Raw genomic sequence first — 60,948 nt, 5'->3', positions numbered from 1 at the left:
TTTAAACCCTAGGTCACAGAACCACACCCTAGGTCACAGAACTGCATTGCAACTGGAACAGCTATTCGGATAGGTGAAAAAAGCATTACCGGTTCCAGTTTTGGTGCAGTTCTGTGGTCTAGGGGGGTTTTAAACCTGAGGTTTAAACTCCAGCTAAGCACACTGGATTTAATCCAGTCCTGCCATGACCCCCTCATTCTCAGAAACATTCCTGAAATCAGAAAAAAAAGAAGTAATAATCGAATGAATGCGGTGGCGAGCACTGCCGTCCGGTGCGACCAACGGCACGCCGCCGCTGTGGCGAGCAGGCGACAGGCTGGGAGGCTAATTATTTCCCATTATAATCAGTCTGCTTACTGGCGAGGACCCCGTTTCACTGCTGAGCGGGATGCATTTCATAAGCTTGTTATTTTAGCCACACTTGTGAGTGGAATTAAATATGAGCTCTGAAGCTCCGCTCTACTCCACTCCCCAAGAGATATCCAGAACTTGATTTTGTTCCCCCCCGCCCCCCTCCCCCCCCCCCCCCCCCCCCCCACCCCCGGTGCTACAAAGCCCCCTGGTATTATTTCGCAGACAAGTCCTATCGTCGCTCGACATTAGATTTGTATAGATTCCAGAGCTCTGAGCCCCCTACCCCACCCAACAGCTGCTCTGTGTAGAGAAAAAATAAAAACCCCTCTCCTATATTAAAAGCAGGAAGGAGCTGATGCTGCAAACAAACTTGAGCCAGAGTCCGAGAGCACTCCACCAGAACTTGGCAGGGAGAGGGAACGGGAGAGCCACGCAAAACGGGAGATCCGATTGGCTGATGGCCCGACCCAAGCCCAGGCAGACCCTCATTGGCTGTCTTGGTTATAAAAAAAAAAAAAAAAAGACCTCTCTGATACAGCCGTGCACGCACGCACACACATGGACACACATAAACTGTTTCCCAACCACCCTGTAACAATCTTTCATGACTCGTGAGCTACACGCACACACACACACGCACACACACACAGGCACACATAAACAGTTTCTCAACCACCCTGTAAGTTTTTCGACCATCTTTCATGACTCCTGAGTCACACACACACACACACACTCTCTCTCTCTCTCTCTCTCACACACACACACACACACACACACAGAACATACACACACACGCACACACACACACACACACACAGAACATACACACACACACGCACGCACACACACACATTTGGCCAGGACAGGCCGTGGGCTAATTCAGTACCAGGCACTCATGTTTCTGCCTCCCCTTTACGAAGGCAGAGAGGGGGTCAGGGGGAGGGGGTGACGCCTAAGAGGGAGGGTGCGGAGGGAAACAGTGGGAAGGCTGAGAGTGGGGGTTGGGAAAGCACAAGGAGGAACAGCTTGAAATTCGGGACTTCAGCAGAAGTAGGAATGTGGTAGGGTCTGCGAGAGAGAGAGAGAGAGAGAGAGAGCGAGTGAGTGAGTGAGTGAGTGAAAGTGGGAGGGAGGTAAGGAGAGAAATGATAGAGGAAGAGGTTCAGCGGTTTCAGTAAAGGAAAGCTGGGAACCCGACTGACTGCTGCTCTCCGGAGACGGGATGGGGGAAGGTGTACGAAGATGACGGGCGAATAAAATAAAAGTTGGGATGGATGTTAGCAGAGCGTTTAATGGGGCAAAGACGGATTGATATAAGGCAAGAGAGGAGGCGTGGCAAGAGTGAGAGAGAGAGAGAGAGAGAGAGACTGCGTGAAAGAGATAGAGGAAAATAAAAGTGTGAGAAGGAGACGGCGAAGATAAACGGCTGAAAGAGAGGGAGAGGGATAGACGGAGGGAGGAGGCGGCAGTTAAACTAGACAGGGAGAAGAGGAGGCAGAAAGAGAGAGAGAGAAAGAGAGAGAGAGAGTGAGAGAGGACACAGGGATGAGGGGGCTGCTGTTGAAGTTGCTTTTCTCCCTGATGCTCTGTCTCTTCATCCTGGGAACTGTCCTGACCGCCTTCGTCTGGTACGTCTTCAGCTACAGGTGAGTCCTTCCGACGGCTGATCCTGGATCGCCCGGTCCGCCCCCAACTCTTACACCCACAGCCGGGCTTGAACTGATCCGGGGTCAGCGGGCCGGGGAGGGGAACGTTATCTGCCCAGTCTCCGGCACTGGGGGGGTTGTGGGGGGCGGGGGTGTCCCGGCCCGGGGGAGGCGAGGTCGGGACCCCCGCAGACAGGCAGACGGAAAAGGGATTTATTCACTCCGAAGAGGCGGGAGGAACCTGGTTCCTTCTGGGCCCGGATACTTCTGGAATTATTCCCCCGCCCCCCCGAATGCACTTTCAGCACGGAGAGGGAAGTGGAATCGTTGCATCTGGGGGCCGCGTGACTACACCATTCTTTTCCGCTCCCGCCGCCCCCTCCGCGTTATGACAGTGCCAGATGCACATTGGGAGCTGGCGGGAGGGGGGGAGCGGCTCAGCAGCCCGATGGAACGAGCGCCGAGCGGTGGGCTCGGCAGCGCAGCCTAGTCCAGCGCAGCTCGGTGTTGGGAGTCGTGTTCAGCGCAGCTTGGTGTTGGGAGTCGTGCTCAGTGCAGCTCGGTGTTGGGAGTCGTGCTCAGCGCAGCTCGGTGTTGGGAGTCGTGCTCAGCGCAGCTTCGCGTTGGGAGTCGTGCTCAGCGCAGCTCCACGTTGGGAGTCGTGCTCAGCGCAGCTCGGTGTTGGGAGTTGTGCGTGCTCAGCGCAGCTCGGTGTTGGGAGTTGTGCTCAGCGCAGCTCCGCGTTGGGAGTCGTGCTCAGCGCAGCTCGGTGTTGGGAGTTGTGCTTCGTGCTCAGCGCAGCTCGGCGTTGGGAGTCGTGCTCAGCGCAGCTTCGAGTGTTGGGAGTCGTGCTCAGCGCAGCTCGGTGTTGGGAGTCGTGCTCAGCGCAGCTCGGCGTTGGGAGTCGTGCTCAGCGCAGCTCGGTGTTGGGAGTCGTGCTCAGCGCAGCTCGGCGTTGGGAGTCGTGCTCAGCGCAGCTCGGCCCTCTGTGGTTCTGCGCTCGGAGCGATTGCAGGGGTGAGCTCGCAGATGAGTCAAAAGTCCACTGATACGGCTCCGTATCCAAAGCACAATTTTCCACTAACTGTATTTACAAGGGGTCAGAAAGAGAGCGCTCGGCGATAACACCCTTTGAAGAGCCATTTGAATTCTGTTCTACGGGTAATGACTCAGGGAAGATACATTGTTAAAGAAAAACGTTTTGCCGGAAGTATATTTACGCTAAAGACAGATTAACATAAAGGCTATTATAGATCATACAAGCACGTGTAATTCAAATCATGGTTCTATGATTTTGTAGGCCCAGTTTAAATGTAAATGTTGAATAATTATTTCATTCAATGCTTTTTTTTTGCTTCTCTTTTGTTTATCAGGTCCAAATAAAAACTCCACTGTTCATTTGAAAAACCTTTCTTTGAGACTTAAAGAATATGTCAAAAAAACAAATTATTATCCAGTTAGATAAACAGATAGATAGATAGATACTTTATTGTCCACTATTGTGGAAATTTGCCTTTGGCATCACCATAGTTACAATAAAAACAAGCAGTCACCCAATACAGGCTACAAACAACACAATACTAACAATAGAGGTTTAGACAACACAGGCCACAAACAACCCAATACATAGACAACACAGCACAACAGAGCTTCAAGTACCTTCCCAGTACATTAGAATGCTATGGTCAAAATTTGAAGTATTTATCAAAGCAATGGCATGTGGAATGACTTCTTAAGTATGTTGAGGCTCTGAGTACTCTGGGTTAAAAGCTAAAAAACAATGCTAAAATTAATTAATTAAGACCTAATCTGGAACAAAAATGAGTTTGGGAAATGTTGTTTGAAAAGACACTTGTCAATCAATCATGTTCAGAACTTATACAGAACCGCTTTACTTAAAATTGTAACTGAATTACAACTAACTATAGGTACTGCAATGATTAACTGATTCAAGCTAACATGTAGCTAACATGGTTGTTTTAAACCATGAAGTGAATACTGTTTTCCATGATGCCTATGCGTTATGGTTTAATGATGCTGAGGAACTGCCTTACCTGGTTCTTTCTAAACATACTTCAATACACAAATGTTCTCATTTTTCTGAAAAATTGGACTGTGTTTGTCAGTGGGATAGACAACAGTTGTTTTTATGTTGTTGAGCTGCTTTGGTTGTGTTCAGGATGGATTGTAGTTTGATTAAGCTGTATGTAAACAAGGTTGTGGTTTGGTCAGGTGTATTTGACAGTATTTTATTTACATCAGCTGAATTACATTACATTTATTTGGTGAACACTTTTATCAAAGGAGACGTACAATAAGTCCATACCAAAGGTCATCAGAACTATTAAATGGTCATTAATTATCAGTTATCCATAGCCATGAACATCAAGTCTAGTTCACACAGTAAGCATTGGCTTAGTCACTAAAGTTATGGCAAGTCAAAATAGAAACGAGGCATGATTGCAACACAAAAGTGCTAATTGCACCACCAGGTGCAAATTTAGTGAGTAATTCAACTCAACAGCATTCATTGATTTAATCATTAATTCATTTATATGTGTGTGTTTGATATAATCACAAACACAATTTAAACTTGATATATACTGTACAGTCAATGTGTATTTCAAATGACAGAAGTATGACTGATTGGTTTCGCTACCCCTAAGTTTATCTTTCACATAGAAAGAACAGTATTCAGGCGTCTATTTTAGCTTGTTCTTTTTTTTAATTTTTTTATTTTTTGCTGACGCTTGTGTTTCCACAGTGATGTCAAACCACGCAGTTCCCCGAGCCAGGTGCGCAAGAGCCCAGAGTCGGACACATCTGCCTGCAAGGACTGCAGGTGAGGACAGGACTGTTGACTGTGCGGCTCACCGCAGGTGGTGACGGCTGGACTTTGTGCGTTTGGTCTGGTCTGAGAGTCTGCCTGTCTCTGTACAGCTGGGCTCCTTGGCTCATTTTTCATAGGGCCCAGATTTTTTCTGCACATGGGAAGGCCTCGAACTGGCCCTGCCTTGTAATAATAATAATGCATTGTGCAGATTGAAATGAATGTGTGACACTCACTTCTAGGTGTGTGTGTGTGTGTGTATACACTGAGCTCCATAATGTTTGGGACAAAGACATATTTTTTCCCCCCATGATTCCACTATGTACTCCAATTACAGCATTTACAAAAATATCCATTGCATGTCCTTTGTATGCAATGACTGCTTGAGGTCTGTGACCCACAGATATCACCAGGTGCTCATCCAGGCCTGTACTGCAGCTATCTTCAGCTCTTACTTGTTTCTGGAGCTTAAGTCTTCTCTTTCACATATGAAACACATGTCCAATTGGATTCAGATTGGGTGAATGTTTTTGGCTTTTATATGTACTTATGTATTTGGGATCATCCAATGTGTCATCAAATTAGTTTGGAGGCATTTGCTTGAACATGAGGAGATGAGATGCGTCTGTACACTACAGCATTAATTCTGCTGCTGACATCAGCAGTTACATCATCAATGAAGACAAGTGCGTCAGTACCTGTGGCAGCCACACATGCCCAAACCATAACACCCCCCACCACCATGTCTCAAAGATGAGGGCGTGCTTTGGATTTTGGGTAGTTACTTTTGGCCTCCACATTTTGCTCATTCCATCACTCTGATAAAAGTCAATCTTGGTCTCATCTGTCCATAAGACCTTTTTCCAGAACTCTGCAGGCTCTTTCAGGTACTTCTCAGCAAACTGTAATCTGGTCATCCTGTTTTTGCGACTAACTAGTAGTCTGCATCTTGCACTGTAGCCTCTGTAGTTCTGTTTGTGAGGTCTTCTGTGGATGGTAGTCACTGACAGATCATCAACTGTAGATCATCCTTGGCCTACCAGGCCCTTTGCAATTTCTGAGCTCACCTGTGCTCTCTTTCTTCTTAGTGATGTTCCAAACAGTTGATTTTGGTAAGACTAAGGCTTGGCCTCTGTCTCGAACTGTTTTGTTATAATTTCTCTGCTTCGTAATGGCTTCCTTGACTTTCATTGGCACAACTCTGGTCCTCATGTTGACAAACGCCAATACCAGACTCCAAATAGTCAAAAGCTTAGAATCAGGACTAGATACTGAAAGCTCTCTTATGTCTGCACTAAGTAAGCAACTGAACACACCCAACCAATCAGGAACACCTATGAAGCCATTTGTGCCAAACATTATGTCCTGAAATGACAGGGCTATGTATAAAAATGTTGTAATTTCTACCAAAATGTATAAAAAAACAGCATTTAATTAAAGCTGAGAAGGTGCACTTTTGCTTGATTACAATTCTAAAATTGTTGAGTACAGAGCCAAATCCTGTCCCAAATATTATGGAGCTCACTGTATATATAACTTCCCAGTGCTAGTGTTAAAGCTTCCAGAGCTCAAGAGTTGAATACTTATGCATACAGCATTCTTCAATTAAAAAAAATAAAAATTAAAAATAAATAAAAAACAACACCGTTTGCTTAAAAATATTTTTAAACATGAAACCAATGTCACTTTAAAATAATCAATTTTCTGTTTCATTGCTTTAAAACTTTGGTCAAGGATACACATATTTCTCTAATTATTTATCAAAAGAAGGCTACACAATGACTTAGGCTATTGCTTTTTATTTGATTCTCGTGGGTGGTCACTAAAAGTTCAAACAATTAAAATAACACGGGGAAATTAAAAGGCAATTAAAATATATAAAAACACAAATATTTCAGGTCGATCAGTAAAACTTAGAGCTTTAAATAAAAGGAATAACAGTTCATGTTAACGAGTATATTAACGAATAATAACAGCAGCTCTGAGTTGTGTAACCCGTTCAAATGCCAGCGTGCTAACGTGATAACCTGGATATCTGTTCTGTTGACACACAGGCAACTATTTTCGCACCCCACTCAGTGGTCGGCAGCAGCTAGATCACGGGGTTGCATTCGACCGACAGGCACCCAGCCGAACAGCCGCGCTGTGCCTTGTGATCCATTATGTTGTGATCACATCAGGCTGACCCTGTCTTATAGCCTATGGTTATAGCCTTGAGCGTCATGGCTGGCAGTCCTGTGCGCAAGGGAATAACACTGCCGCCAGGATTTCGAGGGAACATATAATTACACAAAACGGAGGACCTGCGAAAACCTGCGTCAGTATGTTTCCAGATCAGGTGTCATTCGGACGTATCTACCGCTTTATTGGATACAACGATATGCACGGAGCGCTGCGTGGGTCCACAATCGTGCCAAACGAGAATCAGGTGCTCTTTGAACTGGGCTAGTTAAATAGCAATAAACGGGTTTAAGTTATTTTCCTTTGTAGAAAAACACATAAAGAGTAGGTTACTGTAGGAGAACTTAAAGGATGTACAAGGCACACTCTTCCGTTGGAAAAAAAAAAATATTATTGTATTGTATTTATTGTAAATCCATGGCTTGACAAAAAAAAAAACACTAACCGACCAACGCGTTTCAGCTCAAAGGGGCCTTCGTCGGGGTACACAAGTGGTGATGGGAAAATACATACGTCATTTTATAGCGACAGAAATCAATCAATCACTCATCATTAGTCAACATTAATCAATAACAGATGGATAAACAAGACTGTACACAGTATGAGAGCATAAGCTGCACCCATAGCAGTCCCTTTTTCTTGTCTGTAAAGCTGATCCTGAAATAAGAATACATTGTTTCTGAGAGTCCATTCTGTAAATGACACACTATATTCACTAGGGGGCATTTTTCCACTGGCCGTTGTTGTAAATAATATCTTAGTGCCTCAAGGCCTTCACTGTGATCAATGTTAGTGTATAGAGACTCTACATCCATGGTAACTAAAAATGCATCCCCGATATTATGTAATTCATCAAGTTTTTTAAGAACATGTGCGGTGTCCTGGAGAAACGCAGGTAGGGTGAAGACAAAGAGTTTTATAAAATGGTCAATAAATTTAGAAGCAGGTTCCAAGATAGTTCCATTACCACTAATAATGGGTCTGCCTGGTGGGTTTAAAGTGGATTAAATCCTTGTGGATTTTAGGCAACATATAAAATGATGCTAGACGAGGATTATCAGGCATTAAGAAATCATATTCTTTTTCTGTGATCCATTTCTCTTCTTTAGCTTTGCACAACATTTCTCTCAGTTCACTTTTCATGTTTTCCAAAGGATTAGAAGTCAAAGGCAGGTAATAAATAGGGTTACACAGTTGGCGTTGAGCCTCTTGGATATACTGGTCCTTACCCCAACAAGCACCGACACACGCGCTCCTTTCCATACCCGTGTCACACCTTGTCTGTCCCTTGTGTCCTCTGAAGGGAATACACAATCGACAAGATGGTGGAACTCTACAGCTATGCCTGGAAGAAGCAGAATGCCAATTTCAACAAGTTCAGGTAAAGAAGTCCTCAACTAAGAGCTAGAGTTCAGACGTGTGACTCTTGTCCTGATTCCTGATTCCTGATTCCAGGTGCTCAATCAATATAGACACCAGGAGCTGAATAAATACTTACAGTTGTGAACACAATGCATTGTTTTGGGACGGAAGGGATCAAGGCTAACCTTTTCCCCGAAATCCTTTTAGAAGTTAACTTCTGGCCCTGGTCCCCCCCCACCACCCCCACACACACAGATACAGAGGAGGGTTGGGGAAATGTATTTCACAGCTCTGGTTAACCTCCTGTGCCTGCCCAGTGGGCCAAGGTTCCAGATGATGTGATTTATATGGGAAGAGAAAACACGGCCATGCGAAAGCAGATGCAGGATCATTAACTCTCGCAGGGCACAGACTGTGCGGGAAAAGGAAGCTTATCCCACCTTATCCCACCTCAGTAAGGAGAAGGCCCTCCCCAAGACCGAAGGCTGTTGCCATAGTCGCAGTATATCTCTTTTTTTTTTATAGAATTTTATTTTCATTTTCAATTTTCCAACTTTACATACTAGACAAGACAAGACAAAACAAGCACTCATTCATGCACTCATTCATACCCACACTCCCCCATCTCTCCTCCAGCCCTCCCCACAGTGAGGGATTATAGCCCCTCTCATTTTCTCAGCGCCAGCTCTCCTGTAGTACCACGTGAGCTGTAGTATTGAAAACGCCACTTTGTCATGGGCAAGTGCACAGCCATAGTACTGAGTAGTATAACAAGAGGCAGGAAATACACACACACACACACACTCACACACACACACTCACCACACAAAAATATCCAATTTCAACATTTCTCATGACAGTGTTACTAAATGTATTTACCATGAAGGTCAGAGGCATTATTGCAACTGCTGTGAAATCCAGTTTTGTGTCATTATTTGGCTTTGTGCTGTATGGGTAAAAATTCCAATCCTGGGACATATAGCAGAAAGTATTGAGTATAAATCCAAAGAGATTGTATTGATGTTATACAATGTCTGTGTCACACCAGATTTAAAGTACTGATTTCTTCTTGGCTACTCACTAAAGGAAAGATATAGAAGCTCTTGAAAAGGTACAAAGAAGGGGCACCTAAATTTTCTTGCTCGAAAGACATTTAAGTAAGGACTAAGACATTTAAGTAAGGACGAAGACATTTAAGTAAGGACTAAGACATTTAAACTTCAGGAGCAGCGAAAGGATTGGACTGAAAGGGATTAAGGAAGTGAGCTACAACAGATTTTTGAGGTTGAGTTTTGTCAGTAGAACAAAGGGTCATGGATGTAAATGAGCTAAAGGTCAAATCTATGGTGATATGAGCATGTTAGTTTAAACTTAAGCTTATCTGACAAAAATGCAGGATGTAAGATAATGAGGCTCCCTCAGGGGACTAGAAAAACAAAGGAAGCACACAACCTGTGAAAACAGTATAAGGAGGAGTAGGTCTGCATGAGGGAACAGGGTGTGGTGAGGTCTGTATGAGGGAAGAGACTGTGGTGAGTAGGTATACATGAGGGAACAGGCTTTGGTGAGTAGGTCTGCATGAGGGAACAGGTGTGATGAATAGGTCTATATGTGGGAATAGATGTGGTGGGTAGGTCTATAAGTGGGGATAGATGTGGTGAGTATGTCTATATGTGGGAATAGATGTGGTGAGTAAGTATATGTGGGGATAGATGTGATGAGTAGGGTCTTTGTGAGGGAACAGGTTGTGGTGAGTAGATATGTACATGGGAACAGGTGTGATGAGTAGGTTCTGTATGAGGGAAGAGACTGTTGTAAATTGGTCTGTATGTGGGAACAGGCTGTGTTGAGTAGGTCTGTGTGAGTGAACAGTTTGTAGTGAATAGAACTACAGGTGAGAGCAGGTTGTAGTGAGTTAGTCTGTATGTGTAAACAAGCTGTAGTGAGTTGTATATTAGGGAACAGCTTGTAGTGAGTAGAACTGCAGGTGAGAGCAGGTTGTAGTGAGTAGAACTACAGATGAGAGCAGGTTGTAGTGAGTAGAACTACAGGTGAGAGCAGGTTGTATTGAGCAGAACTACAGGTGAGAGCAGGTTGTAGTGAGTAGAACTACAGGTGAGAGCAGGTTGTAATGAGTAGAACTACAGGTGAGAGCAGGTTGTATTGAGTAGAACTACAGGTGAGAGCAGGTTGTATGAGTAGAACTACAGCTGAGAGCAGTTGCAATTGAGTAGAACTACAGGTGAGAGAGTGTACGAGCGCGTTGCAGTTGAGAGAACTACAGGTGAGAGCAGGTTGTAGTGAGCAGAACATGATGAGTGAGTAAGCAGGTTGTATTGAGTAGAACTACAGGTGAGAGCAGGTTGTAGTGAGTAGAACTACAGGTGAGAGCAGTTTGTAATGTGAATAGAACTACAGGTGAGAGCAGTTTGTAATGAGTAATACATACTTTAATACAACCTGAACTTCTACCATGTGAGTACTACAGTCACTTGCAGTGATAGACTCGTAACTTTGAGTTCTAGTGTAGCGACAGAACTGTAAAGGTGAGAGCAGGTTGTAGCGAGCAGAACTACAGGTGAGAGCAGGTTGTAGCGAGCAGAACTACAGGTGAGAGCAGGTTGTAATGAGTAGAACTACAGGTGAGAGCAAGTTGTAATGAGTAGAACTACAGGTGAGAGCAGTTTGTAATGAGTAGAACTACAGGTGAGAGCAGGTTGTAGCGAGCAGAACTAAAGGTGAGAGCAGGTTGTAGCGAGCAGAACTACAGGTGAGAGCAGGTTGTAATGAGTAGAACTACAGGTGAGAGCAGGTTGTAATGAGTAGAACTACAGGTGAGAGCAGTTTGTATTGAGTAGAACTACAGGTGAGAGCAAGTTGTATTGAGTAGAACTACAGGTGAGAGCAGGTTGCAGTGAGTAGAACTACAGGTGAGAGCAAGTTGTATTGAGTAGAACTACAGGTGAGAGCAGGTTGTAGTGAGCAGAACTACAGGTGAGAGCAGTTTGTAATGAGTAGAACTACAGGTGAGAGCAGGTTGTAGCGAGCAGAACTACAGGTGAGAGCAGTTTGTAATGAGTAGAACTACAGGTGAGAGCAGGTTGTAGCGAGCGGGGCTGCACGCGCTCAGGCTGTTGTGTCGTCCCCAGGTCACAGCTGTCCAGCAGGTGTCATGGTGTCTCCACGGCGATCGTCACTCAGAATAACACGCCGCTGGACTCAAAGATCTACTACGACGGGGAGAAGAGGAAGCCCCTGCAGGTGACCCCCAAACTCTACAGCACGTTCGCTAAGGTACCCCACAGCCCCCGAGAGTAATACTCACTGTGTGATCGTGTGTGTGTATGTGTGTGTATGAATATCTGTGTGTAAATATTTGCATGTGAGACTGTTGGTTAGTAAAATTATATTTGTGTATGTGTGTATGTGTGAGAGAGAGCGAGAGAGTGTGTGTGTGAGTATGTGTGTGTGTACTAGTTGGTGTTGTGTTATGTATTATGTTTGTGTGTATGTGTGTGTGTGTGTACATATGTGATTGTATGTTCTAGTGCGTGTTTGTGTGTGGGTATACATCTGTGTTTGTGTATGTGCGTTTGTATCTATTAGTGTATATATGTATGTATGTTTGTGTGAATGTGTGTTTCAGTGTGTTCATACTGTACGTTTGTGTTTGTGAGTGTGAGTATGTGTGTGTTTGTGTGTGTAAGTGTGAGTATGTGTGTGTGTGAGTTTGTGTGTCTGAGTATGTATATGTGTGTTTGTGTATGTGAGTGTGTGTATATGTGTGTTTGTGCGTATGTGTTTCAGTGTGTTCATATGTGTTTGTGCGTGAGTGTGTTCATATGTTTGTTTATGTGTGTAAGTATGTGTAAAGTATATGTGTGTTTGTGTGTGTATGTATATGTGTGTTTGTGCATATGTTTGTTTCAGTGTGTTCATATGTGTGTTTGTGCATGTGAGTGTGAGTATATGTGTTTTTGTGTGTGTGTGTGTAATGTGTGTTTAGTATATGTGTGTTTGTGATATGTGTGTTTGTGTGATTATATGTGTGTTTGTAGTACATGTGTGTATATGTGTGTTTGTGTGTATGTATATGTGTGTTTGTGCGAATGTGTGTTTCAGGGTGCTCATACATGTGTTAGTACATGTGTGTATATGTGTGTTTGTGTGTATGTATATGTGTGTTTGTGAGTATGTGTGTTTCAGTGTGTGTATGTGTGTTTGTGTGTGTTTGTGTGTGTATATGTGTGTTTCAGTGTGTTCATACATGTGTTAGTGCATGTGTGTATATGTGTGTTTGTGCGAATGTGTGTTTCAGGGTGCTCATACGTGTGTTAGTGTGTGTGTGTGCCGCAGAGCGAGTGTGTAACCCTGTGTATAATCTGCAGGAGCAGCCGTTTGCGAACGTCACCTGGAAGACGTGCGCGGTGGTGGGCAACGGCGGGATCCTCGTCAACAGCAGCTGCGGGGAGGCCATCGACTCCGCCCACTTCGTCTTCAGGTGCGTCCGCCCCTTCGGCGCGGCAGCGAGGGGCGACCGAGCCGCCGCGTCCGAGCGTACGCTAGCGACAGCGCTACCGAAGCGATGTAACGACACAACCTCCATCTCTCCCTCTGTGAAAAGGTGCAACCTCCCTCCTCTGGACAAGGCCTATCAGAAAGATGTAGGCAACAAGACAAACCTGGTGACCGCAAATCCCAGCATCCTCATTGAGAAGTGAGTCAGGGGGTTTGGGCGGGTCTAAACCAAGGGGTTGGGGAACCCAGTTCCTGGAGTGCCTGTTTCCTGAATGTTATACCAACTTGTACTCTTAATTATTTTGTCTCATTAACCAAATAATTTACACAACCTGACATTGTAGCTACATTGTAAGGTCATGAAGCTGTCCCTGTGTGAAACATTTTACTGAGGTCTTTTCTGTGAGTCACTGACTTTGCTGCAGCTGAATAATTGAGAGCAGAAGTCGCCAACAAATCCAGAAATACATAGAGCCCTCAAGAAATGATACCCCACCCCCAACCCCCGCGTGTCTACAGTCACAAGACAATTTGTCAGCATCTATGTTTGCTATCCTATCTGATTGGGAGGGGGTCCGTGCTGTAAGTTCATCTCTGTGCTCTACTGAAGTATCATTCAAGTATCTAGAAACGTTGGCAGTTGTTAATGATTTCTTCTGGTGCTTTCTCACCACACAAACCCTATCTAGGTATCGAAAGTTCATTGTCATTGCAATCTACTGGTGAACAATTTCATATTCTTATTTATTTGTGTGAAAGGGGTCAAATGATTTGGAATTTTGTGTGTTGAAAAGATAGTGGTAAAAGAAATGGTGTAATTTAAAGAGCAGATAAATAGGTGTATCAAAAACTGTAATGAAGTTTTGGCAATTGCATTTTATCAATCTCCCATCTCCAGCAGGCTGTCTTGAATCAATACGGAATCTTTTATTTGTCTACAAATAAAAACCCTGTCAGCATAGTTCTAGGTATTACTTCGCTTTTCTTTGCTAAGTATGGTCTTGCATTTTGTTTTGTAAATGGTGCCATAGACTAAGAAAAACCTCCCAACCTCCCACGTGCCCTTTCATCCTGAGACGTCTGTGGTAAAGACACTGCAACTAATGTAGTTAAGTGCCATGACCATGATATGACAAAAATGTAACTGATCTAGATCCTGGGCTTGGGGGCATGTGCTATGTTTTACTCTGCTGTTTCATATCTCTCTATATCCACCCCCATTTTTTTTCTCTCTCTCCCTCTCTCCCCACTCCCTCCCTCCCCCCGGTCTCTCTCTTTCTCTCTTGCGTTCTCTCTCCTCTGTTCTACCTTCTTTCCCTCTGCCTCTCTCTCTCTCTTTCTTTCTCTCTCCTCTGTTCCTCCCTCTCTCTCTATTTCCCCTCCCTTTCCCCCGCCTCTCTCTCTTTCTCTTTTCCTTTCTCCCTCTCCCTCTTTCCCTGCCTCTCTCGCTTTCTTTTGCTTTCTCTCTCCTCTGTTCCTCCCTCTCTCTCTCTATCTCCCCTCCCTCTCCCCTCCTGCCTCTCTCTCTGTCTCTTTTGCTTTCTCCCTCTCCCTCTTGCTCTCTCTTTCCTCTCCCCCTCCCTCCCCCCGCCTCTCTCTCTCTTACTTTCTCTCCTATCCCCTTTCCCTCTCCCCCTCTCTCTCTCTCTCCCTCTCCCCCCTGCCTCTCTCTCTCTCCGTCCCTCTCCCCCCTCTCAGGTTTGAGGGTCTGATGGAGTACCGGCGCCCCTTTGTGGAGAGCCTGAGCGACTACGGCGAGGCGCTGCTGCTGCTGCCGGCGTTCTCGTACGCCCACAACACGCCGGTGTCGCTGCGGGCGTTCTACACGCTGCGGGACTTTGGGGGCCGGGCGCGGCCCGCCTTCCTCAGCCCCGCCTACCTGCAGAGCCTGGCGCACTTCTGGAGGGCCCAGGGCCTGCGGACGGTCCGCCTGAGCACCGGCCTCATCGTGGCCAGCCTGGCCCTGGAGCTGTGCGCCAACGTGCACCTGTACGGCTTCTGGCCGCACGCCCAGCACCCGCACGACCGCCGCCCGCTCACCAACCACTACTACGACGACCGGCAGGGCAAGAAGAAGGTGCACGCCATGCCCGCCGAGTTCGGGCACCTGCTCCGCCTCCACCGCCAGGGCGTGGTCAGGGTTCACCTGGGCCAGTGTGAGGATAGGCCCAGGTAGGCCACGCCTCCCTCCCCCCGCCCCGCCCCCCCCCCGCCCCGCCAGCCCTCACACCCTTTTCCATACGACAGACATGCGGGGGAATCGACTCCCCCCCCAGCCCCCCCCATGCCCCGCCCCTGGCTCCTCCCCTGACTCCGCCTCCTGTGGGGGGGGGGTGCTCCCAGGGGGACACCGGGGTGGACGTGGCCTTTTTTTCTCTCCAGAACGGTTTACAGCTTTACGGCACCAGACGCTGCAGCGCTGTGACCTTAATGGTCCCTGTCCCTGGTCCTGCTCCCCAGCAGCCTCATGGATCTGCACCACCTGTGCCTTCAGGCCAGGGAAACAGGCAGCCCCGCGAAACGCGGGTCGACGAATGTCCGCCAAGCACCCCTGACCTCACTACTTTTGCAGCAGCAAGCAGACTGTAGCCATAAGTACGAATGTCTATGTGCCTAAATTTCTCAATATAGATATATATTTGTGGATATTTATTTTTGAAGGGGAAACCAGCTGGCATCTGGAACCTTTGTGAATGAGACTTTGTAAGAAGTGCTTCCTTAAAGTAGGGACGCAGAGTTTGTGCTGTTTTAGAACCAAAGTCGACGTGCGAGGCCTTGTGAATCTGAAGCTGATGTGGAGACGGTCTGGAGACCTCTTTGGCTGAACATTCTCAGACCTGAGTCAGCGATTCTCTCTGACCATCAAAAAATGGCGACGCTCCATGTTTAACTCCCTTACTTTAGAATTTGAGAAATATTATCCATATTTAAAAAAACAAAACTGAAACACCCATTGATCTTAGGCCTGAGGTCCAAAGTATGCGGCTGAACATTTGTATACATAATCCACTTCAAAGGATTGTGTTGTACGCATTTTATGATTGATTTTATTTATGTCATAGGTCTCCGTCATGTGAATGTACATTTTTAATGCACTTAATTCCTCTTTCTTACAGGCACATTCATTTTAGAAATGTATGTAAAATATTTTTTGCATTTTAATGCAATGCCAAAACTAAACTGTGACATGACACTTGACCAGGGGTGCACAACGACAGCCAATCCGTTTAGGCATTTCATTCCAATTTCTGTTATTTAATTAGCCTCAATCATTTATTTGATCTGACCTCTGCAGCTGTAAAATGCATTTTAAAACACGTTTTTGCACTCTGATAGCTATCGGAGTAAATCTACATCGGTACGTATAGCAGAGTTACGCTAGAATAGTTGTTGGAACTAAACCCAGCACACACGCACGCGTGCACTTCAGGACTGAAGTTGTGCACCCCTTCGACACATCTTGCATTGAGGGTTTTGTGCTCCTCCTCAACCTTATTGCTGATTTGGAAAACGGTGGCGGAACGAAAGCTGTGCAGAAGGCTGGCCACTAGATGGGGCTGTGTGTTTGCTGGCTGGTACAGCTACGTCTAACGCAAAAGAGGATTCTTCCCAGTGTCCGACAGCGCCGGTGGACAGAGACAACCACTGACATCTGTAAGACTACTTGCCTTCTCATCGAAAAGGGACTATCAGAAATGTTTTCCGTTTCTAATACACACACTCAGCGATTGTCAGGTTCCACACTGTGAACAAACGGCTGCCTTTCACCTGACTTACTACCAGAGAATACTTTTATCTGACAAGTGTTTTATTGGGTTACTGTACAATCGTGTGTGTGATGGACGTATGTGCTGAGGAAACTGCTTTTACGCAGTCTGTAGACATTGATGAGGGTAAAGGACTTCCCCTGTTAATCTCGAGAAGGCCTGCACTGTGTTTGATTAACTTGTGTGTTTTATGAGAAGTGTGCTAGTCTATAAATCAGTATGCTTTTAATGGAAAATTCCCTTGGTCGTGTGGTGTTTCAACTCAAATGAAAGTGCTGACGCGATCAATCAAGTCCGCAGCAGTTTATACGTGTGCCATTGAGGTTTAGACAGCCTGGATAAAAGAGGGCCCGCTTAATTGCTTAATTGCTTACACACAGACACCTTCTTGGAAAGTAAAACGATGTCTGGGTTAGTCAGTCAATTCAGCAGATTTTAGCTTGGAATATAACAAAAATCATCTAGTAGGCCTTTCTTTTTTTTTTTTCTTTTGATAGAGACCACATAAGGAATCGTATTCTGGTATCACGCAATCTTGACATTTGCAAGCACTCTTGTGTAAAAGCATGTTACGCTGCTACATTGCACTTTTGAAACAAGTCTGTAAAATAACTTCGAATAATTAAGGGAAATTAAATAGGACAATTTCCTTCGCTTTCACTAATTTGTTATTGCCCGCACGTGATAGAAGGCCCGGTGAACTATCGGACACATAACAGTGTCAAACAAAATCGTATTGTTCTTTCTCGTGCTCAGACTAAGACGAGAAAGAGAGAAAAAAGTTTACAGCAGTGTGAGAATGAACAGCGTAAACCACGGGCAACTAGATGCGATACCACGTCTAAAATTATTTAACTGCGTTCACGCCGAATGTGGAGCCAGGTTCACCAAGGAATGGCGTTTGAAAGAACACGAAACGGTCCATACTGGCGCGGTAAATTACATTTAATATATTTAATCGAAGGCCGAAAAAATGCACTTAATTCATCTTGATTTACCGCGACTATTGCTGTGGAGTTGATTTAATTAAGTGACATATAAAGTTTTTAGACTTTGCCTAAACGATTTGTCAGATTAAAAAGTTTTCCATATGACAGTGAAAACAGACTATATTGGCTTTACTATCGTTTGTTGTATGTTCGAGCTCAAATAAATTAAGTAATGATGGAAATTGGTTTCCATTCTGTATTGAGACTAATAATAGGGGCTAATAATATATTTGATATAATTTCGAGGTTGATGTCTATTATGACGCTCTTTAGACTGCCCGGGAATTAGCTATCCTACTGAGTCTTGATCCAAGGCAAAGTCCTTTTAATTGGTTGATTTGCCGTCAAATTAACTCCAACCCTGATTAAACTATGTGGAACACGATCGCATGCAGGAAGCAAAATATAACATAACAAGTCCGCGTGCCAGACATAAATTGTAGGCCTAAATAACTACTTCAGTATTATAGCGGCCACAAGGAGAAACCTGTTTTGGTTTTGTTGTCACCTTCACCGTCTCCGACCTGATTTCGCAATCAGCCTTGTGAAACTGCGAGGGAGTAATTTACGACTGGTAGGTCAGCTCCACTAGTGTAAGCCGTCCTAAATGTATGCGGTAACCGTAGGCATCAATTAAGCAGCCACGTCGGGGACGAAGATGATTATTGGTGCTTCCTAAACGAATTGCTCTATATATCATTCTTAATATAGACCACGATCGTGCGTATGACTGGACACTACGTTAATCAATGTGTTTAGTATGTAGCCGATTCATACTTCGTTTTAGTTGACTTTACCAATAGTGCCTTCGTATCCATCCATGCGCATCGCATTATTAAAGCAGTGCGATGTTGACACTAGTTTTTTGTGCTGCTTTAATCAGTATTTTTTACATGCAATTGGACTGTGTGCTAATAATCGCCGTTCAGCCGCCGCCTCTGTTTCCACACCAGCGACCCTTGCAGTGCCCCCAGACGGGTTGTGGCCGACGCTTTTCCCGCAGGTCTCACCTCAGCCGCCATAATTTAAGCCACTCCGGAGCGAAGCAGTTCAGGTAAATATTTCGATTTTCAAATGGTTATTATGGAATTTTTTATTAAAAACGGCAATTTGAATATATAAAGCACTCGTTGTTTCTACCAGGTGGGTTTACTATCTGGTGGCCAAATTTCTTAAAATTTACCTTATAAAATGGAAATTTAATTATTTGCAGCTGTAATAATTTTAAGTGGAACATTTTTTGCTTCTCCTCAGATGTACTCAGTCGGGTTGCCCCAGCAGCTTCTTTAGCGTTGGCAAACTGAAGAGGCATGTCTTGTATGCCCACGGTAACAAGGACACGTACTTCAAGGTTTGTTCAATAGAGGGAGCCAGATTACCATAATTTATACCTTGTCCATATCCGGCTCATAAGCGCAGTAACCCGTTCCTTTGATCATTTCCACCAATTAAACGCATCCCAGTGTATGATCTTTATAGCAGCATAAGCTGTAAAAATGATTTATGGTGTGATTGCCTTTGAACTCTCTCTACACACGTTCCTTATTGTCTGTCTTCTTTGAATGACTACACATAGCCTGTGGCAAATATTTTCCGGGGTAGTTTGCTGTTTTACTGTCAATCAGATACTGATGTTCACTTCTGCTTGACTTTTGTCTGTCTCCTCCCTGTTGGCTGTCCACTGTTCAGTGTCGTCACCCAGAATGCCATATAATGTTCCGGAAACGCAGGATGTACAAGATGCATCTGAAAGAACATGGCGTCTCTCCAAACTTCAGGTAGTTGTTGTGGCAGAACTGTGGCATCTATGGAAAAGCTGAAGGTTTTTATTGAGTGATACTGCTTTAAAGGCCTGGATATCTGAGGTTTTGCTCTTTTGGTTCTTATTCACCCAATCAGAACAGAGGTGTGATTAAATAGGCTTTAAAACCCTTTAATGCAGTCGTGCCTGTAGTCCTCTTCGGTTAGCTTAGCTGTGCTTAAAGCTGTTTTTCACCGTGCATCTGCTATAATAATTGCACCGCTAGGAACAAATGTACACAACCATACAGGAGCCATCTGGAAACTTTGGAATTGAACGTGGAATTAGATTTCATCCAACCATTATACACACTCAGGAGAAGACGTGTTGAGTGCCGAGTTTCCAAATAAAAGAATTATCAAATTAAAACGATCAAATAGGCAGACGGTATATAACCAAAATATCAGTTCCATAAAACAGACAAGAATCAGGTATTGGTAGAATATCAGAAAGCATCATCTCTAAACATAGTCACAATTAAAACTAACCAGACCATTAATGAGTGCTATAAATATGAAGCCCAGAATATGAAGCTTTTAGGTTTGTAAGTTATTCTAGGTTGATAGAGCACAATATCTAAAAGCAATCCATCCACGGTTTGTATTTACTGCTAGAACCAGTAGCAGAAGACAATCTTGAATACAGAGTCGGATGAGCTCTAAATCTCTATGTAAGAAGTGAAGCGAGATAAGATGGCGGCCTATGTAAAAGCTTTGAAAATGGAGAAATGAGTGGTGCTCTCTTCTCACATGGAGAGAAGGCCAGCCCAGATTTTGGTACAGTGATGTGCATCAAAATAAGAGTCACGAGTTATGAATCTAAGAACTGAGTGACAGGCAGCATCCAGAGGTCTGAAGTTGACGCACGCCTATATATAGCATCACCATAATGAAGGACTAAGAGAAAGATTGCAGCCACTGATGTGTTTACGGAATCTGGGAAAACCGGCCTTATTTGTATGCAGCTTCACTCTTAATTTGTTGTTCAGCGCTTTTAAGATGACCCTTAACTGAATGTTTTGCATGAAGCCTGATGCTGAGAGATTTATACTCAAAGTTGCACAGAGAGCGGTAATCTTCAAATTACTTTGATCAGATATTCATGTTTCGGAAAACGGCAGAAATTTGGTTTTGATTGCAATTAACACGAGCTTTAGACTAAAGCGCTCTCTGAAAACTCTTAAAAGCAAGTTGCAGGTGTTCCAGTAGCCAGAGAAGTTCTTCCGCACGGCTTAGGTTTGTTTCCTCGAGCCTTCAATACGCTCGGCTTTTGTGTAAATATTTGTTTTGTTTTCACCTGTCTCCCAGGTGTCTGGTGTGTAGTGTTAATGCCACTGATCTGTGACGGCTCTCCGGAAAATTGTAAGATGAAATATTAACGCGCTTGGAGGAGGGCGGGGGGAAACTGAGTCGGCATTTAGGACGCGCGCGAGAAGGGGCGTCTGGTTTTAGCGAATGAGCACGACCGGGGAGGCGAAACAAACGATGAATTTATGAATAGCCTGACTTTAGCTGAACTGATTTGCGGGGTGTTTCGCGTGCGCCCGACTTTTTCAGGTGTGTGAAGGAGGGCTGCGGGGCGGAGTTCGAGACCCGCGTGGCTCGCAGGGCTCACGAGAGAACCCACGCAGGTGAGACCCGGAAGGGCTCCGCCCCCCTAAACCTGTCTCTCAATCTGATTGGCTGGTTCTTGGGCGCCTTTGAATCTTTTCCTGATTGCTGCATCACTGTGTGGACGCGTGGCTGGGTAGCCGCTGAATGGGTTAGGAGTAACTCGGGGAACAGACCTGGGTCAAATACGTATTTGTTTTGGATTCAAATACTTTTCTGTGCTCTGTTGATCTTGCCTGGTGTAATTGAGCCTGCCAATATGACCAGAAGGTGGGGTTTTGCGCTTTTTGAGAGCATTTCATTGGTTCCAGTACACCAGACGAAATCAGTAAAGCGTAGAAAATTATTTGAATCCAAAACAAATGCGTGTTTGACCCAGGTCTTCTCATGGAGAAGGTAGCGCTACACTTATAGGTGTTAGGAAAAGCCCCACCTAAAACTAGACCCAATGCTCCGTGACCCTTTATAGCGGAGATACTGAAATCTAGCCCATGGGGGCCAGTAGTGCTGTTGCTTTCATTCTTTGCAATCAGGCATAATGTCCTCTCCCTCAGGTTGAGACATTTAGGGTCTGGAAATAACATCTCTGCTTGTGCAGTCAATTGAAGTCCATTATGCGTGGGCTGAAATTGCATTGCTCTTATGGTTGTCACTTGCACAGGAAGGAGTCTTTGCTCTCTGCTGAGACAGTGAAGTGTTTCAGGGCTGGTTGACCTACTATGGGTAGATGGTTGGGCTATAATCCTGTGCCCAACTGTCAATCAATCAAAGAAACCACCTTTCACTGATCCTGGGTCAGTTTGAGGAGCAGGGTACAAGAATTAATCTGTCCCTGTGTGAATTATACTGGTCAACGCTTGATGGAAATGAACAGCTTAAAGGCATGGGACCTGTGTCACAAAGCCTGAGTTAGCCAAATAACTGCACTGAGTAAAACCCTTAACCCTCCCAAATCTAGAACGTGGGCTGAAGTAAAAAGAGCTGTTACAAGTTTTATTTAATGCAGCTACCCAGCTAACTCAGTAACCGTGCTTTGTGATACAGGCTCCTGGTCTTTGGTTAGGCCAGCACTGATTACACTCTGGCTGATGACTTATTTGGATTATCGATTTCTTGCGGTGTAAGTAAACACTGTGGCACTTGGACCTACTCTTTTTGCGTGGGGGTGATGTGTCACGAGGGTGTTGTTGCATGAGGGCGATGTGTAATGTCTTGTGTATGGGCGTGTGGGTGTGTTGTTTTGTGAGTTAGGTCCTACATGTGGCTGCATGTGTTTCATATTGTGTGATGTCATGTGTATGTGACACGCGTGTTTTGTGTTGTGTGTGTGTGTGTGTGTACGTGATGTGCATTTTGCATTGTGTTTCTGTGTTTATGACTGCTGGGCACGTATTTGTTTATTTTTAATCTTTTTGTAATGCAGCAGCATTAGTGTCCCAGACAAACTTTACTACCCCCCAAAGGAAAATCTGTCTGACCTGACACTTGTGGGGGGCGGGGCTGTGAGGGAGGGAGGGAGGGATTGGGCTGTGGTCGTGTGCACCCTACTGCGCTGCTTCTCTCTCCCCAGGCTACTCCTGTCCTGTGATTGGCTGCCAGGTGGTGGAGCGCACCTGGGGGAGGATACGCAAGCACGCGCAGACGCATCCAGGTAACCGCGACAACCCGACCGACCTAACCGAATCGTGTCCCTGTAGGGTGTGGGGTCTGGACAGAGCTTGTAAACTGCAGTGCGTATTACGCGTTTATTATTCATTAAAGCTTAATGCGACCCTGTGCTTTATGCAAACTGTGGGATTCTCAAATGAAGGTAAAATACAAAATGGCGGAGGCTTTAAAAACTAACTCTAAGCATCCAGGCACACAGTGTTTCAAGAACCTAGGAGGAGATTCCAGTTAGACTGGCATCTGTTTGCGATAAAACGTTCCGATCGGAACATTTCTGAAATATACTTTGAATGTATTTTTGTCCCAGCCCATTTGCCCTTGTCACTGAAGAATATTCCAGGTGTTTTGCATATGAACGTACTGGTGACGGTGGGTATTTGGTTATTTATTCATGAAAAAACATGAGGCCACACGTCAAATGTATGTTCCAAACAAGTTTTGAAATGATAGATTTAACATTACCGACCTTCCTGCTAGAATCAACGTGAATTACTGTTCACATTTTAAATTTAACTAGCTTAATAAAAACGAATGGTGTACTAAGGCCTGTCCTTCAGTGTTCCGTGTGACTTGCAGACAGGGACATCCAGGAGACTGGATGAATGTTCAGTCTGGGAAAGAACAAATGTGTCCTAACTCCATGTTCCAGGAATGTACTGAAAACAAATGTTCTTGCTGGGAATGTGCCGAATTCAACTTTACGGCCCTTCTGGGTAGCTTTGACAGTTGTGCGCGATTTGTATTTTGTGTTTGAGTATCTCACACTGCACTCAGGCTCTAGGAGTTTGTATCACTGTTTGCGGTTCATGCTAACTTTCCTGAGCTAAATTTGGCTACTGTGCCTTGGCCTGCTGGTTATCCGGAGTTGGTGCCAGTGGGGATGGGATGATTCAGTTTCACAAGTACAGATTAAAACTAGAGAGAGTTCTCCTTTTCTTTTTTTTCTTTTTTTTTTCCAGTTTTTCAGCATGAAAAAGTGAAAGTCGGCATTGTGTCAGCTGCAAGGATCCAGTGCGAGCTTTGGTCCCCCGTTCCTCCCACAGTGGCTGAGTAATTTCCTGTTGGAGGAGGCATCATTTCCTGTTTGTGGCATGGAATGGCTGATGTAACCGTGACTCTTTCTGAGTGCCTTTGCAGAAATTGCAGTTCCAATGGGGTGTTTCAGTTATGTAGTGAAGTCAATCGCATAGTTGCAGACACTCAGATTGTTGGGGGTGGGGTCTCTGTTCGCCAAGCGATTATTAAATAACTCGTCCTGCTGTGTTGGGATGTCAGTTATGCAAATAGGGTTGTGCGTTCTCGTGTGAAGTCACAAATCGGTGTTGAACTCATCCTGGATAGGGTCACCACTTTCACTGCTTGTTGTCTTGTGTGTACTTCAGTTCTCTGCCAGCAAGATGGCCTTTTTGTCGAACCATGTCAATTATCCCAAGAGCACTGCCCAAGTTAACTACATTGATTGTAATTACCGCTAATTAAGCACAGATGATGATTGATAGCAATGTTAACGAGGGACGTTTGTGTTTAATTCAGTCTAATTCACTGCAGGCAGGTTAGTTTTTGTTTAAAGCAATGGGAAATACTCACTAAATATTTCCGCTGCATAACGTCTGACTTGCACAGAAAAAGGTAGTATTAATAATAGTTTGCAGCAGAGGTATTTTAAAATAATTATGAATTAACGAAGTGGTGAAGCTCGTGTGTAGAGTTCCAGTGAAAATTCAGGCTTGTAAACGGATGACATTTTAGCACGGTCAGCCGTTTTACAGTCTCTTCTGTCACCGATTGAGAGTGCTGCCTGAAAATATGACCACACGAAGAAACATTCTCTGTTGACAGAGAGAAGTGTTTTGTATTTTGAGTGAGATTTTAAAAAATTCACGTAAGTTGTATCCCCGAATTCACCCAGTGACATTACAGTTTGTAACAGCCCAACTAGCATCTACACTTCTTTTTTTGAACTGTGGAATTTAGTGCAGCGGGAGGGCTGTCACGTGGAGCCTGCACATTTGCTTGGGATCAAATTCTGGCGGTCTTTAGAAATTTGTGAGCTGGTTGACAGAAATGTGGCCTATTTCCGTAACTCGGGATGTGAATTTATTACGCCTAATTCGCTGCAGGTGCCATGTATCAGCAAGGAAGTCTCATGTGATGGATTTTCCTGGAACACATGCTGTGTGTAAAACTTAAATTGCCTGTTGTCTGTGATTATTACTTTCGGTTGGCTCTAATTTAGATTTTTATTCTTAAACGAGTCTCTCACTGCTTCTGGTTACACCCTCCCCCCAGCCCGCCCATCAGTGTTGGCTTAGGAAATGTACATTTAAAGGCTGTTACATAATGAGTATTGTACCTTATCGGGCCTGTGTTTTTGTAGTTGTTCCAATGACCTCCAGTATGCACTTATTGTACATCATCTTTGTTGCACGTCGCTCTGGATAAGAGCGTCTGCCAAATGCCTGTAATGTAATGTAATGTAATCTTGGATAAAAGCATCTGCCAAATAAATGCAATGTAATGTAAAGCTTGCTGCAGAATCTTTGCAGACTGTGTAATGAATGTAATGTTTGAGTAATGCAATTGTAATGAACTGTAGTGAAGCGTCACACCCCTGGAATGACCCCTCTGCTGTCGTGCCCCGCCCATCGTAGCTGTCGTGCCCCGCCCCCCCGGCGGCTGTTTGGCGGACGGCCGTGGCGTAGCGATGACGACGTCTCTCTCCTCCCCCCCCCAGCGTCCTACGCCTGCTCGCGGTGCCAGGCGAGCTTTGGGAGGCGGGAGGCCCTCCGTCGCCACCGGCGACGCCACGCCCTGCAGAAGCCCGTGCTGCTGTGTCCCCGGGAGGGCTGCCAGAGCTACTTCTCCACCACCTTCAACCTGCAGCACCACATCCGCAAGGCGCACCTGCAGCTGCTCAAACACCGCTGCGCCTACCCCGCCTGCGAGCGCGCCTTCGCCATGAGGGTGAGCGCTGGCCTACGCTGCACACTACGCCCCTGCACTGTGTGTGTACTGACCCTGCCCCTGTCCTGTGTGTGTACTGACCCTGCTGCTGCCCTGTGTGTGTACTGACCCCGCCCCTGCCCCTGCACTGTGTGTGTACTGACCCTGCCCCTGCACTGTGTGTGTACTGACCCCGCCCCTGCACTGTGTGTGTACTGACCCTGCTCCTGCCCTGTGTGTGTACTGACCCTGCCCCTGTACTGTGTGTGTACTGACCCTGCCCCTGTCCTGTGTGTGTACTGACCCCGCTCCTGCACTGTGTGTGTACTGACCCCACCCCTGCGCTGGTCCCACCCCTGTGCTTACCCTGCCCCTATGCTGTAACTACTGACCCCGCCCCTGCCCTGGTCCCACCCCTGCCCTTATGCTGTAACTACTGACCCCACCCCTGCGCTGGTCCATCTGTGCTTACACCCTGTCCCTATGCTGTAACTCTGACCCCACACCCTGTGCTGGTCCCACCCTGTGCTTACCCTGTCCCTATGTTGTAACTACTGACCCCACCCCTGTGCTGGTCCCACCCCTGTGCTTACCCTGCCCTATGCTGTAACTACTGACCCCACCCCTGTGCTTACCCTGTCCCTATGCTGTAACTACTGACCCCGCCCCTGTGCTGGTCCCACCCCTGTGCTTACCCTGTCCCTATGCTGTAACTACTGACCCCACCCCTGTGCTGGTCCCACCCCTGTGCTTACCCTGTCCCTATGCTGTAACTACTGACCCCACCCCTGCGCTGTGGGTGCATATTGTCTCCGCCCTTTGCAGTACTAGTGGAACGATGAAGCCAGATTTCACAGTCCGTTTATCTTCACGTTGTCAAGTTGAAGTTGGAACAGTTCATCCTGGAATCTTTTGAGGGCAGCGGGGGCAGTTTTGTGAAGGGCAGATGGCCCATAATGCACTCCTGTGTTATTGCCCTCTCTGCAGTTTCTACGGTTGCTCATTAGCTGCCGCAGTAATTAATGCTCTGTGTTCCTTAAGTGCAATTTACGTGCTGCTGAAAGTGGGCAATTACTGTAGGGAGAGGTTTTCAGCCGCGTTGATTGAGAGCTGCAGTGAAACTGACAACTGAGCGGTTTTATGATGATGGTGTCTGTTTAGGGCGAGCTCTCTTGCCTCCGGAAGTTTCCGGAAAATGTACAGCAGTGCTCAGAGTCCATCCCCTCTCACGCCAACGAAGGAGACGGGTCGCCGGGGTTGATGTCTCTCAAACGGTGTAATTCCGCAGCGCTAAGCCGAGTTCTAAATCAGCGACGGGGACACGATTATCACAGTTCTCACTGAAGTTCTTAATTTGCAATGGAACTTCCTGGATTAAGAGCTTGCCAGACGATACACTTCGACACAGAACAGTGTACAACTTAATTTACTCCCCCATTTAGCCCAGTCGGGGGTGTAGGAGTGAGTATGACATTGAGGGAGGGGGGGGGGGGGGCACATTTGCTCCTCAGCCCCTACCCCCGCATACCCCCACAAGAAATGTTATAGTTGGTGGAAAAGTTCATTGGTTCCACCAGACCAATCCGGACTTGTTGACGCCGCTCCCGCAGTATGCCTTTCAAAATAAAAGTACATGGCGAGTGTTTTTTTTTATTTCTTATTTGTTTTGGTACAATTATTGGGGAGGACACGTTTAATTGTTTCCTATATTGGGGCGGGACATGCCCCTCCCCATCCGCCCGCTGTTTCCTATGCCATTGAGCTCAGTTTTAAACTACAGGGCATCGTGTGTTGGAGGGGTGTTGGGCGTGCCTTGTATATATTTATTATTATTATTATTTATTTATTTTTTTTATTCTTTGTTTTTTTTTTTCCTTTTTCTGTTTTGTTCTGATTTGATTAGGTCTGTTTATTTTATGAATACCTCCTCTGCCCTTTTGTTCTATTTGTTTTTGTTTAAAAAAAAAAAACAAAGACTACAGGGCATCAGTCATCTGATGCTAAGGTCACACACGAACATAGCCGCCATTAAGCGTTTATCTGCGCCATTATTACTGTCATCATGCTACGTTTGTCTGCAGTTTTAGTCTCAGTCTGTCACAGTTCTGAATGCACACGCTGCTCTGTGGTGAATTTCCTTTTTTTCTGCAAAATGTGAAACTGCGAAACGCTCATCAGACTTAAGCCCTAAATACCTGCCGTTATCCATTTCCCATCTGTGTGCATGTGAAGCGGTGCGTCTCCAGGAAAAACCGCAGAACTGTCTGGCTTTTGACTGGTGGTTTTTGCTGCCCCCTGCAGGAGAGCCTGAACAGACACATGGTTCACCACGACCCGCACGGGGCCGGTTTGAAGGTAAGCGCGAGTCGCTCCACGTCCCTCCCGAACGACAGGCCCGAGGCGCTGGGGCAGAGGTGGAGCTGCTGCGTCATTTGCACTGTAAAAAATCGGCAGCCATTTTATCACAAATGAGTGAAGGATGAGGAGAAAGCAGATGACCTTGTGGCTTTCCAAGGGCACGAATGAACACCACTGCTGTACAAGCAGCTGAGGGTTGGAATGGAAACTTTGTGACCTGGCTGCAGCGTGTGTGTGTGGGGGGCGTTGTGCTTTGAGCAGCATTTTGAATCTCAGTGGTTTATGAATCCATTCAGTTTCTGTTGCATGGGAATTATATCATTTTTCAAGATGGCTGATTTAATGTATTTCTGAAGGTAGCTTTCCTTGAAGGTTCACAGGCGGGTTAAGTGTGCGAGCACATACACATTTGGACTGTGGTTGGTTTTAAAGCTGTTTGGGGAGCATGTAAGTAGTTTTTCCAGATTAATCGGGAAGTACTGATTTATCAGACCATAAATATCTTTCTGGGAGCCACTAGCATTTGGCTTTATTGCAGAACATCGTCGTCTCCTTGATGTGTGCGCTTATGACGTCCTCTGCCTCAGATGCAGACATTTTGGATCTGAAAATCATCATTTCCTGTTTTAATAAGGAAAAATGAGGAAACGGACCACGAGCAGTGTCACTTCTCCGGCACGTGCAGCTCCTTGGCTCCCTTCCTCCCTGTAGGCCAGCAGGACAAGGGCACAGCTTCTAAAAAAGCTTGTCCCATATTTATCGCACTGCCCTTGTGTTCAGATTTAGTCTTTGTTTGAACTGGGAAAGAAATTGAAACCGTCTGCTCCTGACAGGGTTGGATTATTGATCTGGTTTTTTTAATGGGAATATTCTGGAGAGCTTGTGTGGTGCAGTCTGTAGAGTGGCTGACTCGCGACCTCTACGCGAAGTCCCTGTCCCAGACAGGGCTTTAGTTTGTGGCCATGGCGTACTTGGTCTGTGATCTTAATCTGTAACCCTCTTTGCCTCCCCTGTTTGGAAAAAAATGCATAATGATGACTCCTATGGGGAACACCTGTAGGCCTTTCTCAAATTTATCCCGTGACTGGATAGGAGGCATAGTCCAGTTTTTAGTTTTATGCTCTCTATCAATAGACTACATTTGTCATTGACCTCCATTGTGGCTCAAAAAGTATCTCTTTAATAGTGATCCTCACCAGAGAGGAATAGGCTTCACCGAGAGTGACAACTTGACATGTGAAGACCCAGATGAATAGTCCAGAGAGTTACTCTGACATGCGCATCATATTCTGATTTAATTATCCTTATTCAACTTAGGGTCATATTCTGATTATCCCATTTACATGAATCATGAAAGGAATAACCCATATTCTTATTAAACCTTATCCTCAGTCTTATTCCTGTACACGTTCAGCTGAATATTCTGTTTGTGTCCTTGGGTCAGTGCTGAAGAATGGCGTCCTAGTTTTTCTTCCATTTGTATGAAGCATTTAAAATTCCCTGGGTGTGGACTGCTGGTATGGTTCTTTGCTTCTTTAAAATGAGGGTTATCAACATGAACTCACAGCATTCATTTCTAATGATTAATGCTTCAACTTAAACTGAATTAATCTCAATTTTCTTATTTTGGTTTAATCGCTGGAGTTGACAGCCTTACTTAGAATGCATTGCTTTCAGGGCCTTCCACCTGTGTGTAATTTATTCTGTGGTTTGAGAATAAATTGCACATCTTTCATTTTGCAGCCTAAAACAAATCAGTATTATGATGCTTTCTATTTATTTGACGATTCACTTTAAAAGGACAATAACATGATTGCAAACACTAATGTACATGTTAACGGTTAACTAGCTCGCTGACACCAAAGACTTCTTGTGAATTTGTACATGCATACACCATGTTTACAAGTTATCTTTTTGGATTATTCATATTCAGAATAAGGGCTTAACTGGGTTTTGCTTTTCTGAATAAGGTGTTTACCCGCCCTGTATCATAACTGGTGTACTTTAATTTTCCGAATACGATTTGAATAATGACGTGCACGTAAACGTAGCCGGTGGTGTTCTCCTGTGTGCATCCTGTACATCGCTCTGGATAAGAGTGCATGCCGAGTGATTGTAATGTAGTATCACCTGCTGGTTTTTCTCATTTGCGGACATCGTTTTCCGTTGACTTACATTTTAACTTCATTCACCATTGGCTTCCATTTTAACACGCGTTTGGTTTCACTGACCGTCTCCGGTCCTTCTCTGGTGCAACCGCAGAAGCGCTGGCGGTCCAGTAAGAAGTGGCAGAAGCGGCTGAAGGGCGGTCAGCAGCGCCCCCTGGTGGAGGAGGACCTGCGGCGCCTCTTCGCCCTGCGCCTGCGTTTCCCGCGCCGGGCCAAGGTGGAGGCCGACCTCTCGGGCCTCTTCAACGAGCGCAAGATCCCGCGCCCCGTCAGTCCCGAGGTCAACCTGCAGCAGCTCTTCAGCCTCAAAGCGCCCAGCAACCAGGCCCCCCCGGCCAAGGTTTAGAGGCAAACGGGCAGGGGACGGATACCCCAAAAATCCCTGAGAATATTTTTGAACTTTAATTTTCTTGACCCTTTTTTTGTTCCTATTTGGAATGGGCTTGACTGTTTGACAGCCTGAATTTAAGTCAAATTTTGTTGTACAAATGATAAGAGAAAGTGGGTATTTTTCTTTAAATGAGACCATAAGCCTTGTATGTTCTATGTGTGTTTTGTTGAATATACCCAATAAAGAGGGACATTGCCCCAAATAGCAATATACTGCAGGTTTTTATAATAACCCAAATATTTGTTGGCCCTAATATTGATGGATGTTGTTAAAACTGGGTGGGTTCTGGCCTCAGGGGAGTGGGGAGGGGGAGCTGAGGCTGGTTTGGTCGAGTCACAATTCACATGATTAACTGATCTACTACTGATCACATATTTAAGGCTAGACAATAGGAAATGTATTTGGCCAAATATTTTTACATTAAGACAAGTTCATTCGGAGTCTAAATGCTGTTTTGGGAGTGACCGTCATTCAGATGGTTCTTGTGTGTGAGAAAGCGCTTTACCTCTAGAGTGGCTGAGTTCACAAACCTGGATGCATGGTGGTTCCACTTGCCCTAACCCTCAGTCTTTACCTGACTTTAAGACCTGTCATTAAACTGCTTACATTTTGAAAGGGCCATCTGTTGAGCAGGTCATCTAGAATGGGTTTCTTTGTTTTGCAACACTTCTATGAAGATGTTTCATGACTGCTTTTTAGGGGTGGGATGGACGGGTAATCCCAAGCCCCCTCATTCTACATACCTGCACTGGTCTGTAAGCAGACTTTCAGCTCAATCCTGTCTGCTTTCACTGTTCATGTAACGTTTGAAGCTTTTGAGACCAGGAACTTGATATTCTGTCGGAGTACCTGAAGTACAAAAGGTCCAACACCATGAAATTGCATTATAGATATCGACTGAAGTTGTACAACAGTACTGCAGTTAGACATTCAGTTCATGCTTTGTGTCGACTCGAATGCATGAGCTGCAGTCCGATCTGACCAGAAAATAGACACTTTGGATTAGATACTTGTGCAGCAATGTGCTTCCAGTGGCCTGGCCCTCTTCAAATATCTCCTCAGTGAGTTATTTACTGTTAAAAAGCTGTGTAAATAATTGTGCTTCTATTCAGGACTTGTAGGACCATATAATGAGATGCTAGCGTACATATGCATTTAACTGTGTGCTGCGAATATCGAGTTGGCTGTGGTGCAAGCGGAAAATAACCAATCTGTTCATTCACACTGTGAATGGCCTTAATTACCACTGATTATCATTCACCGATGAGGCTCATAGGGTCCTCTTTATCTGGGTGGCCAGTGCTCAGCCAGCCGGTTTGGCCTTGTCTGTTCTATGAGAAATGCATCGTGCACAATTCCAGATTAAGAGTAAGCAGTTTATCCGTAACCTACATGTATGTTGCCGGGTGGCTTGCTTCACCAAAAGGCTGGTTTTTAGTGTTGTGAGGTCCCCTTTGATCTGGTATCAAATCCTGACTGTGCCACTGCCAACTGGATACCCGTATTGTCACCCAGGTAGTAGTCAAGGATGTCTGATCTCATGACGAGCGAGCTACTCCGCTCTATTGACCTGCGGTTGCCGTGCAGTGGCAGGGCACAAAATGGCCTCCGACACACTGACTGTGCAGCTGTGATGGTGGACATCAAAGGAAAATAATCAATGGCTGACAACAGGCTCCAGAAGAGAGTAGAAATTCCTGCGCTTGTATGAAATGATGGATGTTGCCATGTTGGGCATTGCCAAAGATATTTTAAAAATCTACAAAAGAAAAAGAAAAAAAGAATTTAAAAAATGCAAATAGAATGTGCAGGTGAAGTTAATCCCATAGGGTTTATAAGTAGTACTTCAGTCCTCCTCCAGCTAGAGGTCACAATAGCCTCTGTCCGGCCTCTTCTCAAACAATTATCCCATTTGCACCATGTCAGTATTCTGAGTTTATTGAGCACAGATGCTGATTGACAGCAATGTGTACAAGCAACACAGGATTCTGGGCATAAAAATAGCTTTTGGTCAAAATGATTATGTTGTTGGAGCCCGTTGATCTGGGGTTGGCTTGTTGAACATGCAGACACAAGGGAGAGTGGAAATGGGCAGTCATAAGCTTCACTTCAAGGGCTACATCATAGCACGTAGAGAAGAGCTGACATCATGGTATGTAGAGCAGTGACGACATTTTAGCATATTGAGAAGGGATTACATCCAGGGATGTTGAGAAGAGGTGACATTTTGGCACATTTATAAGTTATCAGATTCTGGCATGTAGCGACGAGCTCACATTTCAGCATATAGAGATGGGATTGCATGAACAGAAGAGATGTAGAAAAGGTTGCACAATGGCACATGGGTCTACAGCCCTGCTGCTGAAGTCCCACCCACCCCACCGCCCAACGTTTCTGGGTTTCAGCCTGCAGGATGGTGGAGTTTGGTGAATTGAAAAGGCTATCGTTGCGGCACTGTCTGATATTGCTCAATGCATGGCCGCCAAACCATAATGGGCGATCAGATCACTCATATTTTTACTTCCACTACATTTCCAATGGTATGTGGACACCTGAATATCGCACCCATATGTACTGAACATTTCATTCCAAAACCATGGGCATGATTATGGAGTCCCCCCCCTCCCCCCTTTGCTGCTGTAACGGCCTCCACTCTTCTGGGAAGGCTTTCCAGTAGATTTTGGAACATGGCTGTGGCAATTCGCTTCCATTCAGCTACAAGAGCATTAGTGAGGTTGGAAACTGATGTTGGGTGTAAGGCCTGGTCAGTGCTCTGTGCAGGCCTGTCAAGTTCTTCCCCACCAAACTCAGCAAACCATTTCTTTATGGGCCTTGCTTTGTGCACAGGGGTACTGTTATACTGAAACGGGGAAGGGCCTTCCCCAAACTGTTACCACAAAGTTGGAAGCGCACAATTCTCTAGAATGTCTTTGCATGCTGTAGCATTAAGATTTCCCTTCAATGGAACTAAGGGGCCTAGCCCAAACCATGAAAACAGCCTTGACCATTATTCCTCCTCCACCGAACTTTACAGTTGGCACTATACATTCTGCCAAACCCAGACTGCCATATAGTGAAGCGTGATTCATCACTCCAGAGAATGCATTTCCACTGCTCCACAGTCCAATGGCGGTGTGCTTGCACCACTGCAGCCAACGCTTGACATGGTGATCTTGGGCGTGTATACTGCTGGTTGACCATGTATACCCATTTCATGAAGCTCTTGACGAACAGTTCTTGTGATGACGTTGTTTCCAGAGGTAGTTTGGAACTCTGTAGTGAGTGTTTCAACCAAGGACAGATGATTTTTTACGTGCTACAGGCTTCAGCACTCGACAGTCCTGTTCTGTGAGCTTGTGTGGCCTACCGCTTCGCGGCTGAGCTGTTGTTGCTCCTGTATGTTTCCACTTCACAATAACAGCACTGGGGTAGCGGTAGCAGGGCAGATATTTGATAAACTGACTCGTTGGAAAGGTGGCATCCTATGACAGTGCCACGTTGAAAGTCACTGAGCTCTTCAGTCCGACCCATTCTACTGCCAACATGTATCAATGGAGGTGTAGGGCTGCACGCTTGATTTTATGCACCTGTTAGCAATGGGTGTGACTGAAATAGCCCGCACCACCAATTAGAAGGGGTGGCTGCATACTTTTGGAAATGTAGTGCGTGTCGATATTTTTGTATTGCGGATTTGAACCGTCGCCGAGTATGACCCCCTTATGCACACACTCCATCAACAAGGGGTCAGGCCTTTAGATTTCAAAGCCCACGGACCCTGGGCTTGTGTAACCGTATTCTGCCCGTTAACAGGATTCTGTGGGGAAAAGCTCTGTTCTGCCAGCCCCTCCTCTCTTATTCTCGGTCCCTGGCTGCCGGTTTGTTTGTGCTCCGCTGGTAGCGTTATTACCTCTGCAGTCTGGCTTTGTTTAGCTCGCTTTTTACAGCCTGCGGTCTCCGGTTCTAAATTAAGACTATAAACAGTGACGGGCAAATTCTACGGCAGAACGTGGAGAGCAGGCTTGCTGCTGTTTTGCGCTTGTAATTAGCGCTCGGGTGTAATGTCAGTCGTAATGCTGCTCTCCGTCTGTTCTATTAATTCGATAAAAACAAACACACATATACTCTTTCAGCTGGGCTGTGTAATGAATAAGATAAATCCTCAGAGTGGAATTAAAACGGAAACAAAAACTCGAATCGACGGCATAAAACTCGAGCCTTGCCACGTAGCCTAGCAGAGAGCAGCTGGGAAAAGGGTGAGTTATTGCAAAGGGAGATAGAGAATGGCTGAATTTAAGAGCTTGGTTTTACCGTGGGATGGGGGGAGGACCTTGGTTTGGCCTGAGGGGAGGGGGGTGTGATGGCGAGAACTTGTTTGCTTGGCGATGCGCCATTCTGCAGTTTATCGAGGGAGAGGCGTGTCTGCTTTACACACCTGGCTTCCCATCGCCTCGTTTCGTTTCGTGTTTCATTACATAAAAAGTCTATTTCTGTTAATTTTGTTACAAGGTGTGAAGCTCGCCCTTGCAATAATCCGCTGGCCCTACCAGCCCAGCGGCGAGTGCCGTTCTCCGATAACGTCGTGGCTGCTTGGTGCCGGCTAGCCACCGCCTTAGCCTAGCGCCACAGCCGCAGAGTCACCGACCAGCGTCGTGCAAACGAGGACAACGGTGGTCTCCCAAGGCAATGGATTTCACACCCTGTTGTGTTTTCTCCGAAAGTTGTAACGCGCTGCTCAGAATCGTCGGTATTAAAGGGTGACCTTTCCGAAATACAGTCAGCCAGAGACAACACTGTTTCCTGCGCCATTTAACCGGCCTCCCTATCACCAACCCGCAGACTTATGGTTATTAGAAATTCCTTTGCAACGCTGAATACGCAGCGATTCATAATATTCTCACCGCAAGGTCTTTTTATTGCTGGGGAAGTGGGAAATATATATTTTTCTAAGCGAAGCGGTGGATAATAAAGGAAGCGGAATTAATGTGTTTGTTTTTCACTCTTCGCTGGTAGGGGTCTGCCACAGCTATGCAGGGAATATTTTGTATTGACCCGTTCAAACCAAGAGCGTCTGTGATTAAATGAGTTGAGGCGGATAAATTATTTCTTCTGCCTCAGATTGATAATAGCTAGATTAATACCATAAGGTTACATACTATCGGTCACGGATTCAGACTGCCTTATTTTAATCTGAAGAGTGCTGCCACAAACTAGAATGAGAATATCTGATCGATTAGGGATTTTGATTAATGATCTTTCATATCATCTTTAATATAGAAGTTTATCAGGGTGAGATGAATGGGATGTGTTATTATTTATTAATTATTGATCTACTACTCAAGGCCAGTCAGACAAATCATAATCAGTTAATGTCTTGCTTAGATCATGGTTTAAATGTATCGGTTCATGATAAGGAGGGTTAAATTGATAGACTGATGTGATGTTTCATATTTGCTGATTGTTCTTTCAAATGTAATTTTATGTAGTCTCAGACGTGAAAATTAATGTTTTGGATTTCAGATGCTTTTTTGGGGGGTGGGGGCGGGGGTTGCATACACAGAAAAATGCTTATGCGGCTCTACTTTACCACGGCAACAACAGGTTACCTGCTCAGCGGTTGAAGAAGCGGTTCTCCCAGTCTATGGTTTTACTTGCTGTGCCAAAGTGCTGCTGAGGGGGAGGAGTAGAATTCAGGGAGTAGCCCGCCATTTCCGCCAAAGACTGTGGGGTTGTCGCCCCGTTTGAACTTTCACCTCCGAACCTCAGAGGAGCCGCCTCCTACGCAGCACCTCCTTGCCTGGCCGGTGACTGAAATAGGGCTCCTCGTTCCGGTAGAAAGCTACCCGCATTACCTTGGGCTAGAAGTGTGGGCTTGAGGCACCGAGGAGGTGCAGCCAAGGCACCGCCAAAATGGCTACGGAATAGCAGCAGACATAAGTGCAGCTCTGGGACTGTGTTTATTGGGGGTATATAAACGCCTGTAGGATTTATAAGTGCTGTAAAATGGACAGAGGACGCATTTTCTGAGCTGAAGCATTGAATCTGTTCCTTCCTCAGAGCTTGAGGTATCTGGGATGTGGCCAGATTGGTGTTTGGCATCTTTTGTGTGACCAGAAATCTGATGTTCTTTCACCAGGAAGGGTTTACTTACCAGCACATGCAGTAATCAGGACTGCGGCTAGCTCTCACAGCACAGAGCGGATCAGTATTTTATCTGTTTTTTATACGAAAACCCAAAGCCGTTAGTCTTCCTTTTTCTCCACATTCCTCCAAACCTCCCTTCCCCCTTCCCATCAGGCATGCAGTGGGACACAAACCACTTCTGCTAAGCAGAGGGGCGGAGGGTTGGAGAGATAGAAATGAGTTTAATGACTTCTTGACATTTAAAATGTCAGCCATCAATCACAGAGGAGCTGTTTTGGCTGGCGTGTGCCTTTCTCAGTTCAGCTCAGTACAATTGCACTGGGAAACGTTCCCGCTTTCGATTTGAGGCAGAGTTTATGGGAGATGTTTCGCAGCGCATCCGGGAGAGAACAGAGATTGTAAAAAGATAATTAACTGCACTGTTTATTGAAAGCTGGTGGTATTTACCAGTGTGTCGATTCTCACATTGGTCGAGCGCTTTTCAGTTCATTGGAGCCCACCAGGGCTAAGTCGTAATATAAAAACCTCAGTCTGTGACTGTGAGGGAGTGAACTGTAACTCCCTGTCCCAGTCTCCCTCCTAGAGACACACGCAGGACGGGAGGGAGAGAACAGCCCTGCAGCCAAAAAGGGATCAGGCGCAGGATTCATTCAGAGAATTTGGAGAATCTGGGGAAAAAAGTAAAATAGGGTAGCATTCAGATCCACGAGACCGATATAGCCCTGCTTTTTCCAGAATAGCTGACCTAAATCTCAGATTGGGCCTCAGCCCCCGCCTCCCCCCACCCCTCCTCCGGAGACCCAGGTCCAGAATAGCTCTTGTACAAAGTTAACTCGGCCGCTTTCCAGTTGTCGTGCTCAGTCTAGACCTACCGTGAGGCCGAGTGTATCGGGTCGTCAGGAAGTACTGAAGAGGAGGGAGGACGAAGAGGAGGAGCGTCTGAAAATCGAGGCCCACGAGTTGATCAGATGCTTGAAGACCCCTCTTTTGTCCCCCGGGGGGTTGTGGCCCCTTGGTCTGTTCGATTTGGTGGCACCAGCTGGCGGGTAGGCCCTGTCACAGACCAAGCAGAAAAAATACAGACTCGTCTGAATTTGAGCTGCCTGCGTTGAGCTGCCTGCGTATGAGAGCTGTGTCTCCACCAGCCCCCCAGGCTTTCCCCTGACAGTGATCTGTGCCCCGTGACCAGCCTGTGGAACAGCCCGTAAAAGGCGGGCACAGGGGCACCGTCTGCCGGTGATGCCACAGCATAGCACAGAGGTGGGCAGCGAGACAGAGCGGTGGATGAAAAATGTGCCACCTTCAAGTGTCAAGTTTATTTCATTTATTATTTTATTTATTTATATACACTTTGCAGTGTGGCCATGCATCTCGTTAACAGCCGGGCTAACTTCCTGTTGTCGTGGCTGGATTTCCTGGCGGGGCATTCCGAGCTCCACGGCAACAGGGCTTCAGAGGGCATTCAGGACGACGAATGGCACCGAAGGGGAGTGCGGGCATGGATCTAAACAGCTGGTCACATCACAATAAAGGGACAGTTTGGATGGGGCGCTGGCATGTACTGTAAACACAACCCAAGTAGTCTGAGGGATGGGGTTTTTACTTAAGTCGCAAGGCTGGGAAATAGAAACCATAGAGGCAGGAGGCAAAGTATAAAGTGGGTGTGACACGAATATACATTTTTCATGTCTTCCCACACTGTATGGTGTCTTTTCTCTTCTTGTGTACATTTTAAAACATAAAATCTGTCCATTTAGAGTCGATGGATCCGTAGTAACGGAACTTTGGGGAGTTACAGGTGTCCTGGCTGTCTTTCGTTCTTGAAAAGACAAAATCTGAAGACGTGCATATATTCCCTCGCTCCCTCCTTCTCTTTTACAGTTCGCTTCTCAGAAGTCACCTCCCTTGACTCCTTCAGCCCTCCCTTGTAGACGCTTCCAGGAAATAAAGCACTTTTCCTTTAGGATGTAATGAATAAACGATAAGTCAGAAAGATACACGACTCCCTGGCAGGATGAGGAGTTTCTCCCCTGGCGCGAAGAGCAGCATCAGCGGTCGGTGATTGATGATTGACTGTGTTAATAAACTGTCAAGTGTTAGGACGGCGTCGAGGCATCATGACTTAATTTCATATTTCCAATACGGAGCAGACTTGAAGTCCTAAGCCCTGATTAAATTGTGCTTGGGTAGAAATGAGCGCCGCTCACCGTGGAAGTCTCCAGAAAACCCACTGCTCCCAGTAGATTTATCGCGGGTCACCAGGAACCTGATTACACCCATTCTCTATCCCACATTCTGTATAAAAAACGCATTGAAGTGAACCCAAAATAAAAATAGACTGCCATCCATTATTTTGGCATGGCATGTAGTTTAGGCTTTTCAACCATCTCTCAGTTTCTTTGGGGCTATATATACATATATATATATATATATGCTCGATACAGTAATATTTTAACACACAAATTAAATGGTATTGAAATGGTTTTGCGTGAATGATGTATTTCACCCCACTTGACACCCTAGGACGTTAGATTTCACGGTTTTGTTTGACTTTTGGAATATTTTGTTCATAATGGATTTATAAATTTCTAAGGAAAATTGGTTGAACTGAATTTTGGATTTTGTGCTCATTCTTAGCTTTCCCAGAGTCCCTGCTTGTAGAGAGAATGTAAAACTCAGCAGAGACATTTGGCTTCTACTGCGTAGCTACACCCACACCCACAGACAGAGCAGGGGTTAATGACCTGATTGCTCCTGTCTGGAACTCAACCACCCAACCACCTTCTCAAATGATTCCTGTGACTTGCAGTGGGATGCAGGCCAGTGAATCCCACAGTGTATTCCAGCACGCGTTCTCTTCCCAAAGAAATTCCGTCTCAAATCAGCACATGCAGTAATCAGGAGTGCGGGTAGCTCTCGCAGTGCATCAGTATCTTATCCGTTTTTTTACACGACGGCCCAAAGCCGTTAGTCTTCCTTTTTCTCCACATTCCTCCCAACTCCCTTCCCCCTTCCCATCAGGCATGCAGTGGGACACAAACCACTTCTGCCAATCAGAGGGGTGGAGGGGTTGGATTGATAGAAATGAGTTTAATGACTTCTTGACATTTAAAGAAGTCCGCCCTCTCAAAGGGTTCTCGCGACTTGCAGTGAGTTTCAGGCCCAGTGAATCCCACAGCGTATTCCAGCACACGTTCTCTCCCGAATAAATTCCCTCCCCTCCCCTTTATCTCCCTCCCGACCCCTTTCGGTTGCGTCTCCTCACTGTTTGACGTCCGTTATCTCCTCGCTCCGCTCCGGCGACGACACGCGGTGGAGGATGCGACGGACTTGGATGAGCGCGCGTGTGTGCAAGGCGGCGTGTGTGAGGGTGCGACGCGGCCGCGCGTGTGTGAGGATGCGACGCGGCCGTTGAGGAACGGGAGGTGACCCCGGGAGCGGGCTCGTTTTTCAGCCAATCCCGCGCCCCGGCCGAGTGCCAGTCGTGTTCCGCCTCTGTCTGACGGAGTAGATACGTCCTGGCCTCCGCCAGAAAGGCTGTGACCTCACGCTGGACAGAGGGAGCAGACGTCCATATTTTCATTTCGCTTGACTTCCATGCAGTACGTTTACAGAAATATGGAGGAAAACAGGTCTTAGTATGGAGAAGCAGGTCTTAGCGTGGAGCAGACAGTCTCATTGTGGACTGAATACAGTGTTTCAGTGAAGAACAGGCTGTTTTGGTAACAGAGGATGTGATTCCATCAACGTTTGACCTTAACATTGACTGACAATTAAAAATTATCAGTTTTTTTTTTGTTGTTGTTCACAATCACGTGTTTGCTAAGTTTTGTGACCACTAAAACAAATTGCTCAACCTTGGGTTTGTGACGAAAACACTTTTGTTTACCTGTAAATCAAAGTTAAGGACAAACATTCATTGAATAGGGGCCAGAATTTTAGAGTGGAGCAGACAGCGTTTGTGGACAGGGCTCAGCAGCCTATAGCAGACAGCCTCAGCGCCAGCGGGGAAGCTCTGCCGGTCTGGCGTCTGATTAATGCAGCGCGCTGCGGAGCAGGGCTGTTACTGCTCAGGTTAATTAGAGGTGACACGCGGTAAGTGAACGTGAGATAAACTCGCGCGCGCGACCTCCCGCCGCTGCTAAGGATACCCGAGTCCCGCGGATTACGCCCGCTAGAACTGTCCGCGGCTCATCTGTAGCCGCCAGGGCGCTAACGGGCTGACGCGCGGCTGAGAACCCTTTCCCTCCTGTTAGAGCACTTCCCTTTCCCCTCCTGTTAGAGCACTTCCCTTTCCCCTCCTGTTAGAGCACTTCCCTTTCCCCTCCTGTTAGAGCACTTCCCTTTCCCCTCCTGTTAGAGCACTTCCCTTTCCCCTGTTAGAGCACTCCTTCCCTCCTGTAGAGCACTTCCCTTTCCCCTCCTGTTAGAGCACTTCCCTTTCCCTCCTGTTAGAGCACTTCCCTTTCCCCTCCTGTTAGAGCACTTCCCTTTCCCCTCCTGTTAGAGCACTTCCCTTTCCCCTCCTGTTAGAGCACTTCCCTTTCCCCTCCTGTTAGAGCACTTCCCTTTCCCTCCTGTTAGAGCACTTCCCTTTCCCCTCCTGTTAGAGCACTTCCCTTTCCCCTCCTGTTAGAGCACTTCCCTTTCCCCTCCTGTTAGAGCACTTCCCTTTCCCCTCCTGTAGAGCACTTCCTTTCCTCCTGTTAGGCACTTCCCTTCCCTCCTGTCAGAGCACTTCCCTTTCCCCTCCTGTTAGAGCACTTCCCTTTCCCCTCCTGTAGAGCACTTCCCTTTCCCCTCCTGTTAGAGCACTTCCCTTTCCCTCCTGTTAGAGCACTTCCCTTTCCCCTCCTGTTAGAGCACTTCCCTTTCCCCTCCTGTAGAGCATCCTTCCCCTGTTAGAGCCTCCTTCCTCCTGTTAGGGCACTTCCCTTTCCCCTCCTGTTAGAGCACTTCCCTTTCCCCTCCTGTTAGAGCACTTCCCTTTCCCCTCCTGTTAGAGCACTTCCCTTTCCCCTCCTGTTAGAGCACTTCCCTTTCCCCTCCTGTTAGAGCACTTCCCTTTCCCCTCCTGTTAGAGCACTTTCCCTTGTAGCATCCTTCCTCCTGTTAGAGCACTTCCCTTTCCCCTCCTGTTAGAGCACTTCCCTTTCCCCTCCTGTTAGAGCACTTCCCTTTCCCCTCCTGTTAGGCACTTCCCTTTCCCCTCCTGTTAGGCACTTCCCTTTCCCCTCCTGTTAGAGCACTTCCCTTTCCCCTCCTGTTAGAGCACTTCCCTTTCCCTCCTGTTAGAGCACTTCCCTTTCCCCTCCTGTTAGAGCACTTCCCTTTCCCCTCCTGTTAGAGCACTTCCCTTTCCCCTCCTGTCAGAGCACTTCCCTTTCTCCTCCTGTTAGAGCACTTCCCTTTCTCCTCCTGTCAGAGCACTTCCCTTTCCCCTCCTGTTAGAGCACTTCCCTTTCTCCTCCTGTTAGAGCACTTCCCTTTCTCCCCCCTTTTCCACGTCGCCACTGGCGCTCGGTTATTGAATATGCATCGATCAATTTAGATCTGACAGCGACTGCGCCCATTTCGTATTCAGTAAATCACCGAACGCAATTTAAGGATCCAATCAAAACAAACATGCTCTGAATTTTAAGAGGACCTCGAATAAAAAATCATTATTTAATATGTTGGTCCGCACCTTATGAATAATTTATCTATCTTAATGTGTCAGATAATACTTTGGCCCGCAGCAAATAATTGAACAAAGCCTTGCGCCGAAATGGTGGTGTCACCTAGGTATAACGTCTTCCCATTTCCCTATTGTAGAGAATGAGTTCAGGCAATTTAGTGGAGGCTGCAATTCAGATAAAATTAAAGAAAGACTCCAAACCTTCAGTTATGTCTTAAATAATATGACTTTAGAAATGTAGGGTAAACAATATATTTGTCACCAATACACAGTATCCTTCAGTTCCGAAATGCATTCAGTCACTTCATTAGAAGAAGCAGAGTTATAATATCCCAAGTACATAATGACATCCAACGGTGAAATACAGGTCACACCAATCATATGTGTCTGAATATCACCAATTTATGATGTTTGGAGTGAGTTTTAGTAAAGGCTGCATTGTTTAGGAATGTCAATGCTATCACTGTTGCTCTGTATGGAGGATATAGAACTTTAAGGACAAAGAGATGGATATTATTTTAATTATATATTATATTATATACAGCCATCCTAGCTGTTCTAGTGCCGTACAGCTGTGCATTACTGCCTTGCTCACTACAGTCTCTCTTAAAATAAGTGTGGTTGAGTGGTCTCCGTTGATCTGTGACCATGTATAGTCTTTTCAATGAAGTCAAGGGTAATGGTGATGCCCAGGATGTTCTCCCATCTGCCTCAGAGGCAGTGTTGCTGGGTCAGTAATGTTTGATATAATTAGTCAGAGGCAGTGTTTTAGGGACAGTAGTGATTGATGTAATTGGTCAGAGGCTGTGTTTTTGGAACAGTAATGACTGATGTAATTGGTCAGAAGACGTGCGGCAGGGTCATTAATGGATGATGTAATTAGTCAGAAGCAGTGCTTTCCGGCCACTAATGGTTGGCGCAGTTGGTCGGAGGTAGCCTTGCTGGGCCAGTGACGGACACCGTAATTGGTCTGCTTGACCCCAGCGTGCCTTCGCACGTCCCTCTCTGGTTTTATAACAACCCAGGGATTTCCAGCCCTTTTCTGTCTCTGTCCAAAGTGCCCCTCCCGCCATTTTGTGCTGGGTCCAGGGCCCTGCTGGTTGGGGTCGTCTGGAAGCAGGTTGGGTGCTGAGATGTGAGGCAGTGGTGCTCATTTCCCACTATGCGTGTGTCTCTGCTTATGGTCCTCGATGCCTGGGGGGGCAGGGGGGGGGTTTGGCATCCAGGAGCCGGGCCAGGCAGGAACTGAGCCTCTGGCTGCTCCTGATCCCTGCAGGGACTGGTGAAAGAGGTTGAACGAGGGAGAGGGGGAACAGGGGGAGAGAAGAATGAGTGAAAAGGCAAGGGGAGGCTCATGGAAGGATCAGGGCTTGGGAATGGTGGTTTCTGCAGAATCCTTTATGAATAGCTCCAAAGCCGACCCCAGTCAAGAGATGCACCGGTGAGTATTTGGAGAGAGGTAAGCAATTAAAGAACTCTGCTCTCTCTTTATGGACCAAGAGAGGAGAGAGAGAGAGAGAGGAAGGTAGGGAGAAAAGAAAAGCTACAGGTAAAATAGAGGAAAGAGAGGAGATGAAGAGAGGGATAGAGAGGGCAAGGCAGCTGCAGGTAAATCGGAGGAAAGGGCGGGAGATGTAGAGAGGGAGAGAGAGGAAGAGAGGGAGAGAGAGGGCAAAGAAGCTGCAGGTAAATCAGAGGAAAGGGCGAGAGAGGAGGGATAGAGGAGGATAGGAGGGTCATGGGGAGGTGAGGGTGGGGTGATGGGTACATTAGAGGATAATAATACCACCTGCCCTTGGAGACCCCTGGGGGAGGGAGAGTGATGTTTAATAAAGGGGAGGATGATGTCATCTTTATGACTTTATGTAGTTTTCAGCCTCCCATTAGTGTACATATTGGGGAGTGTCGGTGGAAGAGACTGGTGGTTCTACAGTTTTGCCATTTCTGAACATTTTCACATGGGCTTTACTACAGTTATTATATTTTGTTTGTTCTTTTATTGCCATTTTTATAGTCGAGAGAGAGAGTGTGGGTGTGTGCGTGTGTATGTGTTCTTGTGTGAGACAGTGAAAAAGGTCCTTAAAGCTGCTGTTGGCTGGGCATCACAGCAGAATGTGTCCTTATGTGTCCTGCTGCCCTTGTGTGTGTGTGTCCGTATGTGTGAAAGAGTGAGAAAGATAGAGAAAGAGAGAGAGAGAGAGAGAAAGACACCTTGCCTGTGCGGAAACAGCTCTCCACTATCATTTGCCTTTGATCTAAAATAGCACTGTGGAGTAAAGGGGGGGGGGGGCTCTGGAATCAGGATAAGATGATGAGACAGTAGACAGAGAGAGAGAGAGGGGGGGTGCAGATGGAGGGAGGGAGGGAGAGAGAGAGGAAACAAGAGCAAATCAGAACAAATCTGAAAGTAAATGGGCTGCTGTGGCTCAGTCTGTTTCGTGCTGTTCTGGGGAACAGTGGCTTAAAGTCAACGCGTTAAACTGTGGTTCCCGTCACACTTAGTCTGGCTGGGTGAGGTGGCCTGATCTGTACAGAACCCCCCATTACTGTGACACTGTAAAACACCGCGACTGCGCCTCGGTACAAAGCATGATGGGGGAGACGTAGGCTGCGCTGCAGGTGGCTCAAACCATTACGAGAAAACGAGGCGAGCAGCCTGTATTATAAATGAAATACATGCAAATGCATATTTCAGAAACTTCTCTGAGTTAGACCTTCTACAGGGCAGGATGTCTGGCGTCTGTGATGCAGAGGTTGTCGTGGTAGTTAGGCGGGGAGTTTCGACAGGGTTGGGTCAATTCCATTACAATTCAATCAATTCAGGAAATCAATTGTAATCAGTTCATGAATTGAAGATGCTCGAATTGTTCGATAAGGAATTTATAATTCATGGGTGTATGTTTTTATGTTGTTTGTGAGCCCCTAACCTAAGACAATTTTCTAACACTATGTGATAGACAATAAAGTTTTTTGAATCTTGAATCTTTGAATCTTGAATCTAATGAATCAATTGCATTACTGTGGAGCAGTCTTCTGTGGGCAGAGGAGTCTGCTGGAAGCTGTGTGTACGTGTGCATGCTGATCAGCATGTACGAGCAGTATTGACGGAATCAGATCACCAGTTTAATCACGGTTTTGATTCTGAAGGTTGGCAGTTTGGTGCTGCAGTTTTATCCTTGAGCCTGTCGTGTCCTTAGTCAACATCCAGCATAAAAATGTGATGCACCAACAAAAAGCTTTTGAGCAGGTTATTGGAAAGTGTGGGTTGTCAATCAATCTAAACAAACCAGGAAGGGACAACATGGTTACTTAGTGTGACAGGGCTTCAAATCTCACTGTTCTGACCAAAAATACTGAAGAAAATATTTCCATTCTATTTAATATTTCTTCTGTAATGGCAGGAGCTTATGCCAAGGCTATAGTTTAAACTGTCAACTGCTGTCTTTTTAATGACTGTAAAAAAACACCCAAAAGAAAAACCTGCTTTCTGCCACTTAGTCGCTTCTTTCCGTGGTTTTTACTGTTATTGTACTGCTGTTAAACTGTTGGCAGTGAAACCTGTTGGTACAGCTATTAGGAGTATTATGACTTGCTGTTATACTGTTTGGAGCAAAACCTGTTGGCACAGCTATTAGGAGTATTATGTCTTAGCTTCTGCTCTACAAATGGAGTGTGTGGAGGATAGGGCTGAAGGTCTTTCCAGAAAAGTTCTAAAGTATCCCAGCAGTATCCTGTGTGTCCCAGTATCTAATAATAACTGGAGAATAGGCTGGTTCCATCTGACCCATAGGACGAGTGACAGAGCCAGAAAGGGAGAGGCTGGCCAGGCTAACAGGCTCCAGGCTAGGGAATGGGGAGCAGAGAGGATGACGAAAGAGAGGACAGGGTGAAGGGGAACTGCTGAATACCTTTAACTGTCCCTGTTTTTATAGGACCTTTCTGTACCTGGGCATGTGTTAGAAAGTCTTTCTTTCTTTTCTTCTTTCTCTCTCTCTCTTTCTCTCTCTCTGTATGTGTGAATGTGTGTACACTTGTTTTTTTCATCTCACTGGGGAGTTTTTACATTCACTTAGATTTTTGGGGATTCGGGGGAGTCTTGCTAAATTTTTTCATATTTTCTCTTTCTGCAAAGCATCTTTGTGACAGTGTTTGCTAAACGTGCAATACCAATAATATAGAATTTAATTGAACTGAATGTGTGCGTGTGTGGGTGGGTGTGAGAGTGTATGTGTGTGTGTGTGTGTGTGTATGTGTGCGTGTGTGTGTGTGTATGTGCGTGTGCGTGCGTGCGTGTGTGTATGCGTGTGCGCATGCATGCGTGTGTGGTAATTGAGGTTTTGATGCAGGCGTAGTCTAATGTGCCTTGTGTTGTGGGGAAATGTCAGTGTTTCATCTCACGGAGCCTTTGTGTGTGCGCCACCCCTGACCCCTTCCACCAGAAACCTTTCCTTTCTCTGTAATTACCATCTATTTCTGGAATTACATTCATTTTATCAGCTCGCTTTATAGCTGCTCTAAACTGGTGCGGTTGCTTTCAATTTTTTTTTATTGCTTTTTGGATAATGGATTTGTTTCCTTTCTTCTTAAAAGGAACCGAGGATAATTACGGTCGCCTGGAAAGCTCTGCTTATGTACTTCCCTCCCTCGTTTTTTAAACGTGTCCCAGCATATTTTTATCCACGGCTGTGCAAAACTGCATGCGGACGGTCCCAATAATTGCAGAAAATTCATGTTCTACTCGGGGGAAGCAAAAGCGGACAGAGAGAGGGATGGGGGAGGGAAAGGAGGTTGTGCCTAAGAGTAGCTTGTACGTGATATGTGAATGAGGCATTGAGGAGACCCGGTGTGCTTACTGTTGATCATATGCCGCTGTAGGCTGCTGAAACAGGGGCAGGTAGTTGAGACACTGAGACCCAGTTGAGGAGTATATATAGCCTTCCTTCGTCCGTCTCGTCCTCCCTCCCTCTCTCTCTCTCTTCTTTCTGCTCCCGTTTTCGTCCCTGTCCTCTGTCACGTTTTTTTTCTTCCTCTCGAATGAGATGGAATCGTCCCCACATGACATCTGCATGGCGTCTGAGATTCATGTGTGGGGAAATAATTATTTTGGCACAAGCAAAAAAGAGCTTGTAATTACTTTTTGCATTCATTTTGCATTTCACTGGACGAAAACTGATAAAGTCCTGGTAAAGTTCATTGGTAAAAAAAAATTCTGGGCAACCATCTGTCATGGACAATAGGTCAATTTGTTTGTTAAATGTGAAGCGTAATGCATTATTGTCATGTTTGTGACAATATGCAAGTATTTTCTGGAAAATGATTTAACATGCAAATGCTCACAGAAACATGGATGCACGCGTGCACACTTACATATTCGCAACAGTGCACTGTTTTATGCTGTGCAGTGTCTTATAAAGATCTCACAAAACCAAGATTCATTTATCTCTTATTTTCACGATTTTGTGTTTTGCTTTAGGAATTTTCTAAACGAGTTTCCACAATTTGGGAACACTTTTGGCGGGAATACCCATTCCTTTTCCTGCTCCCCTCTGCACAACCGTCTCTCTTATCCTCACTGTGCAAAAATGAACTGATGGGTGGAGTTTTACTCCAAAAAAGGCCGGGGCTGAAAAGCAAGACGTATCCAAAGACTCGTCCGTCGTTCTCGTCTGTTTCAAAGAGCACAAGTTCATGTTCATGCGCTTCATTATGTTGATCAAACTTTATCAGCTTAATGAGAGGGGCGTTATCTCTTTATGAGCCAGCAGCTGACCTCTGCTCAACAGGGGTGACCAGAAACGCTCGGGGAACGACGGCAGGCTAAGGGTCTCTTAATTTCGTGCTTCCCTTTAACATACAAGCTCAGTGTTCGGCCGCTGATAACTCATAACTGGCAATAGTCATTTAATTCTCAGTTTACCCCCTGAGGGGGTAATTTAAAGTCAGTCAGCTTTATAAAACCCTGCTGTGCAGTGTCTTATAAAGATCTCACAAAACCAAGATTCATTTATCTCTGATTTTCACGATTTTGTGTTTTGCTTTAGGTATTTTCTAAACGAGTTTCCACAATTTGGGTTTCCTGCTCCCCTCTGCACAACCTTCTCTCTTATCCTCACTGTGCAAAAATGAACTGATGGCTGGAGTTTTATTCCAAAAAAGGCCGGGGCTCAAAAGCAAGACGTTTAAAGCATAAGGTAGTTTGTTAACCCCGTAATCCCAAATAAGCCAGCAACTCTGCGAGATGGATCTGCACCAATATGGCCCCGCAGCTAACAGTGGTTTCCACCTTGCTACTCTCTCATGAAACCCATTTTTTTCCCCCAGTCTCTTTCTTATTGTGTATTCATGAACGCTGCCCTTAGCCGAGGCTACAGAAGCCTGTAGTGGTTTTAATGCTCTTCTGGGATCTTTTGTGACTTTCTGGATGAGTTGTCACTGCGCCCCTGGAGAAAGTTTTGGCAGGCTAATCACTCCTGGGAAGATTCACAACTGTTCTAGGTGTTTTCCATTTGGAGATAATGGCTCTCGCTGTGTTTTGGTGGAGTCCCATGGTCATAGAAATGGCTTTGTAACCCTTTCCAGACTGATACATTTCAACAACTTGTTTTTCTCATCTCTTCTGGAAATTCCTTTGATCCTGGCATAGTGTGCTGGTAGAAATTTTGTGGTGACTACTTCACTCTGATGGCGAGTACTTCAATATGGGTGAGGTTTAGATTTAGGACTGGATGCAACGAAGCCTGGCTGTGTTCAATCTGCTGAATCTAATTATCAATACAATTTCATGCAATTGGTTGATTGAGTAACTAAGTGTGCAATTACATTTTCACATGGGTGATATGGGTGTCTGATTACTTTTTTTTATGAAGTAAATGATATAATACTTTTAAAGATGTTTTTTGTGTTTACTCAGTTTCACTTAGTCTAATATTACATTTTCTCTAAAGAAATGAAACGATTCAGTGTGACAAATATGCAATAATAGATGAAATCCGGAAGGGGGAAAATACTTTTTCACTGCATTGTAGCTATTTTTGTTAATCTTTATCAAAGGTTCCAGTCATTTTGGAGTCTTTGTCATTGTTTTGTGTGCACAGAAACATTTCTCTGAAATGATTGGAGCATTTGATGGATATTATGTAGACTTTAGCCTGCTGCATGCATGAGATTCACTGAAGAGGCTCTGAAACAATACTGAAATTTAGCCCTATGTCCATAGATTTTCATTTTCAGCTGATTTTATGAGATCGTTGGGGTGGATTCAGGAACTGCAGACTTAGTCTGCAACTGCGGTCCTGGAGAGCCAAATAGCCTTTTGGTTTTCACTGTCACTAAGCACTTAATTGATCAATTAAATCCATTACGTACACATTTAACTCACTTCACCTGGTTTCCTGGGTCTGAATCGGCTTCTGATTTCAAGGCAAAAGCAAACCCCAGCTGATCCTGCGGCAGGAACAGGGAAGTGCTTACTGGTTGCAGTAAGTCTTAGTGGACATTTAGGGAACATCCATCCATCCATCCATTTTCTAAAGCACTTACTCCTGGTCAGAATTGCAGGGGGGCTGGGGCCTATCCCAGCATGCATTGGTTGAAAAGCAGAAATACACTCTGCACAGGTCATCCATCGCAGGGCATGAACACCACTCACTCTTATACTCCTCCCTATAGGCAATTTAGACCCTCCAATTAACCTAGCCTGCATGTCTTAGGACTGTGGGAGAAAACCGGAGCCCCAGGAGGAACCCCACATGCACACGGGGAGAACATGCAAACTCCCACAACCTTCTCACTGTGAGGCGACAGCGCTGCCCACAATACCACCCTCATTTAAGAAACAGTGGCCATTTTGTGTTTTCTGGTCATCTTGGGCAAACTCTTGACCAAAGCACTGAGAAATTTTTCATATTGCTCTGAGAGCTGAGTGTATGTAATCAGTCTGCACTGTTTAAATTATTCTCCCATTGTTTTTTGATGGATGATGAGCTGTCACACTTTTACTAACCCGGTGTCTTATCTGATGTATAGAATCAGATTTGAAATCCACTAATATTCCTTCTTTCAATCAATGTCTATCAAGACGTGGATAAAACAGCTTTTAAAAAGTGAAATGAAAAAGAGCTGTTTCGGGTTTGACACAACACAGTTATCCAGGAAACTCAGTAATCCTGCTTTGTGAAATACCCCCCAGGGGTGTTCAAACTTATCCAAAAAGGGCCGGTACGGGTGCAGAATAAAATGTAAGAAAAACGGGCCATTCAAGTCCATCTGGCCTGGTCATATATCTCCAGACTAGAGCTGGAGTGTAGAATGTAAACTGAAAAAGGGGCCGTTGTGGGTGCAGGTTTTTGTTTTAGCCCTTTAGCACCAAGACACCTGATTCTACTTATCAAGGTCTTTATTAAACACAACGATGAGTTAATTAGTTTAATCAGGTATCGCAGTGCTGGGCTAAAACAAAAACCTGCACCCACACCGGCTCTTTTTGGGTTTAGATTCTACACTCCAGCTCTAGTCTGGAGATATATGACCAGGCCAGATGGACTTGAATGGCCCGTTTCCCTCATGTTTTATTCAGCAGAAAGCACTCCACTGCAGGTGTGTCTGGAGGCATCCGCTTCCTTGAATGATCTTATCCCTTTATTCAGAAGAAGGATAAAAATGAATTAATGTGCGATCCTGAAAAATATCTACGCATTTAAAAACTACAGGTAATAGGAGAACTATCTCAGAAAATGCACCAAGTGCATTCCGCCCAGTCACTCGAAAATGGGTGTGAGCCATAGTGTTGTCCCCAGATTCCACAGTTTAACCCTTCAAGGTGTGAGATCATGAACATGTGATTAGAATGCCCTTAACAGATGATGTAATCACTGCTAGTAATTGAAAGCAATGGAGTTCCAGAGCACACTGACTTAAAATTTTGGAAGAAAAAAAAAAACATTCCTAAAGACCTATTCTCCTAAAGAGGGTTAAAATCCTTGTTGGCCATTGCCGAAGACCCTCTAAGCAAGAGGCCTCTGTGGAAGAAACGGAACTGACAGCTGCCACTGTTCATTACTCAAAAGCAAAGAGTAGCGAAATGCGAGCTGTTCTATCGGGCTAACAGAAGGACACTCAGTATGAACAAGAGCAGGTGGTTGATCTCATGTTTTAAATGACGCTTTCATTCATCTGTAAATCCGTTTGAGCGGATGCCAGTTAGCTGCATTTGGAAAATCACCAGCACTAATTTGCCTTCTTGACCACTGGCACTGCATCAGTAGTTTGTGGAAGGTTTAAAGAGCTGAGACAGAGATAATGATTCAATCAATATTTGTCCTTAACTTTGGCTCCCAGTTATATTTTTCTTCATCGACAGAGTTTGGCGACGCACCAAACCCTATGATTACCTGCTTGCACTGAAAAAGGCAGCGTTTACCTTTGATTGACAGTCAAAGTTAAGGATGAATGTTAATTGAATCCTGGCCAGTGTGTTGTTTCCTGGATGCTTCTGAAGGGTGGGTGTGGCCTGTGGGATTCATAAGAAGCACAGTTCCTTTGGCCACGAGGGACTAATTATACAAAATGGTGACCGTGTTAAACATGACGAGACCTTCGCCCTTTTTGGAGGCACAACCAGGGACCATCTGTTTTAGGATTTCACACCAACTACAGCTACTTAATTATTTAATTGGCCCAATCGATTGGAAATTTTGATGACATCATGAGCAGAATGAACATCGGCAAAAATATTTTACTGTGCTCTGATATAAGTGCGTTCTGGGCTGTGCTATAGGCACCCTGTGCTCTGATATTGGTGCACTGTGCTGTTCTACAGGCACCCTGTGCTCTCATATAGGAGCTCTGTGCTCTGATATAGGTGCACTGTGCTGTGCTGCAGGCACCCTGTGCTCTCATATAGGTGCTCTGTGCTGTGATATAGGAGCTCTGTGCTCTGATATAGGTGCATTCCGTGCTGTGATATAGGAGCTCTGTGCTCTGATATAGATACACTGTGCTGTGCTACAGGCACCCTATGCTCTCATATAGGTGCTCTGTGCTGTGATATAGGAGCTCTGTGCTCTGATATAGGTGCATTCTGTGCTGTGCTATAGGCACCCTGTGCTCTCATATAGGTGCTCTGTGCTGTGATATAGGTGCATTCTGGGCTGTGACATAGGCACTCTGTGCTCTCATATAGGAGCTCTGTGCTCCAATATATGAGGTGTGTCCAGTGACATAGCTCAGGAGGTAAGACCATGTCTGCAGTCGAGGTTGCGTTCAAACCCACCTGGCATGAGTGTCCTGAGCAGACACCTAACCTAACTGCTCTGGCATGAGGGATCATTGTAAGCGCTGTAAGCGCTATATAAATGCAGTCCATTTACCATTTACCATTTGATATAATCTGCTCAGGTGTATACAGCCATTTCACAGAATGTGAGCATAACTAGTCAGAACACACACCGTCTCTCCAGGAACAGGAAGTTGTGCGGAGTGTAGCACAGTGGGTAAGGAACTGGGCTTGTAACCGAAAGGTCGTAGGTTTGATCGGAGACACTGCCGTTGACCTGAGCAAGGTACTTAACCGAAATTGCTTCAGTATATATCCAGCTGTATAAATGGATACAATGTAAAAATGCTATGTAAAGTGTGTAAGTCGCTCTGGATAAGAGCGCTGCTAATGCCTGAATGTAATGTGCGCCCTGGTTTTGCGTGTACAGCGCTGCTAGCAGACCCTCGTGAGTCGTCTGCAAACGCCACAGACGCCACTGCGGTCGCGCTGCCGTGTGGCACTGCAGGCTCGGCGCCGGACCGTCCTCGCGTGGACTCTTAGTGTGGGTCGGTCGCTGATCCTGCAGTGGTGTCAAACTGTGCATGAGGCGGCAGTTCATTCACAATTAATGCTGCATGGTCATACCATTCACCAATGCGTTAATCATTGAAGACGATATAAGAAATTTTATTACAAAGCGGTCATATCGGTCCATGTGCAACCTGCTCAATCAGCATATTTATATTATTATCAAGATTGAGGCTGGAATAACCTGCATACCACGCCCCATCAACGAGTTGACACCACTGGTCTAGACCCACCGCCAGCTCAACAGAAAACAAGTCTGTCTGCAATGGGAAATGGGCGCACAGATCCCCATACATAAACAGTACCGCACAAGCATTATTTTCATTGCTTTATAGGGCTACAGCGAGAAAATGGCAAAATAAGAGGGAGAACTGGGCCGCACATGCTCAGTTTAATGCCATGTAGGAGCAGAGTACCTGTTATAAATAAGACATTGTGGAGCTGCATCTGATTACCAATTATGCGCGACTTCCTCGCCGCTATCCAGAATAAGCTCATTAGTATTCGTGTACAGCATTAAAAAGCACCCTTGAGAAGAATATGCAAATGAAGTGTAACTGTTGCATAATCACTTGATCTCTTTTAGCTTTTCCTTTTCTTGTGGTTTTTCAACCGCATTCCTAGCTGGTGAATGGGAACGCATCCAGGCTGAGGGGGCCACTGCTGACTCATGATCTGAGGACACAGCTGTGGCCAATCGGAACGCTGCTAACGGCAAAAAAAAAAAACGAAACAAAAAAAACCCACCATTTTATAGTCTGGGCTCGCGTGTCACACTTCGGTCGCGCTCCATTACTGAAAAGATCAGAGTAAGCGTACTCATCAGGGGGCGACGTGGCCGAATTCGTTCGGGTTGGTGAGTCGGCACGGCGACGGCGCTCTGAGGGACTTGGCGGTTTTTTTTTTTTGCGGTTTTGACGAGAGCGCTCACTGAAGCTCGCGGGCGTCCCTCAGCGCTCAGACGCCACGCTCCCCCTCTGCTGAGTCACAGCTCCGAGAAGCTTTACGCCGAGCTCGGCACTTCTCACGCCCTCTGGTCCGCGTGAGAAGACAAACAAGACGATGCTTTCTGACAGATTTGGGTTCTTTTCTTTACTGTTCATAGTATATTCTTTACTTGCTCTGCCAGTGGCCACACCTCGCTCGGCCTGCTGGGTAAAATGGGGCGCAGACAAAGGGCAAACCCAGCCCGGCAGCCTTGTGTTGCGTTCTGGGTAGTAGCTGAGGGGTGGCATTAGCTGTCCGAGGTGTGGCAGACGGACAGTCTGCTCCCTTGGGGACGTTGTTCAGAATGAATTCCTCTTAAAAGCTCTGTGTGCTAAATGGCCCCTAACAATGATGCTGTTCTTCTGGTCTCTGGGTGAGAGGCAAGCAAAGTGTGTGAATGAGAGTGTTTCCTGGCTGACTTTTTTCTGGCTGATTGGCTCCTGGCAACAGAGAAAGCAGTTTCTCTACAGTTGATTGGCTAACCCAATCCCTCGCGTTCCCAACCCGCTTTGATTCCCCGGTTCATCACTGTGAAAACATTGAGTTCACAGTCGAGCAGCCTGGTTAAATAACGGTTATATAAAGTGTAACAGGCGAAGGGAAATGGAGATGGTGGCAGTTTGTGAGACACAGCGGGGTTTCCCAAGGTTTATTCGAGCCAGCAGAAGTCTGCCTGTGCACACAGTCTGCAAGCCACACAGAAAATAACAGATGCATGAGATTTATCCACTATGTACATTACATTATGTTGCAAATTCATGGTCTATAGAACAGTGTTTCTCAGCCCTGGTCCTGGGTGACCACTGTGCATGCTAATTTTTGTTCCAACCATAGTAACGAGCTCAGTACTGTAATGAGCAGCTAACTGTACTTAATGAGACTTTTTACATCTACTCAAAGATGATTTATCCTCTTAAAAGCCACATTACACTAGAAATAGCTATGTATGCAGTAAAAACTAAATGTCCCATATTCACATCCCAGGAATTTCAACCGGTCAGACCAACTTGTGCTTCAATTTACAGTGATGTATGTGCTATATGGCAGATAATTCCAATTGAAAGAGCTTCCATTTTGAATTGATTCAGTGACAAATTGACAGGTGAAATTAGCTGGGTCCTGTTGGCAGAGAGTGTGGAAAACCTGAAACCAAATGCGTAAAATGAAAGGAGTTTACTTACAGCACACAATTATGGAATAACTTAAACATACGTATTGATCAGTAGATAGGCTTTGACAAAAAAACCAGCATACGTAGCGGGACCCCTGGGACCGGGTGGAGAAACACTGCCATAGAAGGTGCTACACATAGGCTGTTATTGCTGTTCCAGCATATGAACAATGAAAAAATAAAATAAATAATGTTCTATTTCCAACAGACATTTAGATGGACAGCTATCCAGCAACAAATTATTCACCCAGAAGAAGGTTTGGGTTTTTAAAATTTTCACATTTTGGCTCGCAAGAGAGGATACCCCCCTGCACAACCCCTTCTCTAACATTTTCCCGCCTGTTTTCACATCTTGGGTTGAACACAAATATCACTGAAACAGACAAGTAAGAGTCACAAGACTTTGAGCATCAGGGCTACCCACAATGCCTAGCTCAACTATGGGGACACAATGCACATGCACTGCCGATGAGGTGAGGGGGGGAGTGGGTGGGGTGGGGGGTGGTCATTTATTGCAGGAATTACACAGCATAACAGCACACACTCGGTAGATTATCAGAAGAGTTATCCGGCTGTTCGGTTTTTCAGTCGGTTCTTCAGCGGTAGAACCTAGTGTATCGGTGGAGTTGAGATTTGCGAGACAGGGAAACCGGGACAGCGGGCATCCATTTCTCCTGCCCCTTACCCTGCCTCTCCAGCAGTGCGGGGGCTTAAGATACAGACTCGATTTTGATCCGTCCATTTTCAAATCTCGCTGTAAAAATGAAACCGGTGATGCGGGGCCGTGTGTGTCCCGGAGTGAGAACGGTGAAAAGAGAGGACTCGGACACGGACGCTGACAGGGGGAGCTCTGCCCTCGTAAGGAAGCATCCGGAAGGACGGCCCAAGCAGTGCTCCCTGGGAAGGGACAGACCGGGGGAGGGTGGTCTATTCACTGTTTCAGTCTCATCCAAGAGCTCTCTCCATCTTCCCTGTATCTCTCTGTCTTTATATTTCTTTATCTCTCTATTTCTCTATGTCTCTGCATCTTTCTCTGTGTCTCTGAATCTCTCTCTGTCTATCTTTTTCTCTGTATCTCTCTGTCTGTCTGTCAGCCAGTTAAGACCCAAGAACCAGGTGAGGTGAGTTTAGAGTACAACCAGCTGCTTTCATTTATCAGTATGTCCTGAGTAAAAGTGGAAACCAGCAGACCCTGTGGTTCTCCAGTACCCAGGTTGCAGACTCTGGTCTAATATAACTGCCATTCCAAAGCAGAGAGAATGGATTTTAGCACCATGAGCAGGACTTAGGGACCCCCTGTCTGCTTACCACTTGCCAAAACCCGGAATGACTAATAAGTGCTGTGACTACTACGCCCAACCAGCCTCCAGAGCACTGGAGTCCTTAAGTCTCTGTCAGGTGACTCCACCCTGTTGTGAAGCACACGCCCACCTCCCTCCCTCCCTCCCCTCTCTCAAATCCTGCACCTACAGACACCTTCTCCTCACACCCACCCCCCCTTCCCCCACGAGGACCCCTTTACTGATCATGACAGAAGCAGTCTATTTAAAACACTGCCCCGCCCCACACTGCCCCTCCCTTTCTCAAAAACCTAGCAACCGGGCCCCGGCAACCGGGCCCCAGAAACCGGGCCCCCCACCTGCCGTACGGGCACCTGGGCATGTTCCTCCATCGTTTCCACTCCAGCCCTGAAGTTCCGTCGGGCAGGAATATCGACGATCAGACCCCGTGTCCGTTCAATCCCCGAGGAAAATTCAAAGTTGTTCCGGAGGTCACTGCTATATTCACATATTCACATATTGATCTGTGTTTGATTGAGACCAGGATATTTTCATCTATCTCGTATCATCCCTGACCTGCATGCCTCATGTTCTCAGGAACTGAGTATGGCTTCTGTTCAGCTTAGCTGCAGTGCACTTTAGTAAATTACTGCAACAAGTTTCATTGATTTCACCAACTGCTGATCTCCTGACATTGTGTAAAAAGAAAAGAAATTAAACCCAAGGCCTGTTACTCACAGAAAAGGCTCATTGCAGTTAGATTGTTGAATAGAGGAGTGAGCATTGCGGGTGGACCCCATGATCATGTGTGGTCCTCGTGTCTGGCTGCACGGTGTGCTGAATATTGACGGGCAGGGTTTGGCATACTCTCCAGGTTTGAACCTTACAGGGCATGAGGAAACAGAGCCGGAATGGGGGTCTGACTGAAGAACCACAGGGCTGAATGAAGATGAACTTAATCCTAATACAGGGACCCAGAGTGCAGCAGAGTGGGGCAAGACATGACACAACACCCACACACACGCACACACACACACATGCTCCCTCCCTCCTCCGTTCTGTCCTCTCTTCCCCTGTCCTCCAGCCCCTACCTGGCTAGGCCCCGCCCACACATGTAGGCAGAGCAAAACAAAACTGTGAATGTCCCCTCCTTCAGGTCCAGGATTGGGGAAGCAGGGTGAGAGGTCCGCCTGAGCGTCTGTCCCATTGGGGGAGAGTGTCATGTGATCCAGCAGCCCTGGGCCAAAAATCAGAGGTGAATCTGGGGTCGAGCGATTTGTGAGGAAGCGTAGCTGGCCAACCCTTCTGTGATTATGGGAGGGGCTTAAGGTCAGGGATAAAAGTTTGGGGTTTGAGCTGCTCCATCCGTGCTCAGCCTCTTCTTCTTGGGGCATGGTGGGACAACGCCCCTCCTGGGGGTGGGGCAGGGAATAGGGGGCAGGGGGTGAGGGGGTGAGGGGGGAGGTGAAAAGGGGGTCATAAGAAGCTCATATCTCCTCCAGGGAGTCACAGGGGACCAGACCTCTCTTCTTCCCACTGCTCAGCTTCATACAGCCATTACTGTCCTCACTCTTACCCACACAGATCTGAGAGAGAGAGAGAAAGAGAAAGCAGAGAGAGGGTGGAAGAGAGATACTGAATTTGCAAAGAGTTCTTTGAAATAAAAATAATACTTCCAAACTTCCTGATAAAGCAGAGAAAGAGCAGACAGGGAGACAGAGGAGAAAGGAGGAGAGACAGAGTCAGTGATTCTAAGAAAAAGACAGAAGAGAACAGATAAAGGAAGAAGAACATGGGGAGACTGAGGGAGGAGAAGAAGAGGAGTCAGAGGCAGAGACAGAATGAGTCACATACCCAGAGGAACCATACTATGGGCACTGGCTCACCTGAGACTCTTTCACGGCCATGTGACCTGTCTCTCGGTTTCCTTGGCTACCCTGGGTGACCCGCCACACCCTCTCCCCGGGGCGCACTCTCTGCACAAAGTTTGCGGGGAAAAACCCCACCTTATCTCCGCACTTCCCCTGCGGCCAAAAACAGCAATTAAGATAAGACCTGGTTTCCATGGTGATATGATGCACAGTTGTGAAGGGCAAAGAGAGAATATTTCCGCTGTCTGATTGGTTTTCCTGCAACCTCAAAACTTTAGCCAACGTTACATAATAGGTCTGTGATGGAGATCCTTGAATTGCCACCTCTAACTGGAGCTCCACCCATATGAGATTATGATTTGTCAGAAAATGCAACAGACCATTGGATAACTTGCAAAGCAATTCCCTAGAATTTGGGTGGTCGTACCTCACAGTAGGGTGCTAACTGGTTCAGTCTCATAACACTGTGAGGTTATGAGCAGCCTGGTCAAGATTATAGAAAGGCGCCAGTATACTCAAAACGAAATCCGACTTTTTGTTTGAAACAACCTTTTTCAAACAAGAGACAAACAAAATAGATTTTCAACATATGGTTTTGGTAATATTTATGAAACTAGGTCACTGTTGGTGCAGAAATTGATGTTATAATACTAGGAAGTAAGTGGCTCGGAGTGACATGTAACAAAGTACATGCTGTTTGTTTTGAATATACTGACTACAGTGCTCGTGGACGTGTCTGTCGATGATTTTTGAAACGTTTTGTACATCATTCGGAGTATACTGCCTACTTGAGTATACTGCTTGGTCAGACTAATAGTACTTTAAGGTTATGAGCAGCCTGGTCAGGCTCATAGTACTATAAGGTTATGAGCAGCCTGGTCAGGCACATAGTACTGTAAGGTTACAAGTAGCCTGGTCATGCTCATAGTGCTGTAAGTTTATGAGCATTCTGGTCAGGCTCATAGTACTGTAAGTTTATGAGCAGCCTAGTCAGGCTCATAGTACTGTAAGGTAATGAGCAGCCTGGTCAGGCTCATAGCACTGTAAGGTTATGAGCAGCCTGGTCAGGCTCATAGTACTGTAAGGTTATGAGCAGCCTGGTCAGGCTCATAGTACTGTAAGGTTATGAGCAGCCTGGTCAGGCTCATAGTACTGTAAGGTTATGAGCAGCCTGGTCATGCTCATTGTACTGTAAGGTAATGAGCAGCAAGGTGATATATTACTATGAGGGTCCGGCAGTCCTTGTGTTGTGTGTCCGCGTGTTGCATTTTTGTGTTGTGTGCCACGTGTTGTGTTTTTGTGTTGTGTGCCTGTGAGTTCTGTTTTTGTGTTGTGTGCTCATGTGTGAAGGGAGATTCACCCCCTCTGATTTCCTTCAGCCGGATGTTCAAAATGATTTCCAAAGGAAAGCAGAGTGACTAATGCTCATTAGAAATCCAATACAGGTCACTCCAGGTCAAAGCATTTTAAAATCCATTATTTTTTCACGTTTCACGTTTAAATGCCTTCCGCCGAAAATTGAATTCTATTTCTGCGGGGCCTGTTTTTTAATGGGTTCGATGGTAAGTAGGACAGGCGCTGTAAGATCCACGCGCATAAATATGCTCACGCAAACACGTGCACGTGCACACAATCGTCACATGCTCACCTTCCACCACTCTTCATTTGAGTCATCTGTGACCTGCACACGGTCCCCTGGTCTAAATCCAAGGAGAGAAGAAAGGACAGAGAGAGAGAGAGAGAGAGAGAGAGAGAGAGGATATTAATGACATAATTAATGCAGGCATGGCAGAACATAATTTCACAAGTTAAAACGTATCCGCCCCGGAATTGTGGGTATAATAGGATGAAGGAGGAAAAACATAGAAATAAAATCATTTCTGATTAATGTAATTGATTAATTATGCTCTTCAGCCTCTGAGACCGCGCTGTGGCTGATGTGTTTATCCTCTTGAGGACATGAAGAACAATGAATGTGATTTCAATGCGAACGCTAAAGAGTTCTGTCAAAGTCCATTAATTACACTTCCCAGTGAGCACAATCCTGAATATAAACAGAATCCAGATATCTAGAGGGGTGGGAATCTGTGCTGAGAGATGATCTGACAACGGAAAAGCTCAATTTAGCTCTAATTCAGCTTTTTCCAAGCTGGCTAGAAAACTTTCACATCTCAACCAAATCTAGCCTAGTTAGATTTGGGTGAGATGTGAAAGTTTTCTAGCCAGCTAGAATATAGCCAGGCTATATCCGCGTAAGACCTGGGCAAAACACACATTTGTTCACAGGCTTTGTGGGGACCTCATGCTAACCTTGAAGGAAAAATGCTGGCGTTCTTATCAGTATAACTGATGTCATACTCATACTCATGCTTCGGCACTCACACACACGCAC

General features: G+C 45.9%; 3 protein-coding genes across 7 annotated transcripts in view; 2 read left to right on the top strand and 1 right to left on the bottom strand.

Moving 5' to 3' along the window:
- Window positions 1–1,341: 1,341 nt before the first annotated feature.
- st8sia6 (ST8 alpha-N-acetyl-neuraminide alpha-2,8-sialyltransferase 6) lies at window positions 1,342–16,894 on the top strand. Of its 2 annotated transcripts, XM_064314910.1 has the most exons (7): window positions 1,342–2,000; window positions 4,765–4,842; window positions 8,315–8,392; window positions 11,523–11,667; window positions 12,762–12,874; window positions 12,998–13,090; window positions 14,590–16,894. In XM_064314910.1, the coding sequence occupies exons 1-7, from the start codon at window positions 1,900–1,902 to the stop codon at window positions 15,065–15,067; spliced, it is 1,086 nt and encodes a 361-aa protein (XP_064170980.1). In that variant the 5' UTR covers window positions 1,342–1,899; the 3' UTR covers window positions 15,068–16,894. The 2 variants fall into 2 exon arrangements, with proteins under 2 accessions (XP_064170980.1, XP_064170981.1); XM_064314911.1 differs by lacking the exons at window positions 1,342–2,000; window positions 4,765–4,842 and adding an exon at window positions 6,913–7,151.
- Window positions 16,895–17,031: 137 nt separating this feature from the next.
- Window positions 17,032–30,794, top strand: LOC135243232 (P43 5S RNA-binding protein-like). 4 transcript variants are annotated; one of them, XM_064314906.1, is made up of 9 exons: window positions 17,032–17,592; window positions 18,601–18,701; window positions 18,902–18,998; window positions 19,337–19,425; window positions 21,005–21,078; window positions 22,629–22,709; window positions 25,461–25,690; window positions 27,902–28,024; window positions 30,290–30,794. In XM_064314906.1, exons 1-9 carry the CDS (start codon window positions 17,458–17,460, stop codon window positions 30,539–30,541), a joined length of 1,182 nt encoding a protein of 393 aa, XP_064170976.1. In that variant the 5' UTR covers window positions 17,032–17,457; the 3' UTR covers window positions 30,542–30,794. The 4 variants fall into 4 exon arrangements, with proteins under 4 accessions (XP_064170976.1, XP_064170977.1, XP_064170975.1 ...); XM_064314907.1 differs by having other exon boundaries at window positions 18,577–18,701; window positions 27,971–28,024; XM_064314905.1 differs by having other exon boundaries at window positions 18,577–18,701.
- A 24,059-nt stretch (window positions 30,795–54,853) lies between these two features.
- LOC135243715 (SH3 and cysteine-rich domain-containing protein 2-like) overlaps window positions 54,854–60,948 on the bottom strand; it is a 34,465-nt gene continuing 28,370 nt past the window's right edge. Inside the window, 3 exon segments of the mRNA XM_064315709.1 lie at window positions 54,854–58,271; window positions 58,572–58,709; window positions 60,205–60,256. Coding sequence (XP_064171779.1) covers window positions 58,173–58,271; window positions 58,572–58,709; window positions 60,205–60,256 — 289 coding nt within the window. The 3' untranslated portion in view covers window positions 54,854–58,172.

Source organism: Anguilla rostrata, chromosome 17 (assembly GCF_018555375.3).
Source record: "Anguilla rostrata isolate EN2019 chromosome 17, ASM1855537v3, whole genome shotgun sequence".
NCBI lineage: Eukaryota > Metazoa > Chordata > Actinopteri > Anguilliformes > Anguillidae > Anguilla > Anguilla rostrata.
The sequence above is the reverse complement of the archived record's forward strand: the minus strand, read 5'-3'. Positions and strand labels throughout refer to the sequence as shown.

Bases quoted from the DNA above. Each gene is read 5' to 3' on its own strand.
- st8sia6 (XM_064314910.1), top strand. From the start codon at position 1,900: ATGAGGGGGCTGCTGTTGAAGTTGCTTTTCTCCCTGATGCTCTGTCTC. The intron at 11,668-12,761 runs GTACCCCACAGC...TATAATCTGCAG, and splicing joins TCTACAGCACGTTCGCTAAG to GAGCAGCCGTTTGCGAACGT. The intron at 12,875-12,997 runs GTGCGTCCGCCC...CTCTGTGAAAAG, and splicing joins TCCGCCCACTTCGTCTTCAG to GTGCAACCTCCCTCCTCTGG.
- LOC135243232 (XM_064314905.1), top strand. From the start codon at position 17,458: ATGAACAGCGTAAACCACGGGCAACTAGATGCGATACCACGTCTAAAA. The intron at 18,702-18,901 runs GTAAATATTTCG...GCTTCTCCTCAG, and splicing joins TCCGGAGCGAAGCAGTTCAG to ATGTACTCAGTCGGGTTGCC. The intron at 22,710-25,460 runs GTAACCGCGACA...TCCCCCCCCCAG, and splicing joins GCACGCGCAGACGCATCCAG to CGTCCTACGCCTGCTCGCGG.